At 29.8% G+C, this 64544-nt stretch overlaps 7 protein-coding genes and 1 long non-coding RNA gene across 11 annotated transcripts; 5 read left to right on the top strand and 3 right to left on the bottom strand.

The window, feature by feature from the left end:
- Window positions 1–7501: 7501 nt before the first annotated feature.
- Window positions 7502–8656, top strand: LOC138348485 (uncharacterized). Its single transcript, XR_011221069.1, has 2 exons — window positions 7502–7652; window positions 7892–8656. It is a non-coding gene; the product is annotated as an uncharacterized lncRNA (long non-coding RNA).
- A 4448-nt stretch (window positions 8657–13104) lies between these two features.
- Window positions 13105–16548, top strand: LOC101254383 (uncharacterized). Its single transcript, XM_004238795.5, has 2 exons — window positions 13105–13521; window positions 15898–16548. The coding sequence occupies exons 1-2, from the start codon at window positions 13390–13392 to the stop codon at window positions 16375–16377; spliced, it is 612 nt and encodes a 203-aa protein (XP_004238843.1). The 5' UTR covers window positions 13105–13389; the 3' UTR covers window positions 16378–16548.
- A 650-nt stretch (window positions 16549–17198) lies between these two features.
- On the bottom strand, window positions 17199–18895 carry LOC101254087 (uncharacterized). The gene has a single exon (XM_004238794.4). It carries the CDS (start codon window positions 18413–18415, stop codon window positions 17309–17311), a length of 1107 nt encoding a protein of 368 aa, XP_004238842.1. The 5' UTR covers window positions 18416–18895; the 3' UTR covers window positions 17199–17308.
- Window positions 18896–19009: 114 nt separating this feature from the next.
- LOC101253780 (uncharacterized) lies at window positions 19010–21182 on the top strand. The gene is made up of 5 exons (XM_004238793.5): window positions 19010–19599; window positions 19700–19787; window positions 19909–19979; window positions 20082–20138; window positions 20645–21182. Exons 1-5 carry the CDS (start codon window positions 19492–19494, stop codon window positions 20891–20893), a joined length of 573 nt encoding a protein of 190 aa, XP_004238841.1. The 5' UTR covers window positions 19010–19491; the 3' UTR covers window positions 20894–21182.
- A 2779-nt stretch (window positions 21183–23961) lies between these two features.
- On the top strand, window positions 23962–24381 carry LOC101253482 (U1 small nuclear ribonucleoprotein C). The gene has a single exon (XM_004238792.3). The coding sequence runs from the start codon at window positions 23962–23964 to the stop codon at window positions 24379–24381; it is 420 nt and encodes a 139-aa protein (XP_004238840.1).
- Window positions 24382–31201: 6820 nt separating this feature from the next.
- Window positions 31202–31600, top strand: LOC104647274 (extensin). The gene has a single exon (XM_010322407.3). It carries the CDS (start codon window positions 31202–31204, stop codon window positions 31598–31600), a length of 399 nt encoding a protein of 132 aa, XP_010320709.1.
- A 2436-nt stretch (window positions 31601–34036) lies between these two features.
- LOC101253184 (protein WVD2-like 7) lies at window positions 34037–39287 on the bottom strand. Of its 3 annotated transcripts, none has more exons than XM_004238791.5 (10): window positions 39080–39287; window positions 38800–38910; window positions 36940–37857; window positions 36549–36770; window positions 36356–36399; window positions 36161–36253; window positions 35980–36076; window positions 35826–35897; window positions 35464–35571; window positions 34037–34863 (listed from the first exon to the last, which is right to left on the bottom strand). In XM_004238791.5, the coding sequence occupies exons 2-10, from the start codon at window positions 38839–38841 to the stop codon at window positions 34402–34404; spliced, it is 2058 nt and encodes a 685-aa protein (XP_004238839.1). In that variant the 5' UTR covers window positions 38842–38910; window positions 39080–39287; the 3' UTR covers window positions 34037–34401. The 3 variants fall into 3 exon arrangements, with proteins under 3 accessions (XP_004238839.1, XP_069153649.1, XP_069153648.1); XM_069297548.1 differs by having other exon boundaries at window positions 39211–39287; XM_069297547.1 differs by lacking the exon at window positions 39080–39287 and having other exon boundaries at window positions 38800–38984.
- A 6465-nt stretch (window positions 39288–45752) lies between these two features.
- On the bottom strand, window positions 45753–52024 carry LOC101252874 (probable aquaporin NIP-type). 2 transcript variants are annotated; one of them, XM_010322405.4, is made up of 5 exons: window positions 48602–48862; window positions 48299–48520; window positions 47360–47557; window positions 47209–47270; window positions 45753–46324 (listed from the first exon to the last, which is right to left on the bottom strand). In XM_010322405.4, exons 1-5 carry the CDS (start codon window positions 48719–48721, stop codon window positions 46108–46110), a joined length of 819 nt encoding a protein of 272 aa, XP_010320707.2. In that variant the 5' UTR covers window positions 48722–48862; the 3' UTR covers window positions 45753–46107. The 2 variants fall into 2 exon arrangements, with proteins under 2 accessions (XP_010320707.2, XP_010320708.1); XM_010322406.4 differs by lacking the exons at window positions 45753–46324; window positions 47209–47270; window positions 47360–47557; window positions 48602–48862 and adding an exon at window positions 49180–52024 and having other exon boundaries at window positions 48319–48520.
- Between the last annotated feature and the right edge of the window lie 12520 nt (window positions 52025–64544).

Raw genomic sequence — 64544 nt, 5'->3', positions numbered from 1 at the left:
ACCACAATCAGAGTTTGTGGTGCAACTATCATCGCAACTTCCCAAAACATTTGTGGGAAATAGCTTTGTTTTAAGCATTTTTGCTTCTAACGGCATGTCTCGAAGAGCCATCACTTGCAATTTTGAAATTCCAGATATATCAACTGTATAAAAATATATATTATGATAAACGTAAGAATCCAAAACTATAAGATAAATGCACATAATATATAAAAACAATCAACTTTGCTCAACTATCATAATGATGAAATAAAAGAGATATAAAATTGGATGAATATTGGTTACAAGAAAGATTTTGTTTAATGACCATTAGGCAAAGTAATTTTGGGATTTTTTAACAATGTTTATTACCATTTTATTCTTAGTATCAAATAACTAAGTGATAATAGTCAGATTTAAAATTTCAAAGTATCTTTAATAAGGTTAGTTTAGTAAGATATGTCTTTCACTGAATTGTTTGATCTTAAGAGGTGAGTCATGTTAATAGGTCAAAATATTTTCTCTAGAAAGAAAGTTTTTGCATGGAAAATGACTTCTTTAATCGAAGTAGGAAAAACAAGTTACATTATCATTTCTGATCCCTATCTCTTCCCCTTGACCATCTACCTCAACTCCCCGACTCGTTCCAGCCTACAATATTTTGCTAGATAACATATAAATATTTTTGGAATAATAACTTTTTTCTTACTTACTAAACATTAAAAAATAAATACAAAGCTCTCTAATTTTTGAAGAAAACATTTTCCTACGTATTAAAAACAATTCATATATATAATCACTTCTAAGAAAAAATAAAAAGATTAAAAGAAAAATGTTATGAACCTATAGTTGTTGTCAAGAGAACAATGAAGAAGATAGCAAACTTCATCATTGATTTTTTGTATTTAATCAATGAATAGAAGAAGAGTGTTGTGTGGTGATTTTATTTTTCTTTAAGAAGGATACTATTTATAGGCCCCTATGTATATTCTTGTAAATTAAATATAATATTCACCAATAATTATATGCTAGTGTCAATTAAAATATTTACTGGTTAATAATGTACGGAAATGATCACACTTGGTATCTCTCAGAGTCTCCTAATAGATTAATACTAAACATCAATTAATAGGGATAATGTGATAAAGTTAAGAGTGTCTACATGCATAAAATAAAAAATCGACTGAATCAGCCATATTTAACCATGTTAAAATTGATTTATATAAGTTTTTCAATAAAATTGTCTAACACTTTTATTTAAGCATATAGGCAAACAATTGAAACGATCTTCTTGATTTATGAAAAAAAAATCAAACCGAACCAATTAATATTGTATGTATGCAAATATTTTTATATAATAATATGTTTAATTTAATATATAGATATATTTTATAACAAAAGTTCCCATAACTTGTAATTTTGAAGTTCCAGTCATATCAACTGCATGCGTGAATATATTTTAGGGTTAATATAAATACACTCAAAGCTATAATGTCAAATTATTCGTATACAAAGATGCGTATGAATTATGATATGTGATGTATTGATCGTAATGCATGATTACTTTCACAAAATTATACTAATAATAGTAGTTAGAGATATCGAATTAACAAGCATAGATGAATTTGAAATGTTGGATTAAAACAGGCTAAGTTAATGAATGAACACGTAATTCGTTCGTCTAAAATTATAAGAAAAAAGAAAGTTTGAATTTATTGACCAATGGTCAATGTCAAGAGAAGAAAGAAGAAAATAGAAAACTTGTTGACTGAGGCAATATTTGCAAATTAAAAAGCTAATTTAGTTTAGATCGAAAATACATGTCATAATTTAGAATTAGTGGTTGAGATCTAATTGACTAAAATAAAATTTTAATCATAATTATTTATTTTCATATATTTATTTACCTCTTAAATATTTTTGCAATTGTAGATTTAAATAATATTTTCATAAAAATACTCAAAAGAATTTTTTTTAATTACTTAAAGTAAATTTTTGTTGATTTTTTACTTTTTTTTTCCTAAAGTTTGTCATTTCTCAAATAAATATTTGCCAAATTAAAAATTTTGATCTGACTTTTTTTTTTAATTTTAGGAGTAAAATAAATTTTGTCACTCAACTTTAAATTATTTCTTATTTCCTAAATGGAGTCCATATTGCTCTATAGTCATTGTAGCTCTTAATATTCTATTAAAATAATAAAAATGTTTAATTGTATTATAATTTTTTACAAAATAATAAAAATATTTAGTAAAGTTTTAAATATGTATGCAGATAGTAAAGAAAAGTTTTTAATACATTTAAGGAAAATATAATGAATTATAAAAATATTTAAGAAGTACGAAAAAATTGAAGAAAAATCGGATCCATTTGAGTTAAAATAATTAGCAGAAAACTAAGGTGTGGTGATTTCTTTCATGGAGACAGGATCCTATTTATAAGCCCCAAATTATACTAATTTTAATTAATTAAATGTCAATATATGTTGAATAACTCTAAACTCACATGGGCATGATATTATTAAAAAATAAAATACAGCAATAATATAATTAAAATCCATGAAAATGTAATCTTTCATCTGATTTGACATAAAGAGAATCGAATCAAATATTTAATATCTCCTACTTATTAGCCCCTAAAGTACACTAATATTAATTAATTAATTTAAGAGTTAATAAACTATAATGTACAACTATTTAAATATGATATTTTTGTAATAGTAATAATTATTAGAAGATTTTGCATGTCTGGTTAAAATAAGATGAGTTAATGAATGAATATGATATTTGTTCGTTCAAAATTTTTTGAACATATTGAAATAAGAAAAAATATAATTTAAAGTTATGAACCAATAGTTATCATCAATAAAACAAAAAAGAAAATACTAGCAAACTTTTTCATTGAGGCCATATTTGCAAATTAAATAGCTAATTTAAATTATAATACTAATTATCATAACAATCTGTACGTGTGGTGATTTCTTTTAAGGAAAGATTACGCGGATAAGAAAACTTATACTATTTAATTACTCATTATAGTTATAGTTTGTTATAATTACCACTCGCGACTAACATTATACATTAATTACGTGGACTGACTTCGAGTATGTATAATTAGTCATGTTTGTATATGTATAATTCGCCAGGATAATACAAATAAATATGTATAATATACAATTTTTAGCCTATACACATATACAATTCACCTCTCTCCCACTCTCTGCCTCTCTCGCTTGCCTCTCTCCTCCCTCTCTCAATCTCGCTCGCCTCTCCTCCCTCTCCCAGTCTCGCTTGCCATTTATACAAATGTATATTTATAATATACAATTATATATAATTATATACATGTACAATTCACCTCTCTCGCTTGCCTCTCTCCTCCCTCTCTCAATTTCGCTCGCCTCTCTCCTCCCTCTCCCAGTCTCACTTACCATTTATACAAATTTATATATAAAATATACAGTTATATATAATTATATACATATACAATTCACCTCTCACTCACTCTCAATCCTCTCTCGCTCGCCTCTCTCCTATCTCTCCTAGTCTCGCTTGCCTCTCTCCTCCCTCTCCCAGTCTCTCTTGCCATATATACAATTATATATGTATAATATATAAGTATCTAACCAATATACATATACGATTCACCTTTTCCCACTCTTTTCCCCCTCTCTCGCCTCTCTCCTCTCTCTCTCTCATTCTCGCTCGCCTCTCTCCTCCAAATAACATATAGATATAAATTGTAATTATCAAACTATAGCTATAGAGAGTAATTAATTAGTTTTAAGTGGTTATATGTGAAAGTTTCCCTTCTTTTAAAGGAGAAAGGATCATATTTATAAGTCCCAAAGTACACTAATATTAATTAATTAGTTAGTTATTTTCATTGACCGTGGATAAGAAAATTACACACTCGCAAGAATACTTATTTTTTCCTTTTAGTTTATTCATATATTGCTAATATTTAAGTAAAAATAATTTAAAAAGTATTATTTGATAACTTGGACTCTAAATTAATTATACTAATTTGTTTAGGATCCTTACTTGGTTTAGCAAAAATAAAAAAGAATTCTTTCACATTTTCTTCTCATTACTTTCATTATATGGTATCTTGAACTCTAAATTAATTATGAGTCGAGTTACAAAAAGGGCTATGATGAGCTTGAACAAGTTTGTTTAGGATTCTTTTCTTGGTTTAGAAAAAATTAAAAATGATTCTTGATTTCTTTTACACTATCTTCTCATTATTTCCATGCTCCTTCTCCAACGATACCATTGAAGCAACTCAAATACATTAATTAAAGCAATTTGAGACAATCATCAATGGTAGTTTTTTTACTCAAAATAATAAATTTAAATTAGTTGTTGAAACCGAAAAGTAAAAAAAAAAAAGACACGTGTGAGGAAAATTAAATATATCACATATAAATTATATTTTTTCAAAAAGAATAATTAAAAAATTAAATCAAAATTAATTTTTTCACTTCCATTCGAGGAAAAGATATATATAAATCATTTGTATAACAATAGATAATGTATATAAGTCACTTTCGTCATAAAAGATATATGAACTCTAGATAACAAAAGTAAATAGTATACTATACTTTTAAATAGAAGAAAAAATATAAACACAACGCTTATTTTAAAACGTACAAAATATTCCCTCCGTCTCAAAATTCGAAATATCCTACATATCTCGAATTTAGTGCCATCAGCATTGATTTTCTCTTTACATATGGAGCAGAAAATAGAAGGCGAACCACAGATCAATTACATGCATGAATATATTTTAGGGTTAATAAAGATATACATAAAAATCACTCAAAACTATAATATAAAATTATTTTGAATACAAATATATCTATCTATATATATACACACACTCTTGGGTGGGTGCTAAAGACTCTTTTTGTATTGTTGAACCCGAGTCGAATCTCACTTTTAACATGTCTTTTTATATTTTTGATTCCAAATTTGAATCTCACTTTTAATACATCTTTTTATAATTTTGATTCCAACACTCTCAACCTTAAAATCCTAAATTATATTTTTGATTCGAACACCCTCCACCTTAAACCTAAATTATATATTTTATTCGAACATTCACAACTTTATAATCCTAAATCCACCACCGTGTACCTAAACAGTAGCATGGCATCAATCCTTGTTATTTCCTTTGCAATGATCCATCGAAATCTCCATGAAGTTTATTTTCTATAATATAATAAAAAAATATCTTTGATTTTGGTAGCTCACATGTTTCATGAGTCATATGACTATTTATTGTGTTTTATCTTCAGTGATTATAGGTGCAAAGTAGTTGGAAGAATTTATTTTTTCAAAAAGATAAGAAAAAGATTATTTTATATTATATATATCTATATAATAATTATTGTGTCAATTTATACACCTAAAAATTAAATATCTTTATAAGAGTTGAGATTACGAAAGATGACAACTTGATCAATAATCAAAATAGCAATATTAACTTTGCAATCATGAATTCTAAATTGGAATCGCAATAATATATTTATCACGATAGCATAAGAGTACCCCTCTTACTATATAAGGAGCAATATCAAAATTCAAAATATTATTTTTTATTTTCGAATTAAAAATATCACGTTTCAATATTTTCAACAAACTCATTCTTCACTTTATATATCCACAACAACTACTTGGTACCTAAAAGTCAAATACCCATAATGTCAACTTAAAAGAGAGAAATTTTAATGGAAGGTAAATAAGTAAAAATATTTTTTAATATAAGGAAAATGAACGAGTACTCCCTTAATCTATATTCAAATTTCAGAGACACACTTATATTATACTAATGTTCTATTACTTCATAAAATTATTTTATAAGTAATTTTCTACCCCTTTTTAATCTACATAGCATTAATTTGAAAAAAAAATCAATTGGACCCACGAGATCGTGTCACGTAGATTGAAAAGGGATGGAAAATTATTAATAAAAAAAACTCAAAGATAATAGGACGTTATTATAGTATAAGTGTGTCTCTAAAATTTCGAATATAAATTAAGGGAATACTTGTACATTATATATATTCGCATATTATTAGTATTTAAAAAAAAATAAAAAAACAGTATTACATCACGTGATAATTTAAATTCTAAATTAATTATATACGTTTGTTTAGGAGTTAATAAAAATGATTTGTCACCGCTTTCTTCTTTCTCCTTATTTTCACTCTTGTTCTCTAGGAGAAAATCATCAATGATATTTCTTTTATTTTTATAATTTAGATTAATTAATCTTATTATAAAATTATTCATTACTTGTTAAGTCTTCTATACCGTTGAAAAAGTTTATCGGTAGGTGATTGTGTCTTCTCTTACTTTATTTAATCAATAATGCATAGTAATTGAAAATAAATTTTTATCTATACACTATTAAATGTAGTCCGATTTAAATAATACTCAAAGTTGATAGTATTAAAAAATATTTAAATGTTATTTCAAAAAAATATTTATATCCTAGTCCTTTAAAATGTGTTTTTTTTTTAAAAAAAAAGAGAAGACGAAAAATTATTAATCACTAAATGTGAAAATATAATAAATCATATTGATAAAAGTACCACGTGAAATCTTCCGTTTTAGTGGTGGTGGGGGGTGGGGATGACTATAGGTGCCAGAAGCTGCTGGAAGGTTTTTTTTTTAATAATTAAATATATTTATATAATATTAAGTAAGCATTAAAAAGTCAGTGTCATGAGTAACAATAATTATTTGGTGTATAGGGTTAGGTATAATAATATGAGAAATAAAATGTAGAATTATTTTATCATGTTTTAGATCGAAGGTATTAAATAAATTTGAAATATTTAATTTATTTTTATTATTTATATTTTAGTAATTAATTATAATACGAAACAATTACTAGACCAGTAATCGCAATACTGACCTTAGTATATAAGGTGTATATAAGTGTAATTTATTAATTAAATGAAAAAATCTTATTTTTTTAATTTCAAATTGATTGTTCAATTATTAATTACTTGATATAAAATCTCTAAGAAGTTAAAGGAAATTTTTGAGGTTTATTATTTTAGATTAAAAATATATTGAATATATCAAAATCTCTTTGAATATTATTTTAATTAGCATGTTACGTGAAAATTTGATTTACAAAAATAGCCAAAAGGGAAAAGAGCATTTTTTTTTATTGAACTAAAAAACGTAAGACAAATAAAAATCGAAATTAAGATATATCTAATATCTATGATTGTTTTTTTTAAAAAAATATGTATAAATAATCCATTGTTATCCTAATTAAGAGCCACAAATTAACGTGAATAATGTCGAAAACCAAAATCTTTTAATTTAGTGAACATATATATAGAGGATAACCCCACACAATAATTTACATAGTAAACAAATTCAATGCAATTAATGAAAAAGGCCCTACATGACAATAAAAATGAATTTAAAATAAAGGAGTGAAGTATTAATTTCCTCCTAATGAAGAGCTATAAATTGTGAAATATGGACTTAGCATTTTTAATATACTCATTATATTAACTCTTCATAATATATCCACAACAATTAATATATCCAAAGTTTGTATTTTATAGTAATAATTAGCAAATATGGCTCTTTCTTCAATTCAAGTGTTTACTTTGTTTCTCATTGCTTTCATAGCTACAACTACTGGTGAATTCATGATCTCTACCTCCCCTCTTCTTAATTTACGTACATTGTGCGCGTAGAAATTTTATTACAGTTAATTTAAGATTTAAATAAATAATTTAAAGTATTGATCTTTGACCTATATACACTATGATTTTTCGATTAAGATCGTTTGTTTACATTTTTTAAGGGTATGAATCTCAATTATTCAGATCTTAGTCATTAGATATTTTTCTATGATTTTTACGCTTAAAGATATGCAGGCAACATTTCATCGCTATTCCATCCGCTTTCACCCCAAATTGATGTTGTTCATCACTAGCTACTACTACATATACACAACCACCACCAGTCCAGAGACAGAGTCGGGATTTTTAATAAAGGGGTTCAAAATCTGTATAAATAGATAGCCGAAGGGGGTTTGATATCTACTATGTACGCATAAAACAATATTTTAATCAAGTGTAAATAATATAATTTTCCGTCGAAGGGGGTTCAGATGAACCCCTTCATACAAGGTAGCTCCGCCCCTGACCACCATGCACCAAACACAACCATCATATTTTCAGTTCAGGTGAAGGCTTCGCGAGATTTACCCGTGGAAATTGCGGCGATGTTGGTGATATTGTGACTTGCCTAAAGTCATGCAATGTTAAAAGTGATTGTGACGATGCTTGGGTTTGTAGTGATTGTGCACCGAATGCTTTCCCTGGTGGATACCATTGTGATGTGCTCACAGCTAATGGTCAAGGATATTATTCAACTATGTTACAAGCACGTTACAACAAGCAAGCTCTTTAATTATATTATATATATTGCAAATTAATATCAAGTTATGTTTGTGTATGTGTTGCTTCAAGAGTTCAATTATGTGAGTACGTACGTACTCTTGTTTTGTGTGTGTGTGTTGTAATAAGTGATTCGAATTTCTTTCTAAGAAAAAGAGATTTGGTTACACCTCTAGTTGGAGCTACTTGTATCATGATGTACTACCACCAATATATATTATATTGTGTATGATTGTTCTAGTTACGCTTTTCGTCCTAATTTATGTTTTTAATATATATGCAATTATGCATGTAGGTAGTTGGCGTAGCCATATGGTCGTAAGGGTGTTTAATTGGATATCTTTTGTCGATTTTTTTTTATATATATATATAAGTAATGATACACAAAATGATTGAATAACATATTTTGGACACCCTTAACAAAACCAGTTGATATTTCTGCACATTATTTGTGAAATTCCAAACTCTATGCATGTAGGTCTAAAATATGTTTTTATATTAATCTTCTGATTATATTAGGATATTAAGATATATATATATATATATATATATATATATATATATATATATATATTAAGGGAGAACAAATAGGGAGATTTTTGCATTCTAAACTTTTTTTTAATATATGAAATCTAGAATAATGCAATCAAATAATTGATTAGCAAAGGAATTGAAATTAAACAATTATAATATGATTGTAATCAGTTTCATGTGTTGACACCCAATTTTCGACCCGCGTTGGTATAAATTAATTATCGAGCTTCATGAGTTTTCAAATTATTTAAGTTAATTAGTTTTATAAGTCTTGCGAAAATTAAAAAAAATAAAAAATAAAATAAAAATAAAGATATGTATATATATATATATATATATATTACATATGTATGCATATGTATATGTATATATGTATATCTTAAGTTTTGAAGGTATTCTATTAATCTAGTTTACTTTAAATCACAACTATATTTTTGAATCGTTATTTTATAATTTAAATAATTATGTTACTAAATAAATAAGCTCGTTAATAGATTTAACCAAATTCGTCTTGTTTTAAATCAATTTGCTTATATTAATTAACTCTTTTTCCCTTTTGATTCGAGTTTGGGCCTCTGCCCTTTTGTTCCAATGGCCCAACACCTTACATTTACTCCAGCCCACCTTCATTTATAATAATTCCCACACTCCCAGGCCCACCCTTTCAAACAACCCAAACAATTCCAGCCCATTTCCTTTCTTCCTCCATCCCTCAACACCCCAAGCCCACTAAATTAATTCCCAACCCGCCCACTACGTTAATTCGACCCGCCCCCGACCCAAACCCGTTTCCCCTTCCCTTCTTCTTCCCCAGCACCCCCACGCGACCCCCAGAAACCCAGAAAATCCAATCCCCAGAACCCACGCTCCATCCTCCCTCACGCGACCCCCTCCCCACGCTCTCTCCTTCCTCTTTCATCCTCGTCTCCCTCACGCGACCCCCCTCCCTCTTCTTCTTTCCCTTCTCCAGTTCCCCCCCACGCATTTTTCAAGAAAAAAAAAGAAACGCCAGCAACCTCACGCGATCTCCCCTCGCGTCTCACGCCCACGCTCGCTCTCTCCTCTCCTTCCCCTCTCGACAGAAACCCAGAAAAACAGACCGACTCCTGCAAACGCCAACAACTCCACGCTCTTCTCCTTCCATCTTCCTCTTCGCGTGAACCAGACGGAAGCGCAGAGACCCATACGCTGTCAAGTAGGTCGGCGAGGTGTCAATTTCATCCTCTCCAACACGCCTGTGCCATGTGAAGTTTGACCGAAATGGGATTCGAATTTCGAATTCAAAGGGGAGGGGCTAATTCCTCTCCTATATAAAAACCCATTTCTCTTCATCCAAAAAGGGGACATTCGGGAGAATTGGAGAGTTTATCACGAAGAGTACGAAAATTATCGAAATATTCTGGTTCTTTTCTGTCTGTAGCCGGAAAACATTGGGGATTTGATTTTAAGGTTGGAATTTTGTTGAAATTTTAGAGAGAAAAATCTGGAAGAGTGTTGGGAGTTAGAAATTTGGTGGGACGATTGAGCGAAAAATTGAAGAGAGGGAAAGAGTCGCGCAACTCAGGAGACTGAAGTCACGACCCTGTTCCCTTTGCTCGTCGGGTCGTTTTCAATACCGCTTTGAGCTCATTTGGTGGTGGAAGCTTGCTATATCGCTCGTGCTTTCGAAAAGGTAAGCTCAACTTATCCACATGTTAATGCATTATAGACATAGAGTAGTTTAATTCATTGTTTGAGTTTAACTCTGTTTGTTCTTGTTGAAAGTTTGTCTAATACGATTTCTTGTTGTTAGTATGATTCATTGTTTTTTTTTTTTGTGATTCATTATCATGTTGATTTGAACTATGGAATAGTCGAGCTCAAGCACATTACTCTCTGTTATTTGGCTTTCTCCCCTTTCCTCTGAAAGTTTCTGCAAATCTGTAAAGTGATGTGGCCATGTTTACGTTATGTGCTTCTTATGGAGTCATTTTACAATCTGTTTATATGTGTTCTTTCGTTGCTTAAAGTGAGCTATTCCTTATTTGTTCATCTAGTCTAAAACTTTCACTTGTTCCCCTCTTCGAGTTATTTGCTTGGGCTGAAATGGATCAATGAAGGCTGTGTGACATGTAATTTGAATTATGTTGAGATTTTCCTTCAAATATTCGGTCTGTTTTCGCAGTTGTTAAGCATACTGCTTAGAGATCGAGCTTGGGTTTTATGATCATATCATATTTATAAAGCTAGAGGAAATAGTAGTAGCTCATTTTTTGGACTATAATGCCATATCTTAGCCTGCTTTGCATTTGATATTACTAATCATTCTTAAAACTGGTGGGAATAAATACTGTTTTAGTTGCTAATAATGTGTGTTGTTGCTACCTTTTGCACTGAAATCGCTGCTTTAAATCTTGGTTTCTTTGTGTCCATCGCTATTTTGAATTCTCTGCAATGCATGGAGTATGCTGGATTAAATAAAGAAGGGTGTTTGTTTTGCATATTTACCAAGCAGCAGTGATGCGATTCCATGCATATGATGGATGCATCAGTATGTGTATACACCTTGTACTCATGCCATTCTCTTTATTGGGTGTGAAATCTTATTCTGGGCTAGTGTCATTATGAATTGCTTTGAAGTCATCTATCCCCCTTTTAATTCGAACCTCCGAGTAGTTCATTTTTATCCCCGTTTTGTTCAAAATGTTTGCTATTAGTTTATCGTTCAAGGTGCTAATTTTCTTTTGTCTTGTTTTGTTTGCATGTAAAACTATTCTCGAGTCCTCATGGACCTCACTCCGATTCCTTGAACCTTCTCGTTGAGCCATAAAGGCTCAAAACACTTTTTCCGAGTCAGCCAACCCCTGAAAGGATGTACAGCATCGAAAGAAAAACCAGCAGAAACTGCTGGAAAAGTTGTATCAGGGATTTGAAGAACATGTATACAGCAGTATACATGTTTTATACATCTGTTATACGCTGATATACAGGTCGAAATGTGCCCAGGAGGCCTAATCTAAAATCTGGGCTGATGGAAGTGAAAATATGCTTCTGGAAAGGGACTTTCAACTTTCAAAAATCGAAAATCAGGCTGATATACATCCTGTATACAGTGATATACAGAAACGCTATATCTTAAATTGGTGTAAAAATATGAATGGCAGCAGGCGTGCAAAAATTCGAACCCCATGAAGATCGAAGAAGCTCGAGGAAGGCGTATTAGAAGATTTTTTTTATTTATTTATTAAGTTGTATTTATTTTGGGCATAAGCCCTTGTCATTTTTACTTTCCTTGTATTTATTTTTGTATGTTTAGATTAGGACAGGTACGAAAGAAAGAAATGGGTTAAAAACCCAAAAGCAGGTGGGTCCAAGTTTCGGTCAAGGCGAACAGAACCCGAAAACTTGGACCCAAATCTCTCTCTCTCCCCCTCTCCCTATCTCTCTTTGCTATTTGTTGACGTTTTGTTTTAAATGTCGTTAGTTTAGGATTAGAAACTCCAAACCCCATCGAACGCCTTTTGGTTTATCAAACTCAAAACTAAAAATTGAAACTTTAAAGCGATAGACGTTTCAAACTTACGAGTTTGCTTAGAATTAAAAGTTTAAAAAGTTAAACTTTAAATGAAATTTTGAAGCAATAATGTTTTATTAAGTTTGATTAAGATTTGAGAAATCTAACTTTAAAAATTCGCTAGCCTTTAAAAAAAAAAATAGTCAAATAAGTTAATCGCCGGAAAATCGTATTAACGGAGTATCTTAGGTGCCTTAAACACCTTCCTAAGATACTAATAGGAATCCCGAACCCTTAAAATGTTTCAAAACAATTTTTCTGTTTAAGTTGTTTAGAAACGAAGTTTTCTTGATTTTTCTTAAAAATTAAGAGGCGACTCCTAAAAGTCGAAAATACCCTTTGAAACAAACTCTTTTCGAAAATCAACCTTTTTTCGATAAAACATCATGATTACATTCAAAATTCAATTAATTTCTCATTAATCATTAGGGTAACATTGAAAACTTGTAAAGAAGAAATTAACTCATGTATTTTTCTCTAGTCTCTAAAGATTTTAAATTAGTTTCATGATTACATACTATAATATTCAATTACATTATAAAAATTAAAAAATAACACTTGTCATCACTTTTTATATGCAGTTTCTATTGGTATGGGGCTCAAATATATCGATATTTATTTTTTTCATCCCAATTTATACATTTTTAAACATTATCGAAATTATGATGATTATATAAAAAATGAAAAAAATGTGGCAAAAAACTATTTTTTTCTTCGACTCCACATGGAATCGTACTAATTTGAAATATTAAACAAACGTATCTACCTACCCATATGTCTGCAAAAATATAATTTTAATTTTTTCCCCAAATTTTTGCTACTCAAAAAGAACAACTTTTAATCGGCGGCGACTGTGATCCGCCGGAAAATCTTCTGCCGGCTAAGTATGTTGTCATCTACATTGAAACCAGTAGTGGGTTCACTTCCTACAGTGTCAGAACCAAATGGCTCTCAAACAAGATCAGCACCTTCATTAGCAATGTTGAAGTTGAACAAAACTATCTTTTCTCCTCTTCAGGTTTTGTTTTCTAGACTTTTTATGGTATAAAATGTTTAAAGATCTGATTTTTGTTTGATGGGGTTGTTCTTTTTGCTAGTTTAGTTAGTATTTGGTATTTTGAAGTTGAACAGACTGTTGTTTTCTGATTGAACTGTTTAAAGATCACATTTTGTAAGCTGGGTATTGTTGTTTTTGTTAGTTTAATATGTATTTGGCTTATTTGAAGTTGCACAGAGTTTTTCAAGATTTGGTTTTGATCTTTTTGTGCTATGAAACTGTTTAAAGATCATATATTTTGTTTGATGGGTATTGTTCTTTTATTGTTAGTTTGATGTGTATTTGGCTTATCTGAAGTTGAACAACTCTTCAGATACTGTTTTATGAATTTTGTGCTGTGGAACTGTTTAAAGATTACATTTTGTAAGATGGGTAGTGTTCTTTTATTGTTAGTTTGATGTGTATTTGGCTTATCTGAAGTTGAACAACTCTTCAGGTTCTGTTTTATGAATTTTATGCTGTGGAACTGTTTAAAGATTACATTTTGTAAGATGGGTAGTGTTCTTTTTTTGTTAGTTTGACGTGTATTTGGCTTATATTGAAGTTGAACAAACTCTTCAGCTTTTGTTTTCTAATCTTTTTATGCTATGAAACTATTTAAAGATCATATTTTATTTGATGGATATTGTTCTCTTTGTTAGTTTAGCAAGTATTTGGCTTATATTGAAATTGAACATACTTTTGAGGTTTCATTATCTGATTTTTATGCTGTGGAAATGTTTAAAGATCACATTTTGTAAGATGGGATTGTTGTTTTTGTTAGTTTAGCAAGTATTTTGGCTTGTATTGAAGTAGAACAAACTCCTCAAGATTTGTTTGTTTGATCTTTTTATGCTATGAAACTGTTTAAAGTTCACAACTGTTAGATAAGTATTGTTCTTTTTCTTAGTTTAATATGTACTGTCTTATATTGAAGTAGAACAAAACTTTTTTTTCTCCTATTCAGGTTTTGTTTTGGATCTTTTATGCTCTGCAACTGTTTAAAGTTCAAATTTTGTTAGATGGGTTGTGAATTTCTATTGTTGTTTATGTTATATTTGGTTTATTTTGAAGTTTCTACTTGGCTGGTAAGTAGTATTGGAAAGGACTAAGAGGGGTTTCAGTGTGAAAGACTCTGAGCGTCCAATCCAAAACTTTAATGTAATGCGTGGATTCACCTATGAATATATAAATTGACTAATAGGTAGTTGGATGAATGTAGTTTGATTAATGATAAGGGGATTCTGATGCTGATCTTTAATCTTAAGCTTCATTCTAGCTATTTCATTTGAGAGAAAGATGGAATATATGCGTAATTAATTTATGAATTTTTGTAGAGAAAACTACCTTAATCCTCATTATAGATGTGGCTAGTGCTTTCCTTTGGCCCAGATGGCTGTGCAACATGGTCGGAATTGTAGCCGATTGTGCATCTGTTCTAGTGAGAGCATGATGGTTAGGCTTCATGAAGGCTCTGAAGCTCACGTTAGTTACACTTTGTGCATATTTGTAGATAGTAGATGATGTTCTGCAAAATCATAAACATATGAATCAGAATGTGTATTGTAGAATAAAGTTAGTAGAGGGTGTTGTGCAAATCATGGTTGATGAATCAGTCAATAAAATATAGAGATATGAATACGGTACCACCTGATTACAAAACAGGCTATTTGTGTTCTTATGGTGTGTTCTCATTTTTTGAATTCCAGTTGCCGGAACATTTGTAAATCCAATCATTGAATTACTCGTGCTAGATGAGGTGATATGGTGACCTATGCAGAGTTCAAAAGTTTCAAATGCTTTACTTTTGTGAAACTTGTTAGCAACTCATGTTGGCAGCAAATATTGTTAAGTGTATGTATAACACAATGCGTGCTAATATCATATAAGATAAAAGTAAACTCAGCATACGGAAATTATGAACGAAGTCATGTAGCTTATTACTTTTTATCAGCGCATTGATTAGTATCCCTTTGATAAGAGATGCTTTTACTTGATAAGATGTTATTGCATGGAACTTCACCATTTCCACCAACATATTGACATGCATACAAACCCAAAGCAACTATTAAGCTCCGCAAAAGCTAAGTTGTGTAGACTCTTCACTTTCAATGTCGTACTCGTGCCGTATTCTCCAAAAATACGCTACTTCTGGAGAATGCAACACGTGCCTGTTGATATTCTTGAAGAGTCAGAGCAACATAGCCAATAAGTGACAAGCCATATGAAATTGAGAGTGTTATTTTACTGAGCAAACACAAGCACAAGTAATTTTAACAAGTAGATGATTGTCTTTCCTTCCGCTAGAGATTTTTGATGCTCTCTCTTTATTATCTTAGCATGCTCTTTCCCTTCCAGTTGACAGGCAACGGAAAGGAGTTACCTCGGCAGGAGACAACCGCAACTGCTGTTTCAAGAAGAGAATTGGTAGGTTTGGCAGCTACAACATTAGGTGGACTTGCCCTTTTCGCTGCAGAACCTGCTGAGGCAGTTGAAGTAGCTGATATCGGGAACTCAATCAAGGAGTTGTTTGGATTTCTCAAAGGCAAGCCAAAAACAGGAGCTGACAACGAAAATAAACCAAAGAGCGAAACTGATGAGAAGAAGCCAAAAATAGAAACCCATGGAAACAAACCAAAGATTGAAGCTGATGAAAAGAAGTCAAAAGTTGATAACCATGGAAACAAACCAAAGGTTGAAGTTGATGAAAAGAAGCCAAAAAATGAAGACGATAAGAAGGCGGCATCAACCCCTCATCACTCAGAGAAGGAAAAAGTGTCATCTTCTTCTGCTGATGCACCAGCCCTTCCCAGCATTTTGAACAACACAGTTACCTAACTTCTCATTTACAAATGCTGTTGTGCTCAGATACATTTTCAAGAAACTTGACAATCTTTTCTAATGCTACAATTCATTGTTGCTAAACTCATGTCTAAATGAAACCTTAGACAAGGTTTGTATAGTTCAATGAGTTAAATGTCAAGACTATTGAAGTACTTTCATTTCAAAGATTTTCATTTTATATGTCCGTTTAATTATAATCTGACAATCTAGTGCACGTGGCATTCCGCATTCATGTAGGATTCAAGGAAGTTCTGTAAGTCCGAGGGTTGTAATATTGGAAGCCTACATTGACACAAATGTCAATGATTGATTCCACAACTTGATAGGTCATAATATGAAGTAAAACTTACGCAAGTATCAATGACTAATTTCACCACTCGAATCGAGACTAATAAATTATTATGGAAGAAAAACTGACATCCCGCGTTCATGCAACCTCCCGGGAAGCCCCGCATGCCCAAGGGTGTAATGTAAGTAGCCTACAGTAATTCAAGTTTCAATTATTGCTTTCACCACCCGAATCATGAATAATAAGTCATTACGAAAGAAAACTTGCGCAAGTGTCAACGACTGGTTTCACGACTCGAATCGTGACTAATAGGCCATTACGAAAGAAAACTTACGAAAGTGTCAATGACTGATTTCACGACTCAAATCGTAACTAATAAGTCATTCATTCATTACACACGACAAAAATTCAATCTTTGTTAAAGTAGTAATAACTAATATAAAGAACTAAACTTTTTCATAAATATTACGATTCATATAGCATAGCATACTTCAACTTGCTCGAAATTAAATAAGAAATAAGTGCATACAACAAAGAAAACAACCATAAGCTCTTTTTTTTATATATTATTGTGGAACAAAACAAACTTATACTAGTTATAATTCTCACTACAAACTAACCAAAAAAAATCAAAAATCAAACTATTTTTTTGTTCAAACTTTCCACTAACTTATGCATTTGAAATCTCCAAATAAAAAATATAAACAATCCAATACCAATTAATATATATAACCAAATAGGTTCTTCTTCACTCTCTTTTTCAGATTCCACTTCAGCTATACCAAATTCATCTCTTTGTTCATTTCCATTTATACCCTCCTTTACATGTCCATATAACACATATACCCTCCTCTCATCTCCTACTGTCACTGCTGTAGCAAACCTTTCTCTCTCAAGGGTAGTTTCGTCATATACTCCTCCTTCTCCCCATCCATCATTGCTATTTACAAAATATAACTTCTCTTGACTCACCACCAAGACGACGCCGTCTTGTCTTATGGTAATTCCGTCAGCTCCCGTTAAGTCTCTGTTTAATATAACGGCTCTCGCTCCTCCGTCGTCAACGTTGACTTTGAACAATTTCCCGGTATTTGATTGGACCACGAGTAAATATCCTCTCGGACTGAAAACGATGCCGTTTAAACCAGATTTGTGGTAATTCGTCGTCGTATCGAGTGGATGAGATTTGAACGCTTTTGATTTTGATAAGATCGAAACGTCACCGTTTAGAGTGATTTTCCAGATGAAATCGCCGCCGGAATTGGTGACGTAAGCGTTGCCGTGGAAATCTACGGCGACGTAATTAGCGACGGCGGTGTCGTCCTGAGCGACGTCATCGAGGAGAGAGGAGAGGAAAAGGCGGCGGTTAGATTGGAGATCGTAAGAAGCTAGGGCATTGAAAGGTGTGGGGTTTTCAGGGGAAGGAGGACGGTGGATACAGGCGAGGAGACGGTTGTTGTAGCGGTCGACGGCGAGACCGAGGAAGGAGGAGTTTTCAGGGAGTGAAGTATCGATGATAAGAGATTCGACTACGCCCGCATCGGAAACGGCGATGAGTTTCTGGTGACGAGTGCTTCCGACGATGAAGTGTTGGGATTTAGGATCCCAAGCGAATGATTCCGGGAAGAGATTACGTGATCGGAAATTGACGACGTGGGGTTTTCTGCCGGCGGCGAAAGGATCTGAACCTATTAATAAGATGAATAAAGTAGAAAAGAGAAATAAAGGAATACTCAATTTCATGGTTATGGAGAAATAATATGATCACACTGATAAATCAATTCTCTGTAATTATAACTTTATAATAATTTGGTGTAGATAAATATAAGTTTTTTAATTTAGAAATTTTAGATTTTTTAAACTAAACATAATTAATCATAGTGTATTATATCTCGGCTTATTAAAAGGAAGAATTAGATTTACTTTTCAAATACTTCCCTTCAATTTAGGTAAATTGGTACAAAAAATCTTACTTTACCACATCTTTTGATATAATTTTAATTTTTAATTAATTAATATGTATTTTCATGTAGTGTTTAATTAAGAAATATAGTACATCAACATAAAATATTATAATAACCTTAGTTGAGAACTTGAGATTAGTTCATTAGTTACTACTTTTGAGAATAATAACTATTTTCATCATTTTGTTTATTCATTTTTTCCAAATTCAATTAAAAGCTAGATATATTTACTATCTAAGCGATACATTCGCTATTTTAAATCAACTTATAATTATATCTCATGTTAATACAAAATATCTTATTGTGCCCAAAAATATCATGTTGATGTTACAAAATACAAACTCCTCAAGATCACCAGAACTTTCGAACCAAAATATCTCAGCTCACAAAAACTAAAATATCTTGTTATATTTATCAAAAATCACATTTCTTCCGGAACCTTCTTGAAGGCTGAAGCTTCATTTGTTTTATTCCCTAGAACCCAATAGAACCTTTTTCCACCTCATACATATTTCTCTCTGTCCATGTGCCTACTGATATTTTTGACAAAACAAAGTCCCTTTAGACCCCACTTTATCACCGACTTTAAAGAATTCTGTTTTTATACAAATGTTTTCCTTAACACCCTTTTCATGTCACAGGTTCTTGATTTTGAGATTTTAAGAAAAGGGGTTGTTAAAGATTTGATTTTTATAACAAAAAATATTGAATTTTGGAGGATACCCTTTTTGCTTATTTGTTGGAATTTGGTGATTTTAGAAAAAAGGGGTTGTTAAAGATTTGATTTTTTTTGACAAAATATTGTCATTGGAGGATACCCTTTTGGTTGTTTGGTGTTATTTTGGGGTTTGGTGAATGGAAATGGAGTTTAAAGAAAGTTTGCCTTCATATTATAGTGTCCTTGGTGTAAATGTTGGTTCTTCTGATGAAGAGATTAGACGTGCTTATAGAAAGCTAGCAATGGTATATGGTGATGAAGAAATTTTTGTGTTTCTTTTTTGTTGTTATGAGAGTAGTTTGATTTTGGTTGTTAAAAATGGTGATTTTTTTTTTTTGGTTGCAGCAATGGCACCCTGATAAATGGACTAGGACACCATCATTGTTAGGTGAAGCTAAAAGGAAGTTTCAACAAATTCAAGAAGCTTATTCAGGTAATGATAAAGTTGCTATCTTTTTCATTTTCATTTTGGGGGGTTCGAGGATTAAGTTAGAAGGTTAGTAGGTAGTTGAGGGTTGTCGAGTTTCTAATGTGTATATTTGATGTTTCAATAGTGTTATCGGATCGAAAAAAGAGAATGATGTATGATGCTGGCATGTATGATCCTGATGAAGATGAGGATGAGGTATACTTTACTTTTTTTGTTTTGTTTTGTTCTCACCTTAATTGAGTATGGTGAAGTTCATTTGATAAGTGTTCATTGCTTAATTTACTTGTTTTGTTGCAGGGGTTTGATGATTTTCTACAAGAAATGGTATCTTTAATGGAAGAGTCAAGGAAAGAGGTATTGTCTTCATATTAACTCTTGTGTTATGACCTTTTTGTGATAGAAAAATGTATGGTGTTCAACTTGTATATACTGATAATAATGTTAAAAGATCATGGTTTTATGTCGTCGAATTAGTCATCGATGCTTGTGTTAAAATATATTTTTGGGGTGTAATCCTTTCTTGAATTCTGTTTGAACGTGAGATACTTTGTGCACTAGTTGTCGCTCATAATATGTTATAAATTGCATTTTATCTTTGGATGAGTAAACCATATTTTAAATAATTAATTAAAATGAACAAGTGGTTTAGTGTTTCTTCTACTTGATTAAAATAAATTATCTTAGCTAGCTTACTTTTCATAGTCTTGAGTCAACCTAGGCCCAATTTTTTGTTCTTTTATGCCTTTTTTATAGCGTATAATGCGGAGTTTGAACTAAAGTTATTAAATTCTATCGAACTTATATATGTTAGAGCTTATTTCTGATTTGATTGTTTTTGCATTGGGAATTTCTTAATACAGGAGAAAAGTTATAGTATGGATGAGTTACAAACCATGTTTTGGGAGATGGCTCAAGGATTTGAGACTTGTAATTGGACTAGTTTTTCTCAACAGAAACAGAACTTTGAGTCTCCACAATGGTTTTGTGGTAGTTCTATGGCTTATGATGGATCAAGAACAGCTCAATTGAACGCGAATTTCGCAGACATAGATCCCTTCTTCGGTTCCTCAACAATGCAGATGCAAGGGGCTAACCGTTTCTGCAGATAATAATAATGAAGGTTCTTCAAGAAGGTAGCTCAGCAAGGACACATATTTTGCAGAAGTTCCAATGTTGAAGTGTAGCAAATGTTCATATGAAGTGCTACAAATTTTGATCTTGTGGATGGATGTGATCATATCAGGACTGAACAAGTCATTTTTTGGTTTTGAACTTCAACAAAAATATGTGGATTCTCAGTTTTTCTTTTGTAAATACAAGTGGAATGGAACTTTTGTTTATTGTTGTCACTTTGGTTGAGATTTTTGTGGAACTTGGAAGTATGTTTGGTTTTGTGTAGTGTACTCTTTGTCTATCCCAACAATTAGGTGACTAGTTATATCAGAGTCATTATGTTCGAGTTGGGTCTAATAGCTCTATCTGAGTCATCGGTTGCTATATTAGAGTCCATATAACCAACTTGGGTTAAATAGCTCTTATCAAGAGTCATTATAGTCGAGTTGGGTCGTTATATTAGAGTTTATATAATTATGTTGAGTCGAATTGAGTCTAATTGCTCTATCAAGAGTTCATATAACTAAGTTGGGTTGAATTGGGTCTAATAGTACTTTTATCATAGTCATTATAGTCGAGTTAGATCGATGCATCAGTATTTATATTATCATGTTGAGTCGAGTTGAGTTGTTATATTAGAGTTTATTTAATTATGTTGAATTGAATTGGGTCTAATTGCTCTATCAAGAGTTCATATAACCAAGTTGGGTTGAATTGGGTCTACTAGAACTTTTATTCTAGTCATTATAGTCAAGTTGGATCGCTTAGATCATTGCTGTATCAGAATTTATATAATCATGTTGGATCGAATTGGGTCTAATAGCCCTATCAAGAGTCCTTATAGCCGAGTTGGGTTGCCATATCAAAGTCAAGTATAGCCAAGTTGGATCGGGTAGTTTTTCATTTGTTGTGGCGGTTCATTTTCTTATAGTCAAGTGGTTTTTTTCTTTGTGAGTTTATAGATTGCTCTGATAAATATCTTTTCACTTGTTCATTAGAGTATAACCGATTTTTCTTCTCTTTTTTTTTTGGTTCATTAAGTTACTTTACCATAAAGGCAATATGAAAAGCATTTATCACTATAGCAAAAATAATTTTAGCGGCATTAAATATTGACACTAATAAAGAGTGTTAAAGTTTTTGCCGGCATTAGTCAAGTGTCATTAGAATCAATGTCGCTAAAAGCTTTAGGAACATATACAAAAAGTGACACATATTTAGCAATAATTAAGAATTAAATGCCGCTAATGATCATTTTTGTCGTAGTGTATAGGCCCAGAACTATTTTTCTGGTCCAAACACCAGGGAAGTTCAGTGAAGATGGGCCATAACATAAAGCCCATAGAGACTTTCCTTCATGTCATGGGCCATTTGTTATAGCTTGCCAGGACATTTTTGGCCCAAATAATTTCCACACACAAATTCAATTACATTATATTGTCCTTTCTTGATTTTGAAGCATTAATATTGAAGTGTATGATTATTTCGTCAATTGTTATAATTTATAAATATTAATTATATTATAACCTAACATATCCCTCGATGTGGTTAGTGTTTTTCTCTTTTACATTTTTTTTTTTGGATACAGATGATGTAAGAACTTCGAATCATTTTTGCTTTTACTTCATAACATAGCTCATGAGGTGAAAATTGCTTAAAATTAAATAGAAATTTATTTGTGTACAATGAACATGCCTTCAATTTTGTCTTAGACTCTAGTGTATTCTAGTTGACTATAATGGTTTCAAAGTTGTCAACAAAAGCAACACGTCTTCTCCATACTTGAATTTACTAGACCTAATATATGGCCCAACCTTAGCCAATTTTCAATTCAAGTTTCACACACAAGTCTTTACTTTTATTGTAGGTATATAACAAATCGACAATAGTCTTTATTTATAACTTGTTTGGATTAACTTAAAAAGATAATTTTAAGTTAAAAATAAAAAATCAAATTGAAAAGACCTTCAAATCGAGAAACAAAAAAAATAAAGAGAGATTTACTTTTGATTTTTAACTTATTTAAGTAATTTTTTACCTTGTCAAACACTTCCTAACTTATTTTAAGTCTTTTTTTTTTTTACTTATTTTAAGTTATTATTTATATTTATTTATAAAAAATTTCACTTAAACTAAGTTTGATTAATTTTTAGGTCGATCCAAATACTCTCTTATTTTCCTTCTTTTTTTTTTTCATCTATACAAGATTTATGATCAATTTCTTGGTTCCAATAATACTTTTTCAATAAATAAGTAAAAGAATAAATATTATTCCCTTCAAATTGCAAGAATTTCCTACTTTTGAGTAGGATTAGAAAAAAAGGGAATCAAAGTCTTCACATGCACCAAAGCATATTATAACCTTCACTTTGACTTTTCAAAATCCAAAATTAATACACTTTAAAGTCATCATTTATAAATTATAATCAAATTCAATTAACCAAAATTCTCCATTTTTTTTTATTGTTTATGCTTAATAAATAATTAGGATTACCACTTTTCCACACACAAGATACTAAACCAAAGTATTAAATACCTAAAAAGGTACAATTATAGAAAGCATACATGCTTCATAGATGTACAAAGTATGTTGAATTATAATTAATTAAAACAAAATAATTGGTATTAGAATTAAATTAACTCCAATAAGATTTATAAAATATAGAAAAAGAGTCCAATGGTGGGGACAAAAATTGGACTATCCACATGCATATGTAAACAAATTAAATTGTCATCTTGATTAAGCCAATAAATATCATACATACTAGAGACACCTCATGATCAAACTCTTTTATTACTCTTAATCTAATACCCCACCCCACCCCACCTACCCCCCCCCCCAAAAAAAAAAGCTCAAAACAACAACTTAAATTCCTTTCACTTGCATGTAATATTCTTAAGAAGTGTAGCAAAATCAAAACTCCCATTTCTCCAAAAACACTTTTCATTTCTTACAAGTTAACATACTATATTTAGTCACATACACTCATACTAAGGAAGAAAAAAGAAGAAGAAGAAGAAGAAATTCACATTCAAAAGGTTTTCACAAGCAAATCTCTTACACATGTCGCGATTTGTGATTTTTCTCTTATTTTTTGTGGTGGCTATACCTATAACCAATGGACTAAACCAACGAAAACTCGATGAGGGTGAAAATAAATGTGGAGGTTGTCCTTGTAACAAACCTTGTATTCCACCTTCTCCTCCACCACCACCACCGTCATCACCGCCGCCGCCGCCGCCAAAGAAACCACCAAGTGGCTATGATTGCCCTCCACCTCCTTATTCCGGTGGCGGCGGCGGTGGAGGTGGTGGTGGTTCAAATATTCCCTATCCTCCAAATTCACAATACATATATATGACTGGTCCACCTGGCAATTTGTACCCCGTTGACCATGATTTTGGTGGTGCAAAAAGAAGCTTTTCTAGTGGATTTTCACTTTTAATTGGTGGATTTTTCTTGGGATTGTTTTATTTTTGGTGAAATTCAACATCAAATCAAATAAGAGGAAGAAGCAGCAAATTTAAGAGATCAATAATTTTAGTGGCTATGAATATTCTATATATGTTATAAGGTAAATTGGTCTTTAATTAATTGGCTGTAATCTTGATATATTCATGTGTTTCATAACCTTATAATTTTTCTTCCACTTTTTTTTTTTTTTTGGTAAAATCAAATCGTCAAACCTTAATCGAGAGATATATTATCATCTGTTCATATTTATTTTCTTTTCCCTTAACACATCTATTAAGAAAATAATTATTGATATTTTTCCTGTTTAATATTATTTAGTATAATTCATGAAAAACGATTTGAAGAATAAGTATTTGATATTATTGATGGTAAAATATTAAATTTTTGTTTTTTTACATATAAAAAATGACAAGTAAACGTGAATGAATAATCGAGTATTTTCTCTCTAAGTACTTTTTTCTTTGTTATCAACTCCTTATGGTAGAATTAATTAAAATAAAAAAGAAAAAATGGATTTCAACTTTCAATTAGAAGAATTTAGTAGTCCTCAAATTTCAGTGAAGAATTTAGTGTCTATTTTTTTCATATAAATTTACGAAATTTCAAGTGCACTAATTTGAGAAGTCTTTGTTTTTGGCTCCTTTTGTGGTCCACTAAATTGTTAGGCTGTGATAAGCATTTGTCACGGCGTATGAGCGTGGCATATATAACGATGGTGTTCAGATCAATTTGTACGCATACGATTATTTAAAATATAAGTAACATTATTAGTATGGTAACGGGTCGTTTTCATTATTATATGTGTTTATTTATCATTTACTTCATTTGATCGTTAGATTATGTCCTTGAGTTATTCACTACTTATTTATTCATAATTAGTTCGAAAATTGTGAAAATAAAATGTTTAATTAGCAGCACCGACTAAAATCATAAAGAAGATATAATAATTATTTTATTGCGATATGGACAGAGCACTAATATTGCGTATTACACGTTTAATTAATTTGTCGATTTAGACAGAAAATTTATAGGTTTTTTTTTTTGTGTACGTGTAAATTATTAATTCAGTGCAAACTAGTATATATATATATATATATGTATATATAGTTTAATGAAAAACGAAAAAAATAAAATGAGATCTTCTTTATCCCATAGTAAGATAAATTGCATCAAGACTCCATAAGGACTTAACTAACAAGAAATTCAATTTCTATTGGTAATGCGTACAAATTTTGATCTTCGTACACTCGATTGAATATTAAATTATATTAACTTCATCAGAAATATACTGATTTAAATGAAACCATCATATATAACTTTGTCAATCAAAAGGAAGTAACGTCCACTATGAAATAGTTAAAATACACATAAATCAATCTCAATATTTTCAATATATAAGAAAATCTTTTTTTTTGGGGGGGGGAAATAATATGAATAAGAAGGTCCCAAAAGTAGTTTTACCATGAAGATTTTATATGTCAGAGTTTGTTGTCATATGAAAAGTACTAAGTGGGGGAAATAAAATCATCTTTGGTTTTCACAAACTCTAGAATCCACTTCATATTATATCTAGTATTAAATTCCATATGGTCCCAAAAGCTAACAATAAGCTAAGGTTATTGAAGTTTCAATTTTAACACAATGTTTCAATTAGGTGGCTATTATTCATTGAATCTTGTGACTTGATAGAGTTGAATTTGTCCACTTGTATGACTATAGTTTTCCCACTTTAGTAGAGCTTATAACTAACCCATGTGATGTTGTTTGGTTTAAGTTTTAATTTTTCATAAGAAAAATGTTTTTTCTAGCCATGGTAACAATGGGATGTTTTTTTTTTCTCGTATTTATTTTGAAGTTCTGATTAATATGAATATAGGTTTACTGAATTATTATAAAGAAAGTGTTTTGTATTAAATAAATTTATTTTTACGATTTGAATTTTATCAAGAATTATTCATAATGTTTTTAAGTCGTAGACTTGTAGTGATAGTTAGATTCTTGTGGTTTCTAATTTTAGTAGAGATCAGATTTTAACCCTATATTCAATCAAGGAAAAACTTAATGAAAGTTGTCTGTAATTAAAAGATTTGATTAATTTAGAAGTTAATTATTTAAATACATTTTAATTTGTAATATTACGAATTTTATTTGAGTTGATGTATGTCTAATAAGATAATTTTTCTTTTAAGACTTTATCTATTCCCGAAATGTAACTTGCTCACTTTTCAAGTTAACTTTTATTTTAGCGAATGATGTTAACCAATTCGATGAAGATATTTAAATATAAAAAAAGATAAAAATCAATTTAGTGAATTAACTTTATGATATAAAAGATTTCCTATTTAAACAAGTTGTGTAAATATCCTTTAAAAATAAATAAATATATCTAAAACTTATAGAAATGAGATTAATTTCTTAATGACTAAAAATGTTATTGCGTAACATCTGATTAAAGATAAAACGAGTCATATTATCCGTTTAAAGGAAAACAATTAAATGGACAGCAGAACAAGATGGATAACTACAAATTTTGATTTGATGTGAAACAAATAGACATATGTACATATGTAACATGTTAACTTCCTATCATGTGTCAATTTGTTCCACTCTAGAAGTTGTTTCAATTCTCTGATTTCTTAAGGGAAAAAAAGAAAGAAAAAATGGTCCTTTTAATTTATATTTGTAGATTAAAATAATTTCTTCAATATTTTTTTTCAAAAATAGTATATATATATATATATATATATATATATATATATATATATATATATATTCTGGCGTATTAAATTTAACGGAGAAGGAATGACCCTCAAATATTTGAATTGGTACAAAATTATCCTCCATCATTTATTGGTCCTAAAATACTCTGACGTCCTCCTTGTTAAAGAATGACAAAAGTTTCACATCGGTGATTAATGAGATGGTGGACTCCTTATAAGGCTTGGACAATCCTCCTCCCTTTGAGCTAACTTTTGGGGTGTGAGTTAGATCTGATACCTAATTTCACATGGTATCATAGCAGGATCCATCTCACCTGATGTTGGGCCCTCCAAAATCAAAATTGCTCACGCACCATATGCGAAGCACTGAACTCTCTTTGAGGTAGCTTTTGGGGTGTGAGTTAGGCATGAAACCTAATTTCACACTCCTTTCGTCTCAAAAATACCCTTATGTCCAACATATCATAATCATCATGTGGAAGGAGTAATATTGTATCGAATCTCATAGTCTTTATGTCTAACGGATCATACTCCTTAGGTGGACGAGAATAGTATTGTATCGTATCTCATAGTTTAATAGCATTTTACATCATAAGAAAATTGTGAATTATATAGGGATTAGTATGAAAATTCGCGTGAAACTTATTGTCTTGCAAATTTTCATACTAATCCTCAAGGAAATACCCATGTAATTCACACTTTTCTGATAGTGTTAGATACTATTCCGTTAAAATAATTTTAAATTACTAAATATATAAGCTCACACGATTAACTTGATTTTGAATTTCATAGTACATTTAAAATTATAAAAATTTACTAATGACTATAGCAATCTGGTCCCAAAATATATATTTATACATAAACCATAAATGAAGGGAAAGGATACCTAAAAGATAAAAGGATAAAAGATGGGGAAAGGGAATAAATTCTTGAAATTTCCAAGGAAACTATAACAATCTTTTTACTCTCTTTTTACATCTATTTTTTGGTTGGAAAGATCCACTTTTAATGCCCTTTTGGTTGTTTTTCAAGAAGAAAAAAAGGTTACAACTTATACTTAATAATATTACACTACTTTTTTGGAGAAATTTTCTAGCTTTGTTGCATAAAGGCTAACACTTCCATTATTTTGAATGAGTTGTTGAATTAAATAGTACTTGTTTTCTCTACAACACACACAAAAATTAACCATTATGAAAAAAGTGTTGTTAACTTTGCAATGGTAATAGCTAGTATTTCCATGTTTCTATTTAATAGCCTTTTCTTTTTCGGATCGGAGGTGACATTTATTTTGTGGAACAATAAGGGTTAGAGGCAGAGCTATATATATTGGTATTTTTTCGTTGAAAATTACTATTGTAGTTTGAATAAAAAATGTGTATATAAAGTATATGACCTTAATTGATTTCTTTACAGGTTTAGTACTCTATTGAAGTCATTTAGTAAATATGATGGAATGAGTACATATATTTCATGAGTAAGAATATCTCATTAGATTCGTTTAAGAAGTATTGATAACCTTAAAACATTTTGTTACTTGATTAATTATATTTAGATACACCCTCGATTTTCCACATGAGATATCATGTGATTTCAATTAACTCTTATAAAAGCATGATGTTCTTAATAAAAAGTTAAAAAAAAGTACGTAAAGATTACCTCTAAACTTGACAAGAATTTAAAAAGTAAAATTGAATGCATTTAAATTTTATTAATTAAATAAAAAAATATCTTCTTTTAAATCATCAATAAATATAAATAAAAATATAAAACTAATAATTCACGTCCTAATTCTCTCGACTAACAACTCTTTTGATATCTATTTTATCAATTTGTAATAGGTTAATTGGATAAGGCAGATGAATCATCCTAGTGATTAGAGAATAATAAAAAAGATGAAAAGACAACTCATCAAACAATATTGAACTTGTAATAATATAGTAATAAACTAATAAATTAAACTTAAAAGTTTTTTGGACATATATATTTTGATTTTATATATTCCTTTGAACTTCAATGGTGTCTTCCTTTTTTTCCTTTTGGCCCACACATCTCCATCATTAGGGCATCTCTCATCTCTCACAATTTTCAATAAAATCAAATTATCATATATCAACCACTAGCACTAATCCCATTATAAAATGAGTGTGGCAGAATGTATAAAATTAAAAAAAAAAAAAACTATCAAAAAAAGTTAATACGATATGTTTATGAGATTATTGAAAAATATTTTTTTGAAAAATGATGATTTTATTAAATTGTTCGACAGTTTAATAAGTGATAAAAAATATATATGAAAAAAATTGGAAACTTGAGATATCAAAAAATACATAAACTTTGAGTATTCAACTACTCTATATAAAAAGTCAACAAATGGATGCTTTAGGAACTAGCTATAAATTTTATTTTCTAATAACAATTATTACACTTGAATTGAAAATTTCCATGTACTATTTTCCTCATCCACCTTCGTATATTAGGTATGTTATATTATTTGTAATTGTCTTTTAAATGATTTGACGATTAAAATGAAAATTATTATCATACACTATTAATGTTTAAAGTTTAACTCCCATATATAAGGACATCAATTGAAAATGTTTTACACTAAAATAAAACTTTCGATATATATATTAATTAATCGAACTTCAAAATATATCGAACAAGTTGAGCGGAGATAAGGAAAATTGGGAAAGGGAGAAGACTTCTAGGGATTGATTTTGACAATTGTTTGGTGATATTGAAAGGCAAAAATCAAACAAGATCCAAGAAAATTATTTCAAATCTCGAGTAGTAACCTTGAATTCTCAATTGAATTATTATTATTATTATTATTATTATTATTATTATTATTATTATTATTATTTGTAATGTAAAGTAGAATATACTATGGTTGAAAAAGAATTCCCAATTTTGAGAAATTTCCAAGTTTTTAGTTGTGTCCCCTCCCTAATTTCCTAGCTTGTTGTTTTCTGATACTAATATAAAATGGGTTGGCAATTTTGCAATGGTTTATTTATGATAAAATGTGAGTCAAAAAGTAACATTAATTTGATATAATACTATAAAGGAGCAATAGCAATATAGGTAGATTGAACATAGTGTCATGTTTGGTAAAAAAAAATGTGAATAATTGAGTAGCATAGGGTAAAACTTGGTTATTTGGCAAAATTAGTGAACACTTTAACGAGATAAATAGAATAAAATTAAAATTAAAATTAAAAGTTTCATCTTGTCACTAAAAAATGTTATTTATTGAATAACATAGGAAGATTTTTTATCCAGTAACATTTATTATCAATTCAATAATATTAAATTTTAAGTGCTAGGTATAACTTTCTGAACAACTGAATAAACGTAATTTTTTAAATACGCGATAATCATGTTTCAGTCATATAATTGAAAAATTGCTATTATTATTATAAAACTTGAAATCTTCTTATAATATTTTTAAATTTTACTTATAAAATTTTTACCTTTACAACAATAGCTTATTTTAATTTTACAAATAGAAAAGAGACTTATTTATGAATTTTAATATGTTTGAGGGCTCTAGAGAGTAGTCATATTTTGACCACTACTAGGCTATGAAGTTTCCCTTAGACAGTGGTGAAAACATTCCTATACCTGCTCTTATCATCAATTTATTTTTTTTTATCTTATTATAACCTATATATTCACCAAAAAAGATACTATCTTAACAAATTCTTATTTTAAAATTACTTGAGCCACCTAATATTACATAAATAACACAAAAAAATAAAAAATATTCTTGATTCTCCCACCTAATTTATCAAAAGATATACTATACAAAGTGGCCTAAAAACTCTTGCTTTTGTTCCATACTTTTGCATCTTTTTTTGCCTTTTTCTTTCATCTTAAGCAAACCCCTCAAAATTCCATTAACTCAAACCTCTACTTCATATCCTTAGACCATTATACCCTTCTCTCCACACCCTCCCCCTTCCTTTTTCTTTTCATTTTTGTCCTTAATCTTGACCCCTCCCCCCCCCCCCCAACTTAACTCAAACCTCTACTTCATTATCTTAATACCTTTTTCTTCATTTGCCCTTCCATTTCTTTCTACAAAAAAAAAAAAAACACAAAACATGGCTTCTAAATTCACACTAATATATCTTCTTCCACTACTAACACTCCTCCTCAACTTTCCAGCAAGAATCACACCCCAAGAATGTGCTTATCCTTGCTATCCTCCTCCCACCGGAAACAACCCTCCTCCGGCCACCACAACCCCACCAGGTGGCTATGTCCCAAATCCACCATCAACCACCTATCAACCACCACCACCTGGTTACAACAACATCCCTTATCTGAATTCTCCACCTGATGATTACGCTAACGGTGAAGCACCACCACCACCAGAACCAATTGTCCCTTGGTTCCCATTTTATTATAGAAAACCTCCTCATTCCGATCAATCTTCATCATCAAGAATCACATCCAAAAAGATGATTAGTTTATTAGTAATAGGAATATTTTTTGTCTAATTTTGGCTGCTTTTTATTTTTATTTTTCATTAAATCTATGTGCAAGTGAATTTTGATGTAATTAGTAGTGGAAAACATGTTGATTTTAATGTCTAATTAATGATCCTCATCAATTTCAATCTTTATGAGTTTTATGTAAAACAGAGAAGTTCCTCCTCTGTTTCTTGATTTTTGTATTGCACAAAAGGGAGACTTCTCTTTTTTCTTCTTTAATAACGAAGCTTAAATTTGATCTCAGCTGATAATTGATTACCGTTTAAGTTAAAACATTCAAACTTAAAAAGCAATTACGAAAGACAACTTCAAAAATTACGCGTTGTGTTAGAGTGAGGTGTTTACGAGATACACTAGAAACGAGTTGGAGTTTTTGGTTATTTGTTGAGTTGATGTGTTTAGACGTACATATCAACTAAAATTAAATTTAAATGTATATTTATGTATTAATTTTTTTTAAAAAGAATCAAGTAAGATTTATGTGTTAATAAATAACTTTTTTCATCTTTCATTTAAGGTTTTTGAGTTAGAAATTATAATTACTTTTAGCAAGAAGTGTTTTATTTTCGTGTAAATTCGAAATAATTAAACCTTAAAATAAGTAATAGGAAGGCAAAAATTTAAGTTTTCAAGAGTCTTGGCTTTTTACTTTTGGTAATTAGATTCTTCTATATCGTTCTTCATTTGTTGTATTTTTCGTAATAAATTGTTGATTTTGTATTATAAAAAGGCATATTACGGATATTTGCATAAACATTAAAAAAAAAATGTATTTGGACCTTTCTAGTAATGAGGTCAATATTAAGCTTCTTATCTCTCTTGGTTATATTTAGCTAGTATTATCTAAAATTTATAAATTACTAATTCGATTAATTTTAAATAATTTTTTTATTTGAAAAAAAATTCATTTTATATTAAAATTTGAATTTTTGAGTTAATTATGAAGGAATTTCATCTATTCTATCACACATAACCCCCACCTAATTTTGATCTCTCTTTTGAACAAGTGCCTTCTCCTTCACTATCATGACAACTAACTTAGCCCAAAAATTCATGCTACTTGCATCACTTCCTTTTGCCTTTTAATTTCTTCAATCACACCACCTTTTTTGTTGTTTTCTTTGGTTTATTTTGTGTTTTGTTTAGTTAATAAAAAAAATAAAACAAGTAACCTTTTATGACATAAAAGACAGTCTGGTGTATTAAAGTTTTCGTTATACGTAAGATTCAGAGAAAAAATCTACTGTATACACTCTTATCTTATATTTCTGTCAGAGGCTGTTTTCAAGGCTTGAATTTGTGACCTCATGATCACATGGCAGTAACTTCTTTAACGTTATATACCAATGATCGAGCATATATAGTGTAATTTAATAAGTAAGATATAAAGAAAATGGTATGTATGCAAATATTAACCTTATTTTGACAAAGACAAAAAACTCATTACATTTTAAGGCATATATACTTTATATATATATATATATATATATATATATATATATATATATGATGACCTAGAAACACAATAAAAGACAAAAAATACCACAAATTTCTGTCTGTTTTTTAGCATGTTTTGGGCATTAGTGAGAAATTAATGATTTGAAGAAATAAAACACAAATTAATAACAGGCTGTGAGAGATTTTAATTTATTTGGCCATCAAAAGAGAGTGATATTTTGTCTAGTAGCTTAGGATGTTAAAAATGTCACAATCTCATATAATATTCGTTTTTCCTCTATGGTTTGCAATTAATTAAAGACTTGATAAATTAGCAAATATATGATGTTAATTAATCTCAAATTATGGCATGAATTGATTTGATTATTTGTTTTTGATGGTGACTTTTTTGTCATTAAGCAATAATATAAGTTAATAGTATATTGTTAAGTATATGTATTTAATTAGAATAAATGAACGGCTGTGCTTTAGTGACTAGTCTTTATGAGAGATACCAATCAACTACCAACAGTGGTGGGGGAGGAAAGATAATGATATACACAATCGATGAGTAAATAAATATGTTATTTCGATAGCATGTTTAGACCTTTTAAACGAAATGTTCACTCAGTTCAACATGATATTAGACAATGAGAGAAGTAGTCCTTACTATATCAACATCTTTATCCCAAGAAAAAGAATCATGCACATATGTTAAAAGGAATGTGTTACATCATAGAGCTACGATCTTCAGGTAATCGATCAGATTAGAAAGATATCCCTTTCAAAAATATTCCCGACTTTTACTATTCCTCTCGCAGAAATGCAGAATAAGACTATGTATCCAACGTGTAGCGAAAACTTAGTGCACTAGAGACTCTTATAGTCTTAGCCCTTATAGAACCCCGTGTTTAATGGAAGCTTAGTGCACCGAAACTATTCTTCACAGATATACAAATCTTACTAAGTTGCATAACTTCTAATGCTATACCAATCTTTGAAACATTTGATCAAAAGAGAGATTTCTGTATTAAAACATTGGCAGAAACACTGCAACTTAACATTTTACTCAAAGTGAGTATTAGCTTTAATAGCACAGCATTGATGGTATTTCAAGAACTTGACTTAAAGAGGTTCATAATTATTAACTATCCCAACTAGGAATAATTACATACAGCATATCTAGCAGAAATGCTAACCTAGATATGCTAACCTACACACTAAGTATATCGTCTCGGATACAAGATCCATCGCCTTTTCTATGTTGAGAATATGAGAGAATTCACACAGTACAATCTGACTAAGCAAATTCATGATGTTACCTTCATACTTGATCCAACGAGTATTAAATGACGTAGAAGCTGATGCATCTAGGAAGCAACACCAACAGCTAAACGTCCCACTCTTGTACTACGGCTCAAATCGATACTTCTAATATCTTTTCTCATTGCATTGTTTCCTATTGATCTTCGCGCAACCACCTTTGTTTTCTCTTCAGCTTTGAAGCCCTTGTTTCCCTTGATTGTATCTGCTGTTCTCGGTCTCGGAGAATTCAGTACCTGCTTTTTCTCTTGCTCTCTCTTTGGAGCTACTGTTCTATTTGATCGCGTCTGCCAGGACGTTTTGTTTGTTCGAACTGAAGATGGGACGCTGCTGTCAGATAACTCTGCTGAAGGATGATTGGTTACTTCTGAAACCTGTGGTGAATCAGCCATGATTAGATGTTCACTAGTGGAACAAGGAACAGTGTTCTCTGTTACAGTAGTAACTCTAGCCCCTGAAGTCGAAGGTCTGCTTTGTGATTTACTTGATTTAGTTTTACTTGCTAACTCCTGAAAAATTAATCAACGAAGCAAGTTATACGATTTGTTCTATCAATTATTAGAAGGACAAGGATGAATACTAACAGATGGACAAGTGCAGACACTCGTAAACAAAGAGAGTGACAGATAACTAGTAAGACATTTTTCACATGTTACTTGCATCCATATGAAAGTGTAATATTCATAACACATTTAACTTTCGGTCTTGAGAGAATGCTAAAAAGTGAAAAGTTTCCAACCATGCCATTCTGTAAATTAATGGCTGGCGCACTAAAAAGCCGCTCTAAGAGAAGCAAGAAAGTATGCTGCTTATCACGGGCCCTAAAGGCATTCAGTAATCAGAAGCCAAGGTTACAAGATCTCTATTCCATCCTTTAGTGTCAATATTTCCCTTGAATCTTGATCAAGGGCTTACACTATAACCAGTAAAACAGCTTGTAAACATATTTTCTTAGTATTACTTTCTAATGAGAATGATATGCTAAACAGTGTGGTTTTGTAAGCATCCTAGTTTTCAATATAAGAAAACAGAAAACAAGAGAAAAATACAGTTGAGAAACAGAAAGCTGAGTATTGGGAACATTCTCATTATCTGTCACTTGTTAATACCTTGTTTCCGTCTGACCGACGACCAGGTTCATGGTAGAAGGCAGGCATGGGAGTTGCTTTGAAATTGAGATTTCTCCGTAGCTGTTTTAACTCTGCTTCTTTCTTTACCTATAGGTATCATAAAGAAAATCAAAATGTCATTAATCATGGTTACCGATCAACAAAAAACTTCATCAAACTCATAGTTGCAAATGATATATATTACAAGTCTAAACAGATGGAAGCAAATAAAAGAAAATATAACAGAATATATCCCAATGACATTTTAGAGCTAGCATCGACAGAAAGCCGCCTAATGATTCTCTAAATCAATCTAAAACCTGTTTCCAACAGTCACAAGAATCATTGCCCGACTTTATTACCTGAGTTCTTGCTTGGAGCTGATGTTTTTCTGCCTCTACTGCATGCATTTTCTCCTCTAACTTCATAAGGAACTGAAATCAATATCAAAAACTTTATTTAGGTTACATATGAATTTTAAACTTCATCGAATTGACACAAGAAGCCGGTCCTTACCTCTTTCCTTTTCTTGGCGCGCTCTTCACTTTTGAAAAGGAAACCAGATCCATTCTGTTTCATGTCTGGCTTACATGAATTTACACTCTGCTTATCCCTGGTACAACAATAATATGTATAAGACAAATGTTTATGAACACAATATGGAGTTAAAAGATCACAATTTTCCCACCATATATACCTGTTTACACTTTGATGTACTCTATGGCTAACTTTTTCTGTACTGGAAGCACGAGAAGCGGCAGCCTTTCTTGCTTTAGGCTGCTGTTCGGTGCTAAATCATTCAATAATAAACAAGATTGGAAACATTAGGATGAATCGGTGCGGCAAAAATATCCTAAACTTTCCATATGGAAGAAATGATTATCAAGCATACCTTTTCTGTTGATTAATTACATTGGCTTTTGAACCCGAACGAACCTGTATAAGGAAAGGAATTGGTTATGATAGATTCGAAGATAATTAATTTAAGAATTACTGAAGAATAGTCTCCACGGCGTTGAAAATAGCAAGTTAACACATCTGCCTTAAAATTTGAAGATAACACTAAGCCTTAATCTGATACAAACCTCTGGTTTTTGCATTCTTGCTGTTGAACGCAAAAGAGCACCAGGAGCGTCCAATCTGGGCTTTTCTCCTCTTCTTGTGAAGGAAACATCACTATGCCTTCTATTTGGTTTACTTGGCATGTCTTTATATGCTTGTTTTGAGATTGTCCCCTTGCCACTAGCAACACTAACTTGGGGCAACATCCTAGCTTTTGTGTCTCTAGATTGAGATGCAGTCCTCACCTGAATTTTGAGCACAAGACAGACTACATGAAGGGGCAAAAATTTTCTGCTCTCGAATAAGACTACAAAATGCTATAATTTATAATAGCTTACTACAGTCAGCAAGCAAGATGGGCAACTGATGTAATAACTGAAGATTAATAATCACAAATGCTAAAAAGAGGTCTACCTTTGAAGATGAACTTCGTTGAGGTTCTGAACTAACACTACCATCTTTCTCAGTGGTGTGAGCATTAGAGGATAGATCAACGGAGTTCGATGAAAACTCCATACTGCTCTCTTGGCCCTCTAGCTTCCCTTTTACTTCAATCTCAGTTTTAGGATCATCATCAAAAGCTGAATTTCCAGCATTGAGATGAAAATTTGCTTCAGCTTCCATATGTTCAGGAACACTTTGAAGAACATCAGAACTATTGGTAGCAGCTAGTTCAGTCTGGGGTCCAGAATGGAGAATTATACCATCTACTCCATCACATTCTGTGACTTCGATGTCTCCGTTGTGAGATCCATCAAAACTCTCCTCAAAGCGTGTAGAATGACCAACCTCATTCACTCGCTCAAAGTCACCATCATAACCTGTGTTCTCAGCTTGATACTTTCCATTCTTCAATAAATGTATTGATCTATCAGTAGTTTCATCAAAGCGTGCAGAATGGTCGACTTCGTTAACATGCTCAAAGTCCCCCGCGTAGCCTTCATTTTCAATGACATCAGTTTCACTAGCTTGATACTTTTCATTCTCCAGTAAACTGGCTGATCTATCATGATTTTCAACAAAGTGTGCCGAATGGCCAATCTCATTAACACGCTCAAAGTCCCCCTCATAACTTGTATTCTCATTGCCGTCGTTTTCACTAGCTTGAGATTCGGTCCCATTCTGCCACTCTGATGAACTCTGGCGTAGAAGTGCCTTCTTTCTAAGACGTGCCTCAAAATATGCTTTCTTCTCAGTTACAGAACCTGGCTTGGAGTATTTCTCAACCTCTTCAAGATACCTGTTATGTGTAAAAGAAGACCTCCTCTCCCAACATAAACTTTCATTCTCAAATCTACCGAATGAGATAGATCCCGATTGCCACGAATCAGCCTGTCAATTATGGTAAGTAAATTAAGATCAGGATGCAAAACTATGTAATTAGTAATCATATCATATATCAAGTAAAAAAGCCTCATAGATTTAGTTCTATTGGAAAATTTTCACTTTCCCCTAATGGTCTAATTAGTAACGTCTCAAATAGTATATCTTAACATGCTTATACGACCAATTATATGAGACGTCGAAACTCTCAAAAATCATTTGCACTAAAAGTTCATTGTAACAATCTTCAATCAATGAATAAACATGCATTCCAGCATTTAATCTGATCTCATAGAAGTTATATGGATCCATAACTAACCCGAAGAGGCCAAGGAGAATGCTTCCCAATCACTCTTTCAGCACTATTATACAAGGAAGCAAGATACACAATTTTGAACAGAAAGCAAGATCTTACAACCACACGCGAAAAAGCAGGCAACAGAATTCATTCCATTCCTCATTGAAGTAGGAAGCAAGTAATAAAGGGAGGCACAAGACTCTTCACTTTTGATCCTGCATCCATGTCTGACTTTCCAAAAATACACTAGTTTTGAAAAATCCGACACAACACTATTGACACTTTTTAAGAATACAAGTTAACATAGCAACCATGAGTTTTCAAGTCAATAAAAAACAAAAAATGAAACTACTAGAAATTCAATAACCGCTTAGAAAAGCACTGATTATATACATCTTCTTTACTCATAATTAATCATATTCAACACCTATAACAGATAAATTAATACTGAAATACAATCTCCTTAATTACCAATCAAATAAAAATTCCACCTTTGTCATTCCCAATCAACTAAAACCACAAGAACACAAATCTCCCTACCAAATCCATCAGTATAACACATTTGAAAACAAAACTTTAACCAAATATATATCACAGTAAACAAAGAGTAAGATCCAAAGGAAATTTATTTTCTAAAAGAAAAAAAAAATTACCTGAAAACTATGACTAAATGGTTCTTCAATATCACCAGCCATTTCAAAAAAAACTGATCCTTTTTACACAACCTCCATACATATCATCTGCATTTCCCAAATCTTGAAATTCTGTACAGAAGCAAAAGAATCAACACCCCATCACTTAAAAGTGAAATCTTTTCACTATTTCATACATAAACATCATTAAAAATGAAATCTTTACACTATTTCATGCATAAACATCATTAAAAATGGACCAAAAATGAAGTTCTACAGATTGAAAAATCAAGAAAATTACAGTTTTTAAGGAGAAAATTGACAGAATACTGAAAAGGGGTTGAAGATGAAGCAAAATTGAGATGATTCCTTTGAGAAAAAAAGAGAAATAAATGTGAAAGAAAACGTGTCTGAGTACAGAAGAATCGCTACTTTGCTTTGAAGAAGGTAGTTAAATGGAGTGAACATGAATTGTTGAAAAAATGTCTAATTAAATATTTTTCATTTATGGGAAATAATTAATTAGTTTTTTGATTATTTAGATCTTAAATCTAAACAAATTGCAGATACATCCTTCTAGTTTGACAATATTGCGAAATATACAGTCTCAATTGGCATGTAAATCTTCGTTTAGCTCGCGTTTGACTATAAATTTTTAAGTTAAAATTAAATTTTAACAGTTGAATATTTTGAAAATATTTAAAGACCAAATATTATGGTCAAAAATTTTTTGACTATAAATTTTTAAGCTAAAATTAAATTTTAAAAATTGAATATCTTGAAAATATTTAAAGACCAAATATTATGGTCAAAAGATAAATTTTTGTAATTTACTTTGAAAATGTAAATTTGTGTTTGATTTTAAATTTTGAAGTTGAAATTTGAAATTTAAAATTTGGAACTTTGAATTTTTTTAAAAAGTTGTGATTTTAAAAAATCTGAAATTATATTTGAATTTGAAAATATTTAAAAATTAAATTTGACGATCAAACAAACATTTAAAGATAAATTTTATAATCTACTTTTAAATGTATAGTCAAACGCAATTTTAATTTTGAATTACCAATTTTGAAAAAACGTATTTTTGGTCACTTATTTTTTATTTTTTTTGGTTGGAAAATAATTGGATAAAGGAAGACAATCATACCCTTTCTTAATTCATTTTTCTATATTTTTCTTTTCCTTATATTAAATCTTAGTTCAACCTTAATGTAACTCAAATGTAGTTATTTTGAAAACAAAAATCTCTTTTTATTTTATGTTATATTTTTAATTTCGTCTTGAATATTTTGATAACAATCATTTTTATAACATTGTATTATAACAATTAAATTCTCCTAATAGCATTTAATTTAATTTAAAATAATATTACTATAAATAATGTTATTTTAGAGAAATTTAATTATACATTAAAAAGGATGTATTCGTATAATTTATATTATATTTATATATTTAAACAAAAGGAAGAAATGTGTAATATTAGAAAACTAGAAGGAGGAAACGTGCAATTTATGAAAAAACTTTATGATCCAGTGCTTGTGGGGATACATCAGTAATCATGTGCTTGTGTTCCCCTTTTTGTCTACTTCTTCCTATTGGCCCACGTGTAACATGGGTCCCACATTAAACCTACCCCACCTAATCGTTATGGTCTGGTCCCTCCATTTATTAGATCAGACGGTCAGGAATTAGGTCAGCCTCTTCCACGTGTCTTTTCACCCTTACCCTTAACCTATCAGAGATTTCGAGTTTTAGATACGAAATACGGAGATAGGGAGTGTGTTTCTCTAAATAGTCTCCTATGTGGTGTAATTTTAAAATAATTGAACTATAATATAAATATCGAACATTAAATGAAAAATAAAAAATAATTAAATAATGCTCGTTCAACTACTTCATATTAAAAATAGTCGGTTTATCTATATATATTTCGAAATAGAAAAATATGAGAGAAAATTAAAAACACACCCAAAATATATAGGAGTTTGCGTGCTATTATGAGATTTTACCCGAAATATAATTATTGAAATATAATTAAATTGTCAGTTATTTAAGTTTCATACCTAAAATTTTAGATATGAGAAGTGAACAATCATATATAGTATTAATGTATTTCAATAAACATTTGATAATACCTCATATACGAGATTCAAAAAATTAAAATATTTCAAATATATTTTAAACTCTTAACTCAAAAATAAATAATGAATTTGATCGATTATTTCCATAAACATGGATTCAAAAAGTTAAATTGAAACCCATAGAAGGATGTCTAAAAAGAAAATTATACTTTTAAAAAAATAAAGGAGGATAATAATTGACTAATTAGATCTTCAAATATGTGGTGAAAATGATGAATCGTATGATTAATAGCTTTTGTAATGGTGGAGCCATTTATGTGGATAACATAAATTTTCCTTTTTGAAAAAATAAATTGGTAAAAGATTTGTTGATTTTTTATTTTTTTTTGTATAGAAAATTAATTAAATGCTAAAAAGGAAATAAAAAGTGGGGTAGGGGTTGTATTATTATGATCTTATTTGGGATAAGAGAGATGTTGATTTGCATTATTGAAAAGCATTATTATTAGGATAATCTTTTGAGACATAAAGGTAGAATCACATTTTTAGTAATGCATTTTAAAATTTTATTAGTTTATGGAAAAAAAGGTATGGGGTAATTATATCCATTAATTTCTATAATTCCTTTTTATTGTTATCTTAGTGATACTTTTTTTTTTTTACTAAAAAAGGATAAATTGTGATTTTGGTAAAAAGCAAAGAATCGGATGAGATTTATCAATTTTGAATTTCTCATGTATGGTGAATAAAGAAAGGAATATAATTGTGTACGTAGTTCAGAAACGAATTCAGAATTATATAATATAAGTATGACGTGTCATTGTCTAATATTATATTTATATTAGGTTGATTCAGTTAAATAAGAATCAAGACAAGTAAATTATATTATTAATAATATCTCAATATCAAGATCGTCGAAAAAAGATAAAAAGCAGTAATCAACTCGATGAATCTGAAGCAACACATCTTCAAAACTCAATCCCTTCTTTCTTCTTTCTCAGTTTAAAGAGAGAAAAATAAGCGTATTTTAAAACGAATTCAAAATTTAAATATTATAAATTATGATGTGTGATTGCCTAACATTATATTTATGTTAGGTTGGTTATGTCAAACCAGAGGACCCCTACTGATTTGGACTTCATGACATGTTGACAAGCAATAAAGATAATTAATTATTTATTGAATATTGATTAGATTTAATTATTAATTCATAGATACAGCTCATAATTAATTGAGCTTTGATTTATTGGTGCACTCATATTGTAATTAATTAAATTGACCTCACCAACGGATTAATACTTGTAAACCCTGAAATAATTACTATATTATATGAACGTATTTAGGCGATAATAATAACAATAATATAATTAATGTAATTTAATAAGTGAGTTTTTATGGAGTGTAGAAGTAGAAATAATATCTTACATAAGTCTTTGATGAGTACTTAAGGGGAAAAAACATAACAACAGACACGGTTTATATAATTTATATTATTTTAGTCAATTACAAAAGAATGATATATTTATATATTTAATATAATAATTTAATTTTAAAATATAAATGTTTGATGAAATTATTTATATGTTTCTTACAAACATCACATTTTATTTTTGTGATCACACAAAAAGACAATTACAAACGAAGACAAACAAATTAGAGTATCATTACATTAATTTACAAATTCATAGTTTTTCTTGAAAATTGTGCATGTGCTTGTTTCATTATTGCCGACATGTTGAATTTTAGGTGATCTTTTTATTGTTGAATTAAGTTTATTTTTATTTGAGAGTACTTTTTTTTCACTTAATTCTTTGTAATATTCAATATTTTATTTGGATTTGATTAATTTATATTTGTTTGAAAGTTTTATGTTGGGGTAAAGTTTGTAAAATTTCATATTGGTTGGAAATAACATTGTAACGAAGAAGATTTAGTGAAAATAGTTTAGTGGTAATCGCCGTTTTATAATATTTAGAGGTAATAATAAATATGAGTATTTATAACCAAAGACTTTAGCAATTATGAATCTATTGACATAATGACATTAACTCGGTTGTCACTAAACATGTGTGGCGACAATATTATCTATGTCATTACATATCTCTCTTTGATGATCTACTTATATGTCATATTTAATTACGTGATATTAGATTCATTTTTATTTTTATTTAATTCCTAATTCACGCTTTAATTATATTTTGATTCGTCGTTGGAGATATTATAGTAAATTAAAATCTCACTTTAATTAGAGAATGAGCTTGTGATCCACTAAATTCATATTATAAGAGAAATTAATTTTTGAAAACAAAATAAACTAAAAAGTGTTCCTCGTGCAAAATAATTTGGCCCATGGAATTATGTCTAGAAAAATAAATTTTTTAAAAACTCAATTATTAAAGTTCATTTCTCTATTTGTTTTTTATTAATGTCCCTAAGCTAAAAAGTTGAAAAAGTGAATATTGAAAACAAAAAGAGTCAATATAAGTGGCTTATTCATTTTATTTTATGGATAAAAAAAATGAAATCCACGAGTGACATAATTAGAGGGGTATATATTAGTTGGCATAATTTGTCTACTAAATTTTTAGAAAGTTGGAATTATGTAAAATATCTTGTTTTGTTTTTCTGGATTATTTATAGAAGATATATTTTTGCTCTAATTTCTGTTTTTTCTTCTTTGTTTCTTTCCTTTTGTATGTAGTTTTATATTTATATGTTGGGAAAGATTAGGAAATGCAATGGATATGGCAAAAACATTATTAAAAATAAAGTTATCTTCTTGAATATGTTTATACTTATCCCTAACTAATGACATATATTTTGAAAAATAATTTACAATGAATGAAATTTAATTGGGGTGACATATATTTTAAAAAATAATTTACAATAAATGAAATTTAATTGGGGTGGAGCTATTACAGAAGTCAAAATTATGTGTAATTTGTTCTAGATACAGTATATATCTGACTCCTTTGCTTGCCTCTCTCCTTTTTCGCTAGCCTCTGTCTTTGTATAGATATCACAAATATATGTATTTAGTGTGATTTATGCGTATCTGAAATATACAAACTATCTTGCTTACCTTCATCCTTCTTTCACTCACCCCTCTCCTTATTTAAGTATATCTAGAAACAAAAAATACACGTACTAAATATATCTGACTTGAAATCTAATATAAAATTATTATTCATTGAAATAATATAAAACTATTTCTAATTATAAAAACTAATAAATATCTATATAATTAGATATATTTAAATATTCATTGTATAAGTCCAATTTTTTAAAAAAAATACAATTTCCATTTTTTAAAAAAAATAACATTATAAATTTAAACTCGAAATATCTAATTAAGTAATAGTAAAATAAACTCTGTGAATTGACCATAATTCCCAAATATTGTTTTGTTGCAACATATTATACCTAACATATGCCATGCAAAAGGCATATAATAATAATCACATCTTATATATTCTCTGCATTGGAACTCTTAACATTAAGAATTTGTATTGACCTACTACTGTCCACCTACATTTAATTTGTTCTTCTGAACCAAAGATAAGTTTTTCAAATCACTAAAAAAAATGAAGAGATAATATTAAAATAAAATAAAAAAAGATGTTTCAAGAAGGAGAAGAGAAACCTCTATAAGCAAAAAAAAAAAAAAAAAAATTATTATACCATAATTTAATTAATAAATAAAATGGTTTGGGATATATTAGCCCCACACCCATGTGGCCATGTAACATAACTAGAATCCAAGAAAACTCCTCCACATTTTTTGGTGAAATTGACTACATTATTATTTTATTTTTTTCTATGGAAAAAATATAATAATTAAAAGAAACCCAAAAATAAAATGCAAAGATAATAAATATAAGTGGACTTTTCAGGTCGGTGCATGCAAATTGCATGGATAGAGACATGAGTACTTGACTTGGTTAATACTATATATCAGTGTTTTAGGGTGTGAGACGAGGCATATTATATAGTACGAGATAAAATATAAATTTTAAAAACAGAATGTAGGTTTTACGAGGCGTAATTTTATGTATATTTAATATTATAATTTTATTATTAAAAAAATAAAAAAAAAGTAAAATTTTCAATGATATTTTGTAAATAGATTTTTAATAACTAACCTTCGACATATATATATATATATATAAATCTGATTTTTATGTGAGAAGTATATTAATAACTAATAATAATGATTTGAGAAATGTTATTATATCAACAACAAAAAATATAATTTGAAGTAAAAAAGTTTTAAAAACCAAAAAAATAAAAATTAACATCTAAGGCGTACGTTGTGTTAACTCAATTAATTGACTATATAAATTTTTACTTTATTATATATATAAAAATAAAAAAACTAATAAAATTACTCTGTCTACCCATATCAAAACTAAAACATTCTTTGTGAATAATATATATGCTTTAAATAATTATAATGTTTAAATTAACGGTGAGAAGATATATATTGGAGGTCATATGCATGTGAAAGTTACAAAAATTCATGTGACTCCCATGTGTTACACTTTTATTTATTTTATTATTACTAAACAATAATTATTATTACCTAAACTTCGTGGCACATGATTATATTCAGGACAAAAGCTATAATTAACTACATTGATCTTTTATTTTTTGAAAAATAATATCGAAAATATTTATATTTAAGTTCCATGTTACAATAAAAAGTGTCTTCTTCAAGTTATATTTAAAATAAAGCCGATTCAAAATCAGTATTGAAGTGAATGAATTTCAAAAGAATGAAATAAAAAAAAGTGAGTTATATCTATCTTAATTTAATGTACGAGTTTTCTATATCTACCTATTAAAGTCATGTACTATATAAGTTATAGCTATAATAAACATATCTTCCCAAAATTCAAAAAAATAATTTCTTTTTCTTTTTCTTTTATTCAAAAAATTAAAATACTACATAAAAGAAGAAAGAAAAATAAAAAGAGTTAAGTAAAAAGAAACTATACAAGGAGATCAATTCAATTTCAGTATCTTACATTTGAACAAAAAAAAAACACTAAGGTTTTATACACCCAATAAATAAAATTAAAAGAAAATTGTTACTTCTAGACTTCAAAACTTTCCAATAATTCTATTTATTTTTTTACTAATAATTAATTTTATTTCTATTAACAAGCCACTAGTAGCTTAATTATATTTTAAGCCACAGGGCTCAGAGAATATTTTTTTTTAATTAATTAAGATAAATGAAAATTAATTATTTTCTTGACATGCTCTTAAGAAATGTTGAAGTTTTAGTAAGAGTTAATTCTCTAAGTGGTTTTTCTGTAAACCTAATTAGGTTATATGTGAAAGCACCACATATTGTTCCTAATATAGGCCCAATTATGTAAACCCAAAGCCCTTTATAATGATGCATCACAATTGCTGGCCCAATACTTCTTGCTGGGTTCATTGATGCTCCTGATACTGGCCTGCAAAAAAAAAAAATTTAAAGATGGGCCTTTAGAATTTGTAGTAAAGCCCAATTGTATTTGTATAGGTTAGGTTGAAGGTTCGAGTCATGTTCGAGGAGAAATAGAAACACTATTGGTCCGACCGAGATTGGGGTGGGGTGGAGAAAAGAAATACTTGTATCGGTTAACTTCTACTACTATTTAACTTTATCTATTCAATGTAAAACACGCTGACTTGATTAATTTAGATTAGAGTTGTATAAGGCCTTGCACTACTAAAAAGTTACTAAATTTAGCAGTTGTTTTTATAGGTATTTTGATGAATTGGTGAGAGAAAATCAATTGTACTCTAATGTTTTCATACGAAAAAATTAGGAAGTCTTTCACTATTTTAGTAAGAATCTGAATTTTTCTAAAGATTTGGTTCGGGGGAAGTGAGTGAGATAATATGTTCTATAGCACAAGTTTTTCTATGATGACGTAAAGAAAAATGCTCTCTATTAAAATTTCTCCAGAATCGAATCTAGGATCTCTAGTTACGATCTAAGGGTGTATTTGGATTTCATCAGTCCCACCACTCTCCTAGGTGGTTATTGCGTAGTAACTTACTCGTATGTCATGCCTTGATACAATTTATACATGATACATAACTGTTTCAAAAATTGTATTCCAAAGAAGTGTACTGTAGACTTGTAAATAACATAAAAGATAATTTTACCGTTTCTCCAAAAATCACCTATAAAATTGTACACAAACTCTTTTCCCCTCAAGCTATATGTTGAAAATGTTTATAAGTCAACTTTAAAGTTTTCAAAATAAATAGATAAAATCCTTTATTTTTTGTTCCATTAGTGAAACAAAAAGAAGAAACTTTTAGGAGAAATAAATAATAAACAATTTACCCTGCAATCAAAACATTTAGGAGTATTGTCATTCCAATAGCAATTCCTGCTAGCTCTCCAATCTGTTACAAAATCAATAAATATATTTATCAACCTCAAATTTAATTAAAACAATTCATATACAAATTTAAAAAATAAATAAATTACTTACTGATCTATTGTCAGTGGCAACACCAGAAATGACAAACATTAATAGGTAAGAAATTATGAATTCAAGAATCAAAGATTGAAGATTTGTTCCCACTGGTGTTGTTCCAAAAAATGCTTGTGTTTTCAAATCCAACAACAAGTACAATGTTCCACTTCCAAGAATTGCCCCAACCATTTGTGCCATTATGTATAATGGCACCTAAAAAATACACACAACAAACCAAATTTAGAGTAGGGTAAAAACAGCTTTTATCGATTATAAATATGTACATGTGATAAAACTTTTATCGATACTAGTTATTTGACATTAGATCTAATGTTGCTATAGATTTTAGAGACATTTATAAAAAGCATTAAACACCTCTAGAAAAACATACTTAACGGTAACGGATTAACTATTGTCGTTAATATTTTTGATATAGCGTTTGTATTGTCGGATTAAAAGTAGCTAGTGTTGCAAACCACTTAAATGTAGTGTAATGTTGAAGCTGATAAAATGTCAGTGTTACACTTTTTAAAAATATAATATAATTGAAATGTCCTTGGATGTATTGATAAGAAAGTAATATCATTTAAAAGTGTTCCTATTTTTATTTTTTTTAAAAAAAGAATGACCAAAATATAATAGAAAAATAATTTTAAAAATTGTGTTTGAGGAAGAGTATTTCAAAGATTACAAAAGATATTAGAAATAAATGGTAGAAAATGTGTAAAATCATAATTTAAATATGCCTAACTTATGATTGATAAATCCGTTTGTATTTATCGTAAGGTTCATCAAACACCCTATTAAACATAGACATTTCAACCACACCAACGATAAACTCTATGACATAATCTCAAGTCAATCACGATTATGTGAATCATTAATATTCTTTTTGACACGCGACGGTGAAATTTAAATAGGAAAGGAGATATGAAAGAATAAATTTAATTAAACCTGTTTGACAGGGAAATGTCTAAAGAGTGCAAAGGCAATAGTAACTGCAGGATTAAAATGTGCACCAGAAATATGTCCAACAGAATAAACCATGACCATAACAATTAAACCCCATGCCACACATATTCCTGGAAATGTTACTGAACCATAAGTTTTATCCACAGCCACTGCACCACATCCTACGAATATCAAAAAGTACGTTCCTATCGCCTCTGCTATCACCTATAATATAAAAAAAATATTAAAAAAAAAATCGTCGAATATATTTCTAATTTTAATTTTTTTTGGGGGGAATTTGCAAACCTTTTGAATAATAATGACAACTTCAGGTGAAGTACAGAGACTTGAATCATCTCCACTAACATTATTGGTATAATTTGAACAATTTCCTTCTTCTATTTCTCTTATATCTTTTGTTGACATTCTAATTTTGTTTTAAGAAGAAAAAAGATTACACTAAATTTTAACTCTAAAAAGGATAGAAATAGGCCTAAATATATAGTATATGGTTAAGGATTTGATGGTTTAGCTATTTTTCAGAGTGGTCTATGGATAGTTTGTCTTATTGGTGAAATCTAGCCTCTCAACATAAATTAAAATGATATATTTAGGACAAATAATTCTAATTTTATCTTAAACATTTTTGTTCAACCAAATTAATTATCTAAATAAATGGACATACATATAGATATCACAAAAAAGTTATTGTTGATTAACTTCCTTCTTGTCCTAATTGCCTCTTAAGTGATTCTTATAAGTTAATCACACAGATTCAAAAGTATCTTTTACTTTCTTAAACTCTGTGTCAAGTCAAAAGCAGACATATAATGATAACGAATGAATGAGTCTATCATAAATTTTTCTAGCAAGAGTAGTCTTACCGATACAACTGATATGAGGAAGTACTAATTGCTTCTGCATTCATCAACATTATCTCTTCGTTGAGATAATACAATTCTTGATCAAATAGGTCTTGTACACTCAAAGATCGTATTGTAACGAAGGAACAATTTCAATTTGAAGCTCACAATTTCCCCAGCCTTGTTGCTCTTCTAAAATATTCCTTGCACTACTGTCCACTGCAGGATTGCAATTTTCCACTCGAACGAATTTTAGTGTCATTATTTCTCCAAAACTCTGCGGAATCTCCTCTAGTTCATCGAGATCCAAAAGGACTAAATGTTCAAGCATCGGAAAATTATCAGTAGTTGCTTCCCATCTTTCTAGATCATCTGCACTCCAAATTCGTAGATATTTTAGTTTTTGAAACACAATATCTTCATTCAGTGTCCAATTTGTTCCGTTGAATGCACTATCTGCTTTAAGCACCTCAAGATTTGGTAAATTTGCAAGCACATCCATTTCTTCCCAAGGCAATGAAGTATAACCTAATCTCAAATGCTTTAGATTACGCGCGTAAAAAGCACTAGACAGAAAGCATGGACTGTTGTCATCTGATGCTGTTATACTTAGCTTTTCCAGCCTCTGTAGATCAACGAGACAATCAACAAAATCAAACCACTCATTATATGTATTAGCACCTCTAATCTTTAACTTCTCTACATTTGGTGTTTTCTTTAGAATTTCTGCCAAAAAAGGCGAGGAATCGAGAGCAAGTGTTTGCAAGTTATTCAGAAACAAAGGTTGAGTTTGTTGATCTCCAATACTAAAAGGATTAGGCATATCCATTTGTTCAATATCAACATGTTTTATCTGTGACATTGTCCAAATCTCCGCGGGGAGCTGCACATTTCTCCTTGAATAGACAATCATTGTTTGTAGATTGAACAATTTGGCTAGTGAAGAAGGATCCTGAATTCTTGCATCAACATACCTCAAATGTACGAGTTGACGTATTATAGGAGAGAAATCGTAGCCAATTTCACGTGCATCCAACACCTTAAGTAACTTGAATTCTGAAATACTATCAGGCCAGTGGTTCATTTCAGGTACTAGATAAGATCTACCACCTCCCATAAAGATCAAACTGCGAGTTCTAATCTTACCACTCCTTTGACTTGGATGATCGATAAAATAGTCATCAATCAGAAAAGGAATCATCACACGTCTACGATCATTTATGTCTTGTGAGTAAGTAGAAACAAGATCACTATAAGGGAAATGCACTACATTTTCAATTTGTGCTTCTCTTATGCACAACTGCCTAAGAAGATCATGAATTTTGCAAGTTTTGAATCTTCCATTAGGCTTTCGAGTTTTACCCAAAATTAAACTCCTATCCATTAACTCTTGCACATACTTCTCCGCCACAACTTCTAACCTTGTATCGCTTGTTGCCTTAATGAACTGCTCAGCTATCCATGAGCTCATCATCTTCGATACACGAATCTCCATATCTTCAGGAAAACCTCCTATATAGAGAAAACACGCCTTCAAGTATGGGGGCAAGTAATTATAACTCAAACACAGAATTGCTTGGCATTGTTCTAAAACAGAACCATGAAATGAGTTCAAATCTTGCTCAATTTTCTTCCAATTATCATACGTCACGTCTATCTTGCTAAGAAGTCCAGCAATGACAATAATCGAGAGAGGCAATCCTTGACATTGTTGTATGATGTGCTTCCCTATCTTTCGTAATTGTGGAGGACAACGATCTTTTCTGAATAGCTTTTTGGTAAATAGTTTCCAACTATCTTTAAAACTTAGAAAAGACACCTCGCGAGGAGGAAAATCAGGGGAGCTTGCATAATCAGCAACATGTTTGAGACGAGTGGTTAGTATAATTCGGCTTTTATTGTTATCATTTTGAAATATTCTTCGCATTTGGTCCCAAGCCTCAGTACTCCAAAGATCATCTATGACGATTAGAAATCTCCTACCCTTGAGACTTCTATACACAATAACCATCAATTCATCATTGCTCATTTCTTGATTGTTGACTCCACTAATTGAAGAAGCAACCTCAAGAAGCATCTGTCTCTTATTATATTGTTCAGATATGGTGACCCATGCATGTTTCTCAAATCGATCACGAATGATTGAATTATCAAAAACTTTTCTAGCAAGAGTTGTCTTACCTATACCGCCCATGCCAATAAGTGATATGACTATTAACTCTTTTGTTTGGGCATTGAGGCAATTCAGTATGGCTTTGTAGTCTTTTTTCATCCCAACGTACGTCGTTTCCTCTGTTGATGAGAAAGAAGTTGTTGTTATCTCCGTTAATTTGCTTCCGCGCTTGTGAAACTCGATCACAATCACTTCTTTTCTGAGAGAATCAAGTTCTGTTTCAACTTGTTGTAATTCTTCATCGAAGGATTTACAAGCCTTTTCGCGATCGTCTTCATTATGAGCTAGAATCATGTTTGTTAAGCATGAATCAACTCTATCTTCTGCTTTGTAGACTACATCTCTGATCTTATTCTCTAAAATCTTGAGATTCTCAATATCATTGGCTTCATTTGTTGTATCCTCAAGAAAAACTTGAAGAGTACATAGACTTTGATAAGAAGATTCAACATGTTGTTTTTGTATACAACTTTCACAAATCAAAGGTGATTTAGCTCGCAAGAGTTGCTTAAGAGTTTGCATAAGTGAGGAAATACAAGCATAGGCCATTTTTTTTTGTCTCTCTAGAGTTTTGTGTTTCTTTGTTTTCTTTTTCTATTGTAATAACCACTTGTTTTTGTTAGTCAAAGTATATGGAAGCACATGAATAATATTAATTACTACTAGCTAGCTACTTTTCTTATAAAATTATTTTTCCATGACCAAAGAAAACAAGTTTGTGGTGTACTAAAGGGAGTTAGCTCTTATTTTAATCAGATGTTTCGGGTTTTAATTTTAGGTGTTGAAAAAATTCTTAATTAAAAGTGTTTCTCCTTGAACGGGACTCGATGCGACGCCAATTTAAAATAGTTAGACTTTATTATGAATATCAGACACTGGGAAATAAAACATTAAAAGTCATTAGGGTGTTTAGGTACGAAGGAGAATATTTTTCTAAAAAAACTTTTTATTGAAAAATAAGCGACTTTCTTATCTATTTCTAAATTCGATAAATAAGCAAGAAAATATTATCTCTATAATATTAGTATCTGGATGTAATTTAGAAAAGACACTATAGGGGTTGGATGGATGGTGAGGGCATTGAATGGCAAGGTTAATACAATGAATTTGAAAAATCACTTATAAAATTTGTTTTTATTATTTTCATTAGGACGATTATTTTCCTCTTGTATTAGAGAAAGAAAATGTTCTTTAAATATTTCGACCAATTGAATAGGTTTTTTTTATAAGATTTAGATATTTTTTTTCGTATCGAACACCAGAAATGTAATGTTGCTTTCTTAAATTAATAAAGTTTGGTGGATTGACAACTGTTTTGTTGACAAATGCATTAATTTCTCTTAAAAAAAACTTTAGGTTCACACTCACAATGTTCTGAATAAGTCTAAACCACACAAACTTTTGACTGATTCAAATCAATGGTACCATTTGTGTGGTGTAGTGCTCATATTATTTTTTATTAAATGAACTTCATCAAGTAGTAGTTGACATTTGAATTTATGAACAAAAAAACTGATAATAAAATTAAGAAATCAATAAATTAAGAACCTAATCACCTCCTATATATTCAAAAAACACCTAAAGTAGTTGAATCTTCAATCATAACAATATCCAACAAAATCTAAATGAAAAGATGACCTATATACTAAGGTCTAAACAATTACTCCTTCTTAGCTTCAAACGGTATCTTTATTTTAAGATTACAAGATTTAAAAGTCTTCTTTACTTTCATAAACTCTGTATCAAGTCAAATCAGACAACAATTTGAAACGGAAAAAGTACTTAATTTTTTTAAAAAGGGAGGGGGGCGGGGCGGAGGGGGGACTACCTTATTAAACATATATCCATATATACTACTTCTACTTCTATTTACTTTCAAATAATTATGTATCTTACCACTAATTAAGAGTTTCTTACGATATATAGAGGAAGATATACCTAGATACATGTATTTTTGCTATCAAATACACTTTTTAGGGAGAGAGGCGAGCGAGATGGGGGGGTGGGAGATGATCATGTATCGCATACGAATCCACTTTGATACAATGTATCTAGAACAAATCACACCCAATTTTGACCGCTATGTATCGCTAGATTTTTGTATTTGGACGTACTAAAATCTGATAAAATTCGTAATATTGCAACTAAAGTGTACTATGTTATCAACTTTTAAACTAGTGAAATTTCGATAAATTCACTTAAAAGGAATACCATATATGTGTTTGGGCTCTTCACATGTAATTGGGCCTCTTTGGCCCTCATACTTGAATACATTTGTACTCTATTTGCTTCTCACAAAGATCATTAATCAAAGCTTCCCAATATGTTGAAGGTCCTTAGCTACTCAATTTTGAACATGAAATTTGAGTCCTATAACTAATCCAAGTCTTGAGGCCCATTAATAGAAGAGGAAAGCCTTTAATTTGATATGGGCCTGGGCTTACATTTGTTATAATACTCTCGTCATGTTTGTATGGGCCTACCAAATAAATTTGGGCCAACCTACATCTCATTCATTTTCACAAAATTTTACCCCAAGTATTTGGACCCAAAAAACCCTCGATTTGAGATTCTTTTCTATTTGTATTATAAACGTTAAAACCTCTCTCAACGTGTATCTCATAAGTTCTTCTAGGACTATACTGGATACGTTGTTGTTATTGTTTCGTAAGTCCTCTTTATTCAAAAAAAAAAAACACGCGGAAACGTATACCTATCACGATTCCCCATAATAATATATTTTTTCTTAATTAAACAACAACTACATACAAAATAAACTATGGGTTGTATTTTTTGTATTATATACATAATAAATGTTAATTTTTTAGCTAATAAGTCATGAAGCATTAACTATTGCACAGTCATTGTAGTCAGTAATAGGGGGGCCAAAATAGAACTCTTATGTTTAATTTCATTCCTTTTCTGTGACCACTTTTAGGTGTATTATTGTATTTAAATATATGTATCACAGAATGAATAATGAAGGGAAAGCACATGAACAGGTCCAGGAATATACATTTATTTTATAGCAAAATTATCATCCAAGACTTGTGGATAAGAGCCAAATGACCAATTCAATTATTACTGTATATATTATATATATCATGTATTTATTTGTGGCCACAAATCAAAATTGGACCACAAACCACATCAATTTCACATTCAGTTTTATCACATACACCAAGTTTGCCATAAATGCAAAGTAAAAAATGTCTTTTCTTTTGTCTTAAAGTTGCATATTTTCTTTGGTATTGATAATAATCAATATTATGCTATAGAGATTTATGACACACAATAATAAAATCAATCGAACCTCAAAATAAAAATCGAGTTAGATAATCCTTTCACTCTAGCTTTATAGTTTAGAACTCACGCATCATTCACTTAGAACACCTATAAGATAAGACGATCAACATGTAAATAATTGAATCCTCACCTATACAGTATAGTTCGACTTGAGATATTGTTCATACATTCAATAATATAATCTCCTTCAAACTAAGGTCCAATCGAGTCACAAGTCATTTTTCATTTTAAACAATCTTATACTATAAACATAACTTTCAACTATTAATATCAAACTTTATTCGCGTAATACCCTAACCGTTATACCTCACAAAATTTGGAACTTTCTTGTACTCATGACAAAAGTTATGAACCAAACTCAAATTGGTCAGATTTTTTTATTTTTTATTTTTAAAAGTAACAATGAATAAATGACTATATACATATAGATATACACTAGGACCTATCATACCATTCTTGGTCCTTCAAATAAATACAATCTTACAAAAAACAGTCCCACATGGCTACACATAAATTGCCAGATATTCATTTTTGCTTTTGGTCCAACTCTTTTAAGTGTACTAACAAAATACCCCAAAACAGAAAATGAAAGATTGTAAATGTAGTCAATTTTCTACATATATAATAGGATACTATAGCCAAAAAAGTTCATCACATAAAGATTGTTATTGTTACATCATGTGCATGCAGTGCCAACTATTTTTTGGGACCAAAATAGACCAACCAGTGATAGTGAATACTTTAAGACATTTTTTTCCCCACATCATTTGTGAAATTATAATTACTTTTATAGTGTTATCAATTAAGAAATCATTTGGTTTACAAACAAAGTTAATTCAGTATTATATTAGTCTTAAGATTATAATCGCAATAGATAATCTCATGATCTTATAATTTTGACCTAGTTTTAACTAATACCCACAATTTATACAAGATAACCTCCTAATTCCTATAACCAAACGCCCACAAGGGAATAACATGTAGCTTGCCCAATGCAGGGACGGAGTAAGAATTTCAATTAAGGGGTGTCGAAGTATAAATAAATACAATCGTGTAGAAGTTAAAGAAGGTATATTTTTACCTAGTACACACAACATGATTTTCCAACAAAGGGATGTCGATCGACATCTCTCTGGCTTCGCCACTGATACAAGGTGCATCAAGAGTCGATATTTCAACATTCAAGGATATGATCTAATAGTCAATAACTAAGTATGTGAATTGTGAAAGATCGGTGTTTCAATTTCACAAAACATAAACTGACGATTTCTTCCTACTATTAAAGCTTTGATGATACAATTACTCAATATTTATGTTAGTACGCAAGAGATTGACAAAAATACACCAGAAATTAATTCGAACATCACAATTATAAAAAAAAATTTACATCCAAACCTTCAACAAAAGGTTTAGGATGTGTTGTCAAACCAACACTAAAATAATTTAAAATCTAGCCAATTGATGTCTCTCTCAAATTCTCAAAAATGGTCCTAAAAATCAACCCATGTCTGTAGTTTAAGCTACATAGATTGTGACACTTGTTTCCTATCTCTTTCTCACAAAAAATTACTTACTCCATCACTATATATCTCTATATCAAATCATTTATTTTATTACTTATTTGTTTGCTTACATTTATTCTTATTTAAACTATACCTTAGATTTTTCTATATATAATATGTCCAACTCCAACTTGTATCTATCATCATTGTTGTACACATTTTTAATCTTATATTTAATTATAAAATACCTTGAACTAGTTTTTTTTTTTATTAAAATGTATTTTATAGTGACAAATCCACATAAAAGTCATACTAAAAGATAAGCATACATGAAGTGATAGACTTCGTTATAACTGACGTTGTTTTAACTTTGAGTTTTGAGTCTTGAAATACAAAATAATGATTATTGTATTAATATATGAGTTATTCAAAAAATTATTGTCGAACTTCGTTTATCTTGAAATTTCGTATGTCCATCCAAAATGGCTTGGGCTTATTCGTCATGACTGATATAATTTTTATTTTCATTTGTGTTAAGTCCAAAAACGTGAATAGTTTTATCTTATATATCAAGTTTGTGATACGAAGAATCATGATTATTAGAGCTTTTAATGTGTATTAACTCATGAATTTTTTGAAAAAATTATCAAACATTTTTCTATGTATGGGTTATAAGTGGATTGGATAAAATTAGTTCATTTAGTTAAAAATGGAATATATGTAAAAGAGTGGTGAATTTCTTAACCTTTTTTTAAATAAATAAATAAATAAATAATATATTATTAGAATAATTTGAAGAATTCTTTTTACTCAAGGTGAACGTAGCCTATTAGTCATTGATTCATCATAAACTCACTCTCTAGAGAATTTTATTCATCTCACGTATAATATGGAGAATTTGGAATATATTAGCACTCATATTTAAGAATAAAGAACAAAGATTTAATTGGATAATATTCACGAGCAAATGACAAATTAAAGCGACAATGAAGTATGAGTCTAAAATACATTATTAAATGTAAAGCTATTCTAAATCAACAGATCATAAATCATGACTTGTAAAACATTAATTTATGAATATAAAGAAAATTACTTTAGCCACGAAACTTGTAAAACATTAATTTATGAATATAAAAAAAAGTTATTTTAGACACGAACCAAAAACTCAGGAAGAGAATCCATAATGCTTCACACAAATGCTCTATATTTAATATTAGATCTGAATCTATAATTTTAACGAATAGTATACTTAATGCCTACTAAATTTTAATTTTAGATTCATCTTTACTTCGTATAGAATTTATTTATTTTTTTAAACTATATAAGATATATATTTAGTTATGTCAAATCGTTACAATTAGTAAGATGGGCTCCTTGAAGAGAATAAATCCATGCACACGAGGACACAATCATATGTTTGTTTTCTCTTTGGAATAACATTAACCATTCATTAACTTCCAATATTTTTAGCCATTGTTTTTCTTTAATAATAGTATCGAAATTAATTAATTAACATTGTCCATTTTCTTCCTACCTCTTTCACATGATGTGATTCCTTACCATAAATAACTACATATATAAGTTATATAAGTCAATTATACAAGTTTTATTATTAAAAAAAAGTCTCGTTAAAAGTATGAAGTTAGATTGAAAAGACTCAAATATGCCGTTGAATTTTCAGAAAAAAGGCTTATTTATGGCATTAGTTAAAAATTTGGCTTATTTATGTCATTATCGTTAAAGAAAAGATTTATTCATGCCATTATTTTTTAACGGTGGTTTTGTAAAACCATTTTTGATTAGTGATCAATTATGATTCGGTCACGTCATCAATCTTTTTATTAGAAATAAAAAAAATTAATTTTTTAGAATTTTGAATTTTTTTATTAAAAAGATTGATGACGTGACTGAATTATAATTGACCACGTCATCAATTTTTAAAAATAAAAAAATAATTCAATTTCTTTTCAATTATTATTTTTATTTAAAAAATTGATGACGTAGCCAAATTATAATTGGTCACGTGTTAAAAATGTTTTTGCAAAATCATTGTTAAAAAATAATGACATGAATGAGCCTTTTCTTTAACGGTAATGGCATAAACGAGACAAACTTTTAACTGATGACATAAATGAGCCTTTTCTGAAAATTCAATGACATATTTAAGCCTTTTTCCTACTATTTTTATTACTTTTAAAGATTAACTTTGATCCTTCTAATCTGACTCGTCCTAAAATTGAACAATATGGATAAATTGCACGAGTAAAAAAAGTATTAATTAATTTAGAGACACCAAAGAAACAACATGGAAGCTTTTTTTAATAGGCTAAGATTATGATTGATCAAGATTTATAAATAAAAACTTCGATATCAACATATATCACATTTTAAAGTCATATAAGTTTTTAAAATAAAAAGTGGAGGCTATGGCTATTTTTGCTTGATTAAAGAAAAAGAAGAGTTAGCTTGTACCTAAAAGCATAAACATTCTCCCCAAATTAAAGAATCAAGAATTTGAAAGAACATTTTTTTTCCTTTCTTTTTTAAGGTATAATATTTGAGAATTAAGGAAAATATAATTGTATTTACTTAATATAAAATCCTTAATCGACAGTTTCGAGTTCGTGTTTTCACCTTTGCTAGGAAGCGCTTTATCTTTAACGTGAGGCTTTCAAATTTAATCAGACTTTGATATAAATAGCATACACACCGAGCTGGAAAAAATTAAATATAAACATCTTTCATGTAATTCTAAAAAGAGGGTAGGGACATGTTTGGTATGTATCAAAATCTCCACCACACATATTCTTTGCTAGGTAGGAAAATTAATTAGCTCTGCCAAAAAAAAAAAAAAAGTGGGACATAAAAAAAAAAGAGGAAAATGAAAAGAGAAGCAATTAATCAAAGGGTGTATTATTCCATCCTCCATTTCACATAAAAACAAGGAAAAAGCCATAAAATGAGTAACCACAAAAGTCCACAAAAGTCTCTGCCAAACTTCATTCTCACCCCATATATATGTTTAATAAATATAGGTCCCTCACTACCTTTGGTTGGGCCTTTTATTATCTTCTCCGCTCCAATTTAACATGATATCAAAGCAGATAAATATCTTCAGACCGAATTTTGCCATCATATATTCATATGAGGCGATCACACACTTTTACATACTTTAACATATGTTATATTCGAACTCGATTAAAATTTTAATAGACATTCTATCATAAATTCGCTCGTTAAAGGTGTTTTCAAAGAATTTTTAATTGAAAGACGTTTATTAAAATTTAACTGATTTCCAATATATTCATCTCATCATAATTTTCGTGTTCACAATCATTATTTAGTATCTATTTATTAGTATTCAAAGATTAAATCCGTCAAGTCTAAATTCTGAATCTGACTTTTATACATTCTACTCCACCCCACAAATTGGAATAATACCATACATGTCAATATATACATCACTTTTTCTCTCCCAAAACCCTAATATATCCCATGCACATGTCTACAGCATGGGCAGACACATGAAAATGGACCCATTCTTGTCTTTGCTCACGTGTGAGTGTGAGATTAATTTGTATCTACACATTGTATAATAATGTATACCATGATAAATGATTGTGTGTGTAGATATCAACGTATATATAGTGTATATAAGATGCATGGTAAGTGACTTCAATATAATGTCAAAATTGTTTATATAAGATTATGTAATTGTTACATTTGATGTCCTATATATGTATTTGTAAATTGCAATGACTTACTTGTATATCAATCAGTTGGACATGTTGAGCATTTTTCTATGAGAAAATTCTGATACATCGCGTTAAGATTTTGGATATATCGCTCAATGTCTTGATAAATCACTTTTTTATTTCACATATATTATTCTAGGTCCTGATATATCGCGTAAAGTGATATCTCCGAAAATAGAAGAATATAAAGATTTTTATAATTTTTCAAATGGTAGCATTTTTTTAAAAAATATGGTAAAGTAAGTTATGTACCTAGGTAACTTTCCATATATTTATTATCACCTAAAGTGGCTAAATATATATGAGTAGTGTACCCATTTAAGATGTTATGTTTTTGGAAATTATTCCCTTCCACCCTCCCCCACCAATAGTAACAAGTCATTATTAATTATTATAACATTAAAATGAAGACGTTAACATTTTCTTCATTTAGACCAGGGCGGTTCAAAATTGAATCGAAATCAATAATTCAAATCGAAAAAGATGTTATTTTATCAGGATTGAGTTATTGATTTAGCGATTTTGATAATGATTTTGATTTCTTTTGTTATCGGGTTATCGATTTTTATTTGGGGTTTTTTCTTAACTGGTTAACTGATAACCTGATAACCTGATAGTAAATTAAATATTTATATTTATACAATTTTTTATACAAAGTCCTTAACTTAGAATTTGATTTTCTACTTTTTTGGTTGTCTCAAACAATTGGTTATTCTACAATGTAAAAGTATTTGTCTTTGAGCAAGATGTAACTTGTGAACTCATGTGATAATTTATTTGGTTTGCCACCTCATTTTTAAGTGATTTTCAATATTTTTTGTGTGTCAAATCTTAATGGTTAAACAGATAATCCAACCGATAACGATAAAAAATTGATAAACCAATAACCGATTAACCAATATCTTAATGGTTCAATAACGGTTTAGCATATCTACAAATCGATAACGACTAAGTTAAATCGATAAACTTTAAAACCGAACTGACTGATACGCAACCCTAATCTTGACTACGAAAATATGACTCGTTAGACTCATTTAAATTTGTGCGGATTAATTATTATCCATTTTAACATGTTCAAATTCAAAGTTATAACACTATTCTATAGGTAGAATCAAGTTTGCTCCTTACTTACACATGTCTTTTTTTTTGCATAGGATCATGCTAATATTTTCTGTATCGCGTTCAATGAAATATGTACGATCGATTACATCAAATTGATTCATATATCAAACGAACAAAAACGAGACAACAAAAAGGGCAGAAGAACATGATATAGTAGCTGGCTAAGAACATAATAATTTTGTCCAAAACAAAGTATTATGGTGAGAGGGCCACAAATGTCTCCAACTCTTATATAAAAAAAAAAACACTACAAAATAACAATTTCCTTAATCATCAAATAGTATATTATATTATTTCAAAAGGGAAAAAAAATCAAAGTTTGAGACAAACAATAGTGGAATAAAGGGATACAACAAATGGAGGTGTTCGAATTTTCTAGCTTTCTTGCTGGCTATCATGTCTTGTAAACTTAGATTGATTAGTTCCCTCAATATTGACAAGCAAATCAACTAACATTATGTTTGGTTTTTTCAAGCATATAGTTAAAGGTACGACGTGATAGAAACACACATGTATGTTTGCTTTTGCAATTGATGAGTATTATAACCGTGACATGTTCTGATCAATCAAATATATATATTTATCGTCGAGCTCAATATGATTGAGAAATGGTTAGAATATTAATAGTTGATTAGTTGGTTTGTTGCTTGAGCTTATTTCACTGTGATTGTTCGATTCTCACACCTTGTAATCCGCCTCCTTGCCCCCAATTTTTGTTTTATAAAAATTATTTAAGAGAAGTATTGGAAATGCTCCTATACATGTATGACGTGAATTATTAGTTTCATCCCTGAATTATTTACATCCTTAACACACACGCCCTTAATCTACTTGACTAATCAAACCTTAATGCACCCCTGATCTTGCCATATAGGTGAAATATACCTTGAAATTCTCATTAAGTTTAGGGGGATTTTCAACACTCCTCATCCACGAGAGTTTGGGACCACTTGTTATGTCATATGGCAGATCAGGGGTGTATTTAAGTCAAGTGAATGGGTGCGACGTCAATAGTTCAAGGACGAAACTAACAATTTACGCCAAGTTCAGAGGTGTTTTCAATACTTATATCAAAATAAATTGATGGATGGTTCAAGTCGACGAATCAAATGATCGAATCGATGATACCATGTAAAAATATGACACCTGCCCTAAGTAAAACCCAAAAGCTAGCTGGCCGGAGTATTGCCCAATTCCATATAAGGAGACCACCAATCCATTCCTCAACCACTGTGAGACTTTTAGCTACTCTAATACCACTTTCTCTTCACGCCCAGGCCCAACTGGAACGTGGATCAGGAGCCGAAATAGAATTGAACATGACACTGATATCTTATAAAAATATAACACCTCGGTTTAACTCAACCCTAAAAGTTAACAGGAGGATTGTCTCGGTAGAGATCCCCTCTAACATAAAATATCTTTCCTAGTGAATAGAAAAGATAGATTTGATTAAGCTATAGTACATAGCGGTTGATACATATAATTGTTAGGGCTATTCAAAACTTATGAATTCTATTATACTTTATAATATAACTTAATAACGTCTATTTCTTTGAAAAAATTATTGCACATCGAATATGGATGGTATAACATATAGTTTGACCACATGAAAGTAATTTAAAATTGTTATTATGTCATAGATTCTTTTTTTTTTTCGGTTAACACATGATAAGCTTAAAACTAAAATACATAGCAAAGATTTTATCTTCGAATTGTTTTTAAGTCTTGGGCAAGGGAAAAGAAAGCCTAACAAATTATATATAAAGTAATTAATGTCAATTTAATATGAAACTATTTTGGTCAATGATGATGACAAAATCTTGTATTTTCAAACTTTTCTTTCATTTTCAAAGCAACTCTCTAGGTGTAAATAATATTGACTCAAATTAATTAATTGCTAGAATAAAATATGTCATTAGAATGTTTTATTACTATTTACTGTTAAAAAAATCTTTGAAATTAATTTTGACTAGAAAATTATATATAAAGACAAATTGAGGTGCCTAAATTCTTAGATTTTAATAATTTTGACGAGCTTTTGAAATTTTTTTAGTGATATAGGGTCCCATTTCTAAAATTGATCAAATGATGTGTGATTAAACACTTCTAGATTTAGAAATATGAATTAAGATTGATAGTAACAAAAAGAAATGATTACATTAACTTTGTTTTTTTTTTTTTGCTTCTTTGAATAATATGTTGTCATTTTATGATTAGAGAAAATATTCTTATACGCAAGCACTTTCATTTCGACACCTTGATCAAATAATCTTAGATACTCTGTATCGTTTTTTATCTTTCAAGATGTAAGTACGAAGAAAAACACATCAAGAAAGAAAAAATTATGATATTAATTTCTTGATTTTTTATAAAAAAAAATTTATATGATTAAATATAGATTGTCTATTGATACTAACAAACAACACTGTCTGACAGTAAATTATAAATATTCTTTTATTTTTTTTTATAGACCTTTTGATTCAAGTTCTCAATATGAATAATATCTTTATTAGAAAGCGTTTTATTTTTTATCGAGGATTTAAATTTAATATAACCAATACATATATTAGACCAATGAAATACCAAAGGGAAAATGTTAATACTAAAATTTTAAAGGTATGAATGTTGCCTTTCCACTTTTTGAACTTAGATTGAATGGTATGTCTCTTACCTTTTTTTTAATTGTTCTTTTGGTTAAAAAAAATAATAATTAAAAAAGTCATTTTGGTGGCTAATTTTTAAATAGTTTCTTTTTTTTTAAAAAAAAGTTATAGAGAAAAAGGAGAAAATTGAAGACAGTGCTTCTCCATTTGGGGAAAGAGCTTTTGATTTCACCAAAATATTACTATTAACTAGGAAAAAAATTAAGAGCTTAGTATTAAGTAAAAATAAATAAATTGGGGTATCACTTATCGAGACCACAATATCTCTATTTTTTATGTCAAAGAAAATCCGGTTTTGATCTAATCTTGATAACATCAACAAAGTAAAAAGTGAATTTTTTAAATATAAAAGACTAATTGAGATTTTCGACACCAAATTTTTATAAATAGACTAATTAAGATTTTCGACATTTTAAATTTATCTAAAGGAGCAACAATTTCAATAAAATAAGAGCCATTCCTAAAGTAGATAGGTAAAGACACGATATCATCAGAATTAAACTTCAATCATTATATTTTACGATACACATAATAGTAAATTCACATTAATCTAAGTTAATTGTGTGCTCGTAATAACACTTGAAAGGATAATATATATTTTACAATATCACTAAAATTAAACACTATATAAAAATATAACGACTCATCTCATGATATCGTCATCAGATCAAGAATGAAATTTTTTTATCGAGTTCGATTCATAGGAGGAAGAGACTACAACCCACGTTCTCTATCCTTTTCAAGCCACGTAACTAACTTTTTTATTATTATTTTTTTACCACCGTAATTTATGGTAAAAGATTAATTTCATAATCTCATAGGGCTGTGGTAAAAAAATTAAAAAAAAATTGTAGAGTAAATC

Source organism: Solanum lycopersicum, chromosome 5, assembly GCF_036512215.1.
Source record: "Solanum lycopersicum chromosome 5, SLM_r2.1".
NCBI lineage: Eukaryota > Viridiplantae > Streptophyta > Magnoliopsida > Solanales > Solanaceae > Solanum > Solanum lycopersicum.
The sequence above is the reverse complement of the archived record's forward strand: the minus strand, read 5'-3'. Positions and strand labels throughout refer to the sequence as shown.

Bases quoted from the DNA above. Each gene is read 5' to 3' on its own strand.
- LOC101253184 (XM_004238791.5), bottom strand. From the start codon at position 38,841: ATGGCTGGTGATATTGAAGAACCATTTAGTCATAGTTTTCAG. The intron at 37,858-38,799 runs GTAATTTTTTTT...CATAATTGACAG, and splicing joins CATTTAGTCATAGTTTTCAG to GCTGATTCGTGGCAATCGGG. The intron at 35,572-35,825 runs GTAATAAAGTCG...TGATACCTATAG, and splicing joins AGCTCCAAGCAAGAACTCAG to GTAAAGAAAGAAGCAGAGTT.
- LOC101253780 (XM_004238793.5), top strand. From the start codon at position 19,492: ATGGAAATGGAGTTTAAAGAAAGTTTGCCTTCATATTATAGTGTCCTT. The intron at 19,600-19,699 runs GTATATGGTGAT...TTTTGGTTGCAG, and splicing joins CTTATAGAAAGCTAGCAATG to CAATGGCACCCTGATAAATG. The intron at 19,980-20,081 runs GTATACTTTACT...GTTTTGTTGCAG, and splicing joins CTGATGAAGATGAGGATGAG to GGGTTTGATGATTTTCTACA.
- LOC101253482 (XM_004238792.3), top strand. From the start codon at position 23,962: ATGTCGCGATTTGTGATTTTTCTCTTATTTTTTGTGGTGGCTATACCT.
- LOC101252874 (XM_010322406.4), bottom strand. From the start codon at position 51,880: ATGGCCTATGCTTGTATTTCCTCACTTATGCAAACTCTTAAGCAACTC.
- LOC101254087 (XM_004238794.4), bottom strand. From the start codon at position 18,415: ATGAAATTGAGTATTCCTTTATTTCTCTTTTCTACTTTATTCATCTTA.
- LOC104647274 (XM_010322407.3), top strand. From the start codon at position 31,202: ATGGCTTCTAAATTCACACTAATATATCTTCTTCCACTACTAACACTC.
- LOC101254383 (XM_004238795.5), top strand. From the start codon at position 13,390: ATGTTGTCATCTACATTGAAACCAGTAGTGGGTTCACTTCCTACAGTG. The intron at 13,522-15,897 runs GTTTTGTTTTCT...TTTCCCTTCCAG, and splicing joins CTATCTTTTCTCCTCTTCAG to TTGACAGGCAACGGAAAGGA.